This window comes from Bubalus kerabau, chromosome X (assembly GCF_029407905.1).
Source record: "Bubalus kerabau isolate K-KA32 ecotype Philippines breed swamp buffalo chromosome X, PCC_UOA_SB_1v2, whole genome shotgun sequence".
Taxonomy (NCBI): Eukaryota; Metazoa; Chordata; class Mammalia; order Artiodactyla; family Bovidae; genus Bubalus; species Bubalus kerabau.
This window is the reverse complement of record NC_073647.1, coordinates 120,318,657-120,390,745: the sequence shown is the minus strand read 5'-3', so window position 1 is coordinate 120,390,745 and position 72,089 is coordinate 120,318,657.

The following is a 72,089-nucleotide window of genomic DNA, read 5'->3' as shown; positions in this document are numbered from 1 at the left end:
CCCACATACTAGATATCTGGTTATTAAACGTTTACCAGCATACCGCTGTGTGTATATAAGCCCACAGCCAACTTCATGGGCATGCAATGGAGCAGCCGCACAGGGGCCTGTGATCAAAATGGTGTCATGCTTGATTTAATGTGCTGCTGTCACCACCATGAAATTCTTAATAATTTTATGTTTGAACCTGTGCTTTGTCAGTGAGGTCTGATAGGATGATGGGATATCACGTGACGACAAGAGATACATAAAAGATGTGTGTCCGCCATTTTTTGTTGCCCATGAGCACAGAATTCTGGTGAATCCACAAGGCACAGGAGTTCAGCGAGACTCAACACACATGCAAAGCGAGTGTGTGATGTCTACAACTGAGTAAGGTGAGGAGCTGACAGTCCTAAAAGGCTACGTGTTCCATTTGAAACAGTATTTGCTCCAAATGCAGAAAGAAAGCAACAGTGTTTGAAGAAACACAGGCTGTGTTTTTTCCGGTAGTCGTGTACGAGAGTTGGACCATAAGGAAAACAGCACCTAAGAAATGATGCTTTCAAATTATGGTGCTGAAGAAGACTCCTGAGAGTCCCTTGGACTGCAAGGAGATCAAACCAGTCAATCCTAAAGGAAATCAGTCCTGAATATTCATTGGAAGGACTGATGCTGAAGCTGAAACTCCAATACTTTGGCCACCTGATGCAAAGAGACAACCTATTGGAAAAGACCCTGATGCTGGGAAAGACAGGAGGCAAGAGGAGAAGTGGGTGGCAGCGGATTAAATGGTTCAATAGCATTACCAACTCAACGGACGTGAATTTGAGCAAACTCTTGGAGATAGTGAAGGACAGAGAAGCCTGCAGTCCATGGGGTCGCAAAGAATCGGACACGACTGAGGTGACTTAGCACGCACATACACACCCTGAAAATGATGATGTAGAAGAAAACGGAAACACAGGACACCCCAGAGCCCCTTTTCTTTCACTCCCTCCCCTCCTTATTTATCAGTGAGCAGAAAGTAGTATTGGCAGAATGCGGGCATATCAAGAAGTCAAATAAAACTGTCTAGTTAGTTTCGTGCAGAGTTTCCACTGTTCTGCTAAGAACAAAATATATATGGGTGTACAAGCTTCAAAACAAATTGTGTAATTTCAGCAATTCTACGTAAGAGTGCAATGCTGTTATATTTGCACATAAAACTGACATTGCACGATATATAGATAAATGGTAAATTCATATTAATAATTTAAATCTTTTATTCTTTACTTAGAACCATATTAAATATAAAATTTTAAAACACCACACAAGTCAAGAGAGAGACCCTGGGAGAGAGGGGAGAGGCTTTATATTTAAGTATCTATAACAACACTTTTTCCTGGTTTTTCAAACAAGGGGCCCTACATTTTTATTTTGCACAGAGTTCCACAAATTGCGGCGTGGAGCCAGCCCTGTCCATGCCATTCCCCACTGAAATGTTAGTCTATCCCTTCACCTCCTGAATTTAATCTGGCCTGTTACTGCTTGGACCAGTAGAATTCTGTAGAAGTGAGCTTTGTTGGCTGTACACTTCACCTTTAACAGAACTGGACATTTCTGCTTCCTGCTTCTTGGAACCCTGAACCACCAGAAAAGATGTCCAGGTTGCTCTGCTAGAGAGAGAAGTCATGTACAGGAGTCCTGGGGCACCAGAGATGTGAGTGCAGAAGCTGCCTTGAAGGTTCAGCCCAGTTGAGCCTTCAGATGACTCCAGCCCCAGTTGCACCCTAAATGTAACCTGTGAGACAACATCCCAGGCAAAAACCACCACAAAATCAGGAGAAATAATAATAAACTGTTGTTTAATTCCCCTAAGCTTTGGGATGGTTTGTTCAGCTGCAACAGACAGCTACAACAGTATCCTTCCCCTTTCATAATGTATGCTTTTAGATCCTACAGAGAAAGTTCTAGATTTTGTCCCCCAAGAATCAGAACACTAAGTGGACAATATCAGAGTGAGAGGCAAGCTGCAATGAAGCAGGAGAGCATGACCTCAAAGTTTAGTGTCCTTGAGATTCACAGGGGATGAGGAGGATTGGGGACACATTAAAAATACAGCTCTTCTGATTCTGGCCCCCCAGATTGGGATTCAGTAAATTTGGGGTATAGCCAAGGCATCACTCCTTTTCTAAACCCTCCCTGCATGATTTGAAGGAGGCTTTTGATGGACCGCAGTTTGCAAAATTCTGCTTCAAAGGGTATTAATCCATAGTGTCAAGGGGTTGTTGATTTCAGAGTCAGAAGATCCCCCCAACCCCGAATTGCAGAACTTGATGATGGCCTGGGAAGGTGACCTGGAATAAAGATAGACTTGCACATCACAGAACTTGCCTCATCTACTATTTGAAAACCAGCGGAGAAAACAAACAACAAACTATTGTTATTACTGGTTAAGCAGAATTTTCAGAAAAGGCATGCAACCATTACCGATTATTCTATGGACCATGCATGGGAGCCGAGAGAGAGAAACACCCATCTTCTATCTACATTAGACCCTTCCTCTGGGTTATCATTCCCAAAAGAGGCATGAAAGAAAGAAAGTTAAGTCGCTCAGTTGTGTCCGACTCTTTGCGACCCCATGGACACCAGGCTCCTCCGTCCATGGGATTTTCTAGGCAAGAGTATTGGAGTGGGTTGCCATTTCCTTCTCCAGGGAATCTTCCCGACCCAGGGATCGAACCCAGGTCTCCTGCATTATAGACAGACGCTTTACCGTCTGAGCCACCAGGGAAGTCCTAAAAGAGGCATGGGTAGCCCCCAAATGCCACTTGATTTTACTTCTTCAGAGGGAACTAAAAACTGTATGAATATTTTAGGTAGCCATACCAAAAGAAAAATGATATCCTTAAAATTCAGATTTCAGTTAGCTGATGACTTATGCATCCTGGCCTTCCCGGCCTCTCACATGGTGCCTGCCTCCAAGGCAGCAAGCAGTAATTATTTGCAAAATGAATTAATTTGAGTTACCAATAAATTCGAAGCATCAAACAAAGCTACAGCCTTGATGTCATGCAGACATCACTGGATGTGATTAGCATTCAATGGACCTAATCTGATCCTTGTAGAAAATGTCCTAAAAGAGAGAGACGATGAACACATCCTGGTGAAATAAATTCGCTCCAAGTTTCCCAGAAATGGCTTCATCCCTGGGAAGCAGTTTTCATCTGGCAGCTCTCAGGGAGAAATTTTAATGGAGCCAGGTTTGCTGAGGGTGAGAGATGGCGGGTGGTTCCAGGGCATGGCCACAGAAAATGGGCATGACCAGAGACCTGGACCAAAGAACAAATGGGCATCTGTGTGGCAAGCAGAGAGGTGATGAGAACAAACGGAGCTCAACCTCATCTTCCTCACTGTAAAACAGTGCAAAGAGTATACTTCTCACAAAGTTTTCACGAATTCAAGAACACGTAAGCACACCGTCTCTTACACAGTACCTGGCACATAATAGCTACACAAAATGTTAACTCCTATTCCCTGAACTCTCTAACTACCCTGGATGGTTCTCTCATGCTTCAGCTTTCCCTGACAATACAGTAGTGTTTATTATAAAGGAAACTGAGAAGGGGTGGTATATAAGTCAGTGTGTGCTGTGTAACAAATCACCCCAAGCTTAACAAATGACCCTCCTCATTTTGGCTTGCTTTTACGTTTTTTAGGTCAGCTAATCTCACTTGGGCTCCACTGGGCAGCTCTGCTTCTGGCTACTAGTCTGCCCAGGTGTGACTCCTCATCACAGATTGGGGTCAAGTGTGATTCTGGGTCCCAGGAGGAGTGGCAGTTATGGGGAAAGTGCTTTCTCATGGCAATGACAAAAGAGCAAAAGGGCACGCCCAACTGTACAACCACATTTCCAGTTAGAAAGTCAAAAGGAAGAAATGGTAGAAATACAGCCTTAGAAGCTGGGGCCACCTGGCAAAAGTTGCAGTCACAGTCTATCAGAGGGAACTGAAGCTGTGGAGGAGACCCAGCGGCTGCAGGGTTGTGGGAGGAAAATACCCTGGCATATTGCTTCTTCCGGCCCTGGGACTTCCATAAGTGTCTCCTGTTAGCCAAACATACCAGGAAGTCAGAAAGCAAGGGAGCAGGAAAATGCAGTTCCCCATGAGACAGAGCGGGGTAGAAAAGGCAGGGATGGACCTGGAGACAAACTGGTATATATGACAGGATTTACTTGGCCCAAACCTGTATGCACACCCAGGCAACTCACTGCCCAAGCACGGCAGCAGTCACTCCCAGCAACCCATCCATACCCGTTGGCACTGACTGATTCTACACCACCAGTATCTTCCTGATGACACCTGGAGCTCTGCCTGAGGGCATGAGACACCAGAGACACAGGTTCAATCCCTGGATCAGGAATATCCCCTGCAGGAAGAAATGGCAACCCACTCCAGTATTCTTGCCTGGAGATGCCAAGGAACAGAGGAGCCTGGCAGGCTACAGTCCATAGGGTCACAAAGAGTTGGACACGACTGAGCAGCTAAACGGACAGACAGACCCTTCACCTTGTGAGTGAGCTTTACGTTGTCTCTTAGAGGTCCTCGGTGGGACTGAGCCATGATGGAACCCAGAGTGGATCTGCTCGTTGTACCACATTCAGTGTCAACTTCCTTTCGTTCTCTCATATCTACTCCCATCATAAATCAACTCCTTCATCCAAGCTAAGACAGACACCCCTACACAACTCACAGCTGGCACTTGTGCCTCTGGGGCAAAGCAGGAACAGACCAAGGGTCAGGGTCAGCAGGCAGGCTGAGGACCAGGCACTCCTGTGTCCTTTGCTGGGGATTCATAAGCCCCTCACACACACACACACACACACACACACACACACACCATGGCCTTATTTGGCTCCTCCCACCCACCGCAGAACAGCTTCCATTCCTTCCATGTGAGGAAGAGCAGAGCGAAAGAGGCTCAGGTAGCCCCTCCAGCAAAAGTCACAGCAGACCTGAGCGTAGCCCATTCCCCCAGAATCTCTACCCTGTTCCCACTCCCGCACACCCCCACCCACCCCCAGAACCCCCGCGCACGGCCGCCCCTCCCCGGAAGGGAGCGAGTTAAGTGCCGCGTTACCAAGGAACTGCCACACTAGCCACCAAAGTGACTGCTCGTTATTTGAACACTTTCTTCTATTTGACTGAATACAGGAAAAATGTCACAAATAGAATATTCATCATCCCCTCGTGTGCCTTTTCTTCCCTGCTTATCTCCCTGCTGTCATGTAGGAATCCCAGCTTCAGGTTCATTTGGTATGTTGAGTGCGTGCCCGGGGAGAGGACGCTGCTGAAAGCCTGGCCCATGCAGCGACAGCCCTCCCTCTCCACCGGTGACACCCCACCAGACGAACGCCACTCACACTGACCCCTCGAGAGTAGGACAACGTCTGCCTAAGCGGAGGGGCCTGACGCTCCACGCGGAAGGAGCATAAAGGACCCAAGGAGCCTTCGCAGCCATTTAGTGATTCTCGGCATGTCACTTTTACAGACACCTCAGCTTCCAGCGCTTTTATCCTCAGGTGCTTCTCGAAAGACGCAGGATGGCACCCCCACCCCACTTCAAACACCGTCTGTTTCGAGATCCTCAGAGGGGCTAACGCCGCCTGCCAATTTCTCAGCTACAGAGTCATCAGCGCGGAGAGTCGCTCCTCGGTCTCTTTTCCATCAGCGGCAGAGACGTGGTTTTCCAACCCGGTCCTACTGCTGCCAGGCCCCGCCTTACAGATTGCCCTGTCAGGCTGCAGGGAACACGATTGTAGGCCTGGCAAAATCAAAGTACTTATTGCCCTGACAATTAGATATTATGTTCAACTGAAGTAACACAAGCCTAAAAACTGATGGCTTCAAAAAAGAAGGATTTCTTTTTTTTTTCTCCTCTGCACAGCCACGGAGGACCCAGCCCTTTTCTTCTCCATTCTGAGGAAGTTACCATCGCCCCCTCCCCGCCTGCTCTGAAGATGGCCTCTGGAATGCCACCCTTCACATCAGAATTTCAAGCAGGAAAAGGCAGAAGGGGGCTCCCAGGCTGATTCGGCCATCCTTCTAAAGAGCTTTCCAGAAATCCCACCCAAGAACTCCAGCTTAATGTCTCATTGACTAATAGCTACAAGGAAGGCTGGCAAATCTAAGTTTTTAACTGGGTACATTGCCATCATCCATAAAATTGGAGTTCTATGAATGTTATGGGCTTACGATATCTCCTTACAATTTATATGTTAAAGTCCTAACCCCCAGTGCTTCAGAATACGATTGGATTCAGACATAGGGTCTTTAAAGAGGTGTTTGAGTTAAATGGGGTCATTAAGGGCTGGCCCTAATCCAATGTGACTAGTGTCCTTATAAGAAGAGGCAATTGGGACACCAACAACATACAGAAGGAAGACCACGTGAAGGTACAGAGAGAAAGTGGCCAACTGCAAGCCATGGAGAGAGAACTTAGAATGAAACCAACCCTGCCAAAGTGCTGCCATCTTGATCCTGGACCTCACAAAGTGTAAGAAAATAAATTTCTGCTGTTTAAGCCACCTGGTGTGTGGCATATTGTTACATCAGCCCAAGCAGACTAAGACAAGAAGTAAGGAAAAGACAGAAATGGTCAGGGATAGGCAGTACCTGGCACATTGGGGAATTCCTAGCCTTTATTCCCTGAGCTGCTTACGATCCTTTTTAAGGTAGCTTTCATCAGATGGCATCCAGAGGCCTGCACCATTCGCACCCCTCCCTAACCAGTTCTCCCCCAACCTCCATTTCTCTTTTGTCTTTGTATGACTCTCCTCCCTGGAAATGCTTATATAAAACTGTGGCCTCTCTGGAACGATTTGCAAAGTCCTGAAATAGCCCTCCCTCCTTTCCACTGGCCATAAATAGCCTGAAAGTCTAAAGTCGGTGCTTCATTCCTTTGGTTAATCTATTATTTCCTATGAAAGTGCAAATTAAATGGCAAATGATGTAGCTCTGGTCCACCCAGAGTGGGTTGTGATGGGGAGGTCACAGGGCAGGGCCAGAGATGATGGCTACCAAAGAGCCAGAGGCCAGAACCAGAGCACAGGAGGCCCAGGTGGTGATGCTACCAGCAGAAAGGTCCCTGAACACTGCTGGACTCATCCTTCTTTGCTAAAAGGGGATGTGGAAAGGGGCTGGGGTCAGGATCCAATGTTTTCCCATGGAAGACGCAGTACTTCATCCACCCCATCTCAGCCTCTGATGAAACCACCTTCAGAGGTCGCTTTCCTGCACATTCACTCACTCACTTTCCCTCCCCCGCCCGCAAAGCTTTTTCACAGGAAGTGAACCTGCGGTTGAACTGGGATGTTCTGCCTCCCCAACCCCACCCCCGCATGCCGTGATACTGGTTCCCTCACCGGGGATGCTACAGACATGGGACATCTGTCTCGGTCTTTGCTGTGTCCTACAGTTCTGTCTTCTCTCTTCCATCGGTTCACTGTATTGGTCTGATGGAGAACACCTGGAATAATTCATTCAGAAACTTCCCAAGTCCTTTTGTACCTGAAAACATCCTTCACTGGGACTTCCCTGGTGGTCCAGTGGTTAAGAATCTGCCTGCCAATGCAGGAGAACTGGGTTTGATCCCCGCTCCGGGAAGATCCCACATGCTATGGAACTAAGCCTGTGCGCCACAACTGCTGAGCCCAAGTTCTAGAGCTGGAGAGCCACAGCCACTGAGCCCGGGAGCCACAACTGCTGAGCCCACTCGCCTCAACTATCGAAGCCCATGCACCCTAGAGTTCATGCTCCGCAACAAGAGAAGCCACCACAGTGAGAAGCTCGTGCACCACAGCTAGAGAGTAGCCCCCTCCCTCTGCAATTAGAGAAAAGCAATGAAGACCCAGCATAGCCAAAAATAAATAAAGAATCCGCCTGCCGATGCAGGGGACACGGGTTCGATCCCTGGTCCGAGAAGATTCCACATGCTTCAGGGCAACTAAGCCCATGTGCCACAACTACTGAAGCCCAGGTGCTCTAGAACCCCTGCTCTGCAACAAGAGAAGCCACCTCAATGAGAAGCCCATGCACTGCCATGAAGATCAGCCCCCAGTGGCCACAACTGGAGAAAGACCAAGCAGCAGCGAAGACCCAGCATAGTCAAAAGAAAAAATCCTTCATTTGCCACCCCGCTCCCACTTAAATACTTACTTGTCTCAGCCCTAAACCCGCCCTTCTAAACTTAGCTCTATACTGCTGGAGCTGGGAGACTGCAAACAACATTTCCCAGCTGCCTTTCTGGTAGGTTCTGCCAATAGGAGGCACTGGCAGGAGGTGAGAAGGCAGGAGAAAGGGAGGAACTTGACATTTCTGTCTCCAACAGGACGCAGCCCCTGGTTTCCCTTTCCCTGCTTGGACCCTGACTGATACAAGCATGGAATTCAAATCTCAAAATAATCTTCCCTCAGAACTTTGAAGACAATGCACCATTGTCTTCTAGGTTTCCAGCTGAGGTGTTTCACACTAGGGTACTATTTTTTATCTTTCTGGAAATTTTGGATTTCTTTTGTAATTACCCTTGGAGTTCAGAATCATGATGCCTTTGGGGACAGGTCTTTTATAAATCTTCCTGTTGGGTACTTGGTCGGCTCTCTAAAGATTGAAGTTTTTCTTCAGCCCAGGGAAAGTGTTTATTCTATTATTACTTTGATAATTTCCTCTCCCACAAGCTCTCTGTTCTTTGCTTCTGAAAATTCCTATTAGATCAATATGTGAATTTCAGGTCGTGATCCATGTCTCTTTATTTTTCTCTAGTAGTTTTTTCTTTTCTAATCTGCTTGCCTTTTTGTGTTTGTTGAGGGAATCTTTCAGCCAAGGCATCAGCACAGTCTCTGGCCATGGCTGGTCAGCCACTCCCTTCAATGAGCCTCTGATGTCAGCAACTGAGTTTTTTTCATTTCTAGAACTCTGATATATTCTTCTGACAGCAATCAGCTCTTTATTTATGGATAGCACTTTTACTTAATTGAAATCTCTCTCCATATCCTGGGAGAATTCTGTGGGGATTAGTTCTCTTGTTTGTTTAGTTTGGTGCCTCTCTTTCACAATGTTGGTTTTCCTCGAATACATTTGATAATTCTGTACTGTCTGTTCCTATTAGAGAAAAGTGAAAAATGCTGGCCCTCAAGACTGTGAAAGCCAGTCTGGTTAGGGAAGCCAGGACTCTCAGGACTGTTTTGATGACGAAGGCCTTGGATCAAGCCATCTTTCCTTGTTAACATTTGCTGGCATGTTCTCCAAGCATGAGGATTCCCTTCCCTACTGCCCACCACCTGAGGTGGTGTGCAGTTTCTCCAGCTACTGGGGTATGGAGGGGGTTCCTGGGTGACAGGAGAATTGTCCTCATGGCTTTAGCCTGGAGGCAAACATCTGGAGCCAGCTCTCTGACAACTGGGCTTGAGGACAGAGACTTTAACTCACCAATAACTCACCAGTAGTCCCACGGTTCCTCCTTCCCCCCTCCAGCCCTTACTGCCTCGGTCTTGGGATTCTTCCAGAGTTTTCCAGAAAACTTACCACTGAGGGGGATAGCCTCTTTCTCCTATGTAGAATTCTGGGATCTTCAGCACCACTGTGAGGATCCTATGTCCTTTACATCTTTCCCAAATTTCTGAACAACTAATAACACCTTTCCAGCTTACCCAGGTAGGCTTCATGTAACATTTCAGTGGAAATGTTACATTTCATGGAAAACTTCATGTATGCACAAAAATAGATAAAAATGTCTAGTGAACATTATGCTAAGTGAAATCAGCTAGTTACAAAAGGACAAATACTGTAAGGTTCCACTTATATGAGTTGCTTAGTAATCAAAATCATAGAGACAGAAGGTGGAAAGAAGGTGGTTGCCAGGGGCTCGGCACGTGGGGAGAATGGGGTAAGGGGTGGTGTCTAATGGGAAGAGAATTGAGAGTGAAAAGTTTTCAAGTTTTGCAAGGTGAATAAAGGTTCTGGAGGTTGGTTGTACAATAATATGACTATATACTGCTAAACTTGACACTTAAAAATGGTTAAAATTGTACATATACACAGTGGAACATTATTCAGCTATTAAAAAGAATGCATTTGAATCAGTTCTAATGAGGTGGATGAAACTGGAACCTATTATACAGAGTGAAGTCAGAAAGAAAAACACCAATACAGTATATTAATGCATATATATGAAATTTAGAAAGATGGCAATTGATGACCCTATATGCAAGATAGCAAAAGAGACACAGATGTAAAGAACAGACTTTTGGACTCTGTGGGAGAAGGCAAGGGTGGGATGATTTGAAAGAATAGCATTGAAACATGTATATTACCATATGTGAAATAAATCGCCAGTCCAGGTTCGATGCATGAGACAGGGCGCTCAGGGCCGGTGCACTGGGACGATCCTGAGGGATGGGGAGGAAGGTGGGAGGGAGGGGTTCAGGATGGGGGACACATGTACACCCATGGCTGATTCATGTCAATGTATTGCAAAAACCACTACATTATTGTAAAGTAATTAGCCTCCAATTAAAATAAATAAAATTTAAAAAAAAGAAAAAATGGTTAAGATGTTAATTTTATTTTTTGTGAATCTCACTACAATTAAATATTTTTAATATTGTAATGAATCCCAGTGGACCCACCACCCAGCTTTAATGACTACAGATGGTACATCGGTAGTCACACTTCCCCTCAGGACTTCCCAACATTTTTTTTTTAATTTTTACTTTTCAATCATTTTGATGGAGTTTGAAGAAGGAAGACAAATGATAAAGTGGCAATCTTGAAACACAAGCTCATTTCTTCGTAAATACTGGAGGCGGGACTTTCCTGGTAGTCCAGTGGTTAAGACCCTGAGCTTCCACTGCAGGGGGCACAGGTTTGATCCCTGGTTGGGGAACTATGACCCCACATGCCATGAGGCGAGGTCAGAAAAAAAAAGTGCTGGAGGAGTTATTGAAGCTGGATCATGGGTATATGGAGGTTCGTTACACTCTTCTCTCTACTCTTGAGCATGTTTAAGAAACTCCATAATTAAAAGTTTCTGAAGAAAGTAAAAAAGTCAGCGTTTGAATCATAAGTGCTAGTGAATAAAGTGTTTTCTCTAAGTTGTTCCTGCGGCAGTCTTCTAGCCCACTGAATCTCAGACAGCCGGGCAAGGAGAGAGGCACCTTCCTTTCCCCTGTTTAAAAGAGTCACTGACAATCACGGTACTGCCTGAGACAATTTATGGGGCGAAGTGTTTTGTCCAGGTGAAGACAGCCGAAGCAGGGATGCGGGGTGAAGGGCTGGGACCTCCCTCCAAGCCAGCCTTCAGCAGCTGCTGTGAACCCCAAGACACACTCCTTACTTGATAGAAAATTCAGTGCCTACTTATGGCATGTACACACATATATTTTTTTTTAATTTAAAACTTAAAAATCATAATCACATAAGAGAAGCAAGTGGATAGGGCAAGACTGGCCATAAGTTGATGGTTATTGGGGCTCATTATTCTGTTTAATCTACTTTCAGGTGTATTTTAAATTCTTCATAATAGAATAACTTTTTAAAAAATCACCTTATTTTTCTAAATACATATTTTCCCCCATGGGATGAGGAAGGATTAAGATTATTGTTTTTAATTGGAATATAGGGGGGAAAGATCCTAATTCAATGCCCCCTACTTCTTTCTAGTCCAATGCAGGTAGGTTTCCTAGCCATGTGCACTTCTTGGCTTAAAGAGTCCTCAAGACTTGCCTCATTTCTTCTCTCATCTGCCCTCCACAGCCCCATGAAAACAGGCCTCTATACTCAGGGATAATTGTTTTCACAAGGAGAAAGCTGTCCAGAGCTTCCATTAGCCACTACACATTTTTATTGATTTATGTCTGCCCTGTTCCAAAGATGTGTTTAAGGTTTGCAAAGATGCATACAATAGAACAGCATAAAATAAATTACAAGTAAATAAGAAACAAATCAGAACAAAGGAGATAAAGGGAAAGCAAGGATAGAAAAGTAAGATGGAGCTAAGAGTGAGGTGACTATACAAAAATACTTGCCACAAAACTCACTGTACTCGCTATAGAAGTTCTTCTCACTATAGAAGTGGAGGCTGAGTTCCCTAGCAACCCACGCAAAGAAGGAAGCCAAGTCACACTGTGGTTTACAGAACTAGTGATGTACAAACAAAGTCAACACTCAGGAGGAGCACAACTATTCCTAACATGCAGATCAAGGAGGCAAGTTTCCACCATGGATTATCATAAATATAATATCATGAACAATATTCTCATGTTACAGACAGCAACAGAACACAAGGCTTTCTACCCACATGTGCACTGCTATACAACAGTGAAGATGATCGAGGTACACCTCTACACAACCATAAGGACTTTCTCAAAACTTCCTTTGAAATCGGCTGATGGAGAACTTCTAGATGCCGTTCAAGGAAAAGCATTCTATGAGGACCAAAAGGGGCCTTCACACTGGAGTGGCTTCCCATGGGACAGACTTCAGAAAACTCAAGGCAAAGATTCGTAGCCTGGAAGACACACACCAGTATTCAGGGGGTTCAGGACTCCTTGGCACTATCAGCAAAAGGATGTGCATTTTTTTCCCAGGGAATGGGTCCATGCTGCTGCTGCTGCTGCTAAGTTGCTTCAGTCATGTCCAACTCTATGGGACCCCATAGACAGCAGCCCACCGGGCTCCCCCGTCCCTGGGATTCTCCATAGCTTTCATTAAATTCACAAAGATGTCAGTGAATCTGAAGAAAGTGAAGAACACCCCCCAAAAGAGGCAGCAGTGGTTTCAAAACTTCTCTGTCAAGGATGTGAAGAAAAGATAACCCTTCTACATGCTGGTGGGAATGTAAGGTATAGCCGCTTTGGAAAACAGTATGGAGGTTCCTTAAAAAAACTGAAAATAGAGTTACCATGTGATCCAGCTGCCGACTGAAAAGAAATGCACAATGGGAGAGTTGTGAGTTAAGTTTTATTTGGGGCAAAATGAGGACAATAACCCAGGAGACAGTATTTCAGAGAGTTCTGAGAAACTGCTCCAAAGAGCAGGGGAGAAGGTCACTATTAATATTATATATGATTTTACTGAAGGGGTACGTGCAGTGAAGCACAGATTTTGGCAGAGGCTTGCTGCTACTCACAAGGAGCAGATGTCACCGTTAATGATTTCAGTGCTTTTCTAGATACAAAGAGATGCAAGAATTGGGCTCATAAAATCATCTCCTGAAAATATCTAACTATCTGAAGACCTGTCCTGCCAGCTTTTCCCCTGAGCACAGAGTGCCTCATTTCTGCTCTCCACCCTGAACTCTTTTCAGGGGGTGTTGAAGGTCAGCAGCTACAACAGCTCATGATCTTCATCTTTGTAGAGGTAGATGGCAAGTGCCAATTTGTAGTTGGCACAGCAATCCCACTCCTGGGCATATATCTGGGCAAAACTATAATTCGAAAAGATACATGCACCCCAATGTTCGTAGAAGCACTATTTATAATAGTCAAGACATGGAAACAACCTCAATGTCCATTGACAGATGAATGGATAAAGAAGACAGTGGTACATATACACAATGGAATATTAATCAGTCATAAAAAAGAACAAAAGAATGCTATTTGCAGTAACATGGGTGAGCCTAGAGATATCATACTAAGTGAAGCGTATCAGGCAGAGAAAGACCAATATCATATGACATCTGTCATATGTGGAATCTAAAATACGATACAAATGAATTTACAAAACAGAAACAGGACTTCCCTGGCAGTCCAGTGGTTAAGATTCCACGCTTCCACTGCTGGGGGCAAGGTTCAATCCCTGGTCAGGGAACTAAGATTCTATGTGCCTTGTGGCACAGCCAAAAAAATCAATAAATAGATGATAAATAAATAAAAGGACTTGATTCCTAAGGATTACTTTTTTTAAAAAAACAGACTCACAGACATAGAAGACAAACTTAAGGTTACCAAAGGGGAAGGAGGGAGGATAAATTACAAGTTTAGAACTAGCAGATACAAACTAATATATATAAAATTAGCAACAAAGTCCTACTGTATAGCATAAGGAACTATATTCAATATCTGGTAATAAACTATAATGGAAAGAATATGAGAAAATATACATATATGTATATGTATAATATGTACATGCATAATATATGTATATTTTCTCATATTCTTTCCATTATGGTTTATTACCAGATATTGAATATAGTTCCTTGTGCTCTAACGAAATATTCTGCTGTACACCAGAAACTACCACAACATTGTAAATCAACTATACTTTAATTAAAAAAAAAACTTCTCCATCAATGATGTTTTCCTCAGGCTCCAGGCACGTAACTTCTCTGGTTGCTGGTGGGGGGTGGAAAGTGTAGCTTTAACACTGAATGGTACTGTAGGGAGACCTGGGATCCTCTTGTGAGACTGAGCTGATGAGAACCATTTCCAGCTAGAAGACCCCACCTCCACCCTTGCCCAGAGACTTGTAGGGGGATCCCCCAGGGGCAGCGTAACTTTGAGAGGACCAAGTGACCAAGGTGCCAGCATGCTTCCAGACCATCAAGCAGGGCTACAATGATCTCTACCAGGAGAACTTTTTTCTAATTTGAGACAATTATTCGCTCAGTCGTGTCCGACTCTTTGCGACCCCATGGACTGTAGCCTATCAGGCTCCTCCGTCCATGGGATTTTCCAGGCAAGAGTGCTGGAGTGGATTGCCATTTCCTTCCCCAGGGGATCTTCCCAACCCAGGGATCTAACCCGGGTCTCCTGCATTGCAGGCAGACGCTTTACCATCTGAGCCACCAGGGAAGCCCCCAATTATAACTAAACAACCACCTAAATCATTTTTTTAAAGTCATTAATCTTTGATAGTGTGACTTCCTAATGAATCCTCCAAGCTCAACTAGTGCCAAATGTCCTCCAACGTGACCCAGTGATGAGTGCCCCGGGTTATAAACCAAACACCAGGAACAAGCTGGAAAATCTCTGCCACAAACAATGGCTTCAGATTCAGGACAATTAAACTAGAGCTGTTTCTGCCAATAATTAGACAGAAGTTTTCTATGAAAATCACTGCTGGATGGCATTACTCACAATAACAATAGCTAACATTTATTAAGCATTTGGGCTTCCCAGGTGGCTCAGTGGTAAAGAATCTGCCTGCCAATGCAGGAGACACAAGTTCCATCCCTGGGGTGGGAAGATCCCCTGGAGGAGGAAATGCAACCCACTCCAGTATTCTTGCCTGGAGAATCCTATGCACAGAAGAGCCTGGCAGGCTACAGTCCACGGGGTCGCAAAGAGTCAGACATGACTGAGGGAGCTAATTAAGCATTTATCATATGCCAGGCACTGTATGTTCTCATGCAAACCTCACAATCTCGCTCTAATTAGGTGGGACCAGTCCGTAATTTCCATTTTACAGATGGGTGAGCTAAGGCTGAAAGAGGTGCAGCAATTTGTAGAAAATCAAATAGAAGCCAAGATTTGTCTGACTGATCTGCCTTTGCCCTCAACCGCTATGCTGTCACGTTTGTGAATGTGGGAAGTTCAGCTCACTCACAGTGGTATGAGTTAAGGAGTGAGTTTCAAAGGTGGGCAGGGGGTGGTGATAGGGGGAAGAAATTCCTGCTTGTTCCCCTGAAAATAATTGTCATGTCCATGAAGAGAACATTCTCCCTGTCTCAATGATCTCTTATTGTATCACAAACCACCCCCACAATGTGGTGACATAAACCAAACAGTAATGATTGCAATCAGATGCTCCCTGGAGGTGGAGTCCTCTGGAGGCTCAACTGGGCCACATCCAAGGTGGCACACGCACAGGGCTGGCAGTGGATGCTGACTGTCATCTGGGAGGTCAGCTGTCAACCAGAGTGCCTATATGTGGACTTGGGCTATGACATTTGAATATCTGTCATTTGTTCAATTAATTGTTTGATTTTTCAATTGTTTAATGAATCAGTTTGTAGTATATGTATATCCCATATCTGGGTCGGGAAGATCCCCTGGAGGAGGACATGGCAACCCATTCCAGCATTCTTGCCTGGAGAATCCCATGGTCAGAGGAGCCTGGCGGGCTGCAGTTCATAGGGTCACAAAGAGTGAGCACAGTGTGGCCCAGGACATATTGACACGAAAAAAAAAATAATTATTTATCTGAAATTCAAAAAGAAATTTATGCTTAAAATATATTGGTAGTCTTGTAATAACCTATAATGGAGAAGAATTTGAAAAAGAGTATATATAGATATATATTCAGTATATGTATATATTCAGTATAACTGAATCACTTTGCTGTACAACTGAAACTAGCACAACATTGTAAATCAACTATACTTCAGTAAATATATATATATGTGTGTATATATATATATATAAATATGCGTGCATGGGTACTCAGTCACGTCCGACTCTTTGCGACCCCATGGACTGTAGACCACCAGGCTCCTCTGTCCATGGAATTTCCCAGGCAAGAATACTGGAGTGGGTTACCATTTCCTACATATATATATATATATATATATATATATATATATATATATATACACACATACATATATAATTTATCTGAAGTTCAAATTAACCGAGAATCTTGTATTTACCTGGCAACCCTACCCAGGAGACCACTCTACCTCCATTTTCAGCCACGTGTCTGGCATGGAGTCGGCTTTAACCCTGTTATTAGTTCTCTTTCGCTGCATCACAAAGTATTACCAACTTAGCAGCTGCCAACACCACCTCTTTATTAGCTCACAGTTTCCATGGGTCAGAAACCCCGGGCCAAAGTGGTTCAGCCGGATTCTCTGCTTAGAAGGTCACAAGGCTGAAACCAAGATGTCGGCGAGACTTCGTTCCTTTCCGGAAACTCTGGGAAAGCACCCACTCCTAGCTCCTTCAGGTTGTTGACCGAACCTCGCTCCTCCTCAGATTTTCCACCCGGCCCCCTCTATCTTCAGACCAGCCAGCGTACATCAAGTTCTTCTCCTATTTTCAATCTCTAGGATTTTTCCTTCTTTGGCTTCTGGCACCAGTCAGAGACAGTTCTTGGCTTTTGAGGGCTCATGTGATTAGATTAGGTCCATGGAATCATCTCCCTTTTCCAAGGTCAACCGGGCCACATCATGTAACAAAATCATGAGTGAAATCTCATTATACTTACAGCTTCTGAGAAGGCATGGGATCTGAAAGGACCATTCTTAGAAATTCAATTCACCACATCCCCAGACCCCGGGGGTAAGCCCTGAGGGTTTTGGGCCAGTGAATGTTTCTGATACCCAGCTTCAGCCCAGAGCAGTGAGATGGAAGGAAATGCTTGCCCAGGATTTGGGGAAAGAACTTTTCCCTTCTACAGGATTGAGCACTATCTGAGTAGACGTGTAGAGGTACCACCATGGAAAGCCACAAGGGGTGGGCTGGAAGCCAGCAAGGGCAACCACAGTGGGCTAGAGATGGAGCCTGCCCAAGGGAGCAAAGCCAAGAACTGGGGTAGTGGTAGCATCACAGCCCTGAATCAAGTCCTTTTGAAACCCCACTCTCCTTGTTAACTTTTACTCATGGGGGCCCAAGAAGTTTGGGTAGCTTTTTCCCATCAATTTCAATTGAAACCTTCCCTGATGCAGGAGACAACATCACTAAGCCAGCTGGAGTAGTCCTAGCTGCTGGTAAACTGTGTTGAACCAGCTCCAGATGAGTCCTTCATTTACAAAAACAGGGCCCCAAACCCGTGCTTGACTACCACCTATCCAGTGACAGGAAACACTCTCAATGTAGGGAGAGGATGAAGTAACTCTCAGAGAGCAGCAGGGCTCCTATAGATACCAGAAGCCTGCTCCCCTAACTTGCCCAGTCCCTTCAGGGTGCACTCAGGCTGACCCAAGGGTTATCATGCAGAAGAAAAGCAGTGTGCTTGGCCTGGCTCCCTGTCATTGGTCCTTTCTAGAACTTCCCCTGGTGTGTTACTCTGTGAGAAAATTTCATATCACTGGTCTTTGCTGTCACGAAATGTACAATCTACTAAGGAAGATGATTTGTGTGCCCAAAAGGAGTTGGAATTTGGAAAGTGTCTTTTTCAAGTGAGAAAGGAGTCTGAGGCGTATGCGAGAAACTGAGGACAGAGCATTCTAACAGGGCAGGAGGCAAAAGGGATGGCAAGAGCAGAACCCAGAGGCAGGGGGATGATAGAGTTCACAGCAGGGAATAGATGATACAGAGAATGGGGTGCTAACCTCATCATTGGAAGGCTACTACAAGCCTGATGTGTGTGACTTGTAATCCTGAATGAAGGAAGGAACCCAGCCAGTGAAATTAGAGCTTCATCCCAGATGGGGGACCGTCTCCATGGCCCTGGCAGATGAAGTTTCCTCATTCTCCATTTTGTTCTCAAATGTTCACAAGATGGCACCACTTGAAAGTGGAGGACTCCCAAGTGACAGAGCCAATGAGGAGGCCATTTGCTGGCCAGTTTGAAGAAGGGGCAATCTTCTGGGCTCTTTTTTTTTGGCCGGAGGGGAGTACTTTTGTTATATCACATTGATGAAAAATTCTCCAGTTCAACCACTGTGAAGTATTGACCCAAAGAAGATCAATTTCGAAGGGAACTTCCTTCCAAAAGGAGCATGAAAGGCACTGGGAGAGAGAAAAAAAATGACAGTAGAAAAATTAGATTTTAATTTAAGTTGGACCTGTGACTAGAGGGAAAGGAGAAGGTGGTTTTATTTTATAATTGAAAACACAAACCCAGGACTTCCTGAATGGTCTAATGGCTAAGATTCCACACTCCCAATGCAGGCAGCCTGGGTTCGATCCTTGGTCAGGGAACTAGATCCCACATGCCGCAGTTAAGAGTTCGCATGCTGCAACAAAGGATCCTGCATGCCACAACGAAGACCCAGCACAGCCAAAGAAATAAATTAATATTTAAAACAAACAAACAAACAAAAAAAAAAAACCCCTTTTCTGGCTGGAAACAAGAGTTAACACAAGACGAGAAGGATCCTGGCTGGGGCCTCCCGGACTGGTAAGAGGCCTCCTGCCTGAGTTCTAATTGGCTTAGGCCAACAGTAGTGTGGGAACATAAATGGGAGTGGGGGAGGGTGCCATATATAAAAAGTTACGGGACAGTTCATCTACCTCAAGTGTCTTAGAACGCACACCTCTTGAATTTTAACGACCAGAGTTACGACTGGGCAATTAACCCCATGTGCAGTAGCCCTCCACCCAAGACAGCTCGAGACAAAAGGCAGAGATGGGGGCCATTCAGTCAACAGGCCGGCCTCCACCCTCCTCCTCCTGGACAGAAGTGAATGGCTTTTCTTTTCACACCAGGATCTCCAAAAAAAAGTAAGCACACAAGCAGGGGAAGTACTGTAGAACCTATTGTCTAAAAAAAATATTGTTTCTTTCAAACATACTATAATTCGAAATGTTTAGAGGACAAGTGGTAAAAATCCCTTTAAAAATACGAAAGGCCTGAAGCCGGTTTGAAGCTGTTGACTACTTAACGATCATAATTAACTATTCAATGCAAAAAATCACTTTTCTCTCCAGGCTGGCGCAACAGTGGGGGATATGTGACTGAAAGAAGTTATGAACAGAGTTTCCAAGGAAATCCTTCTGCTTGCTCTGCAAGGCTGACTTCTGGAGGGTTTACGTGACATCGTGGGAAAGGGTAGCATTTTGCCAATTGTGCTTCACTGGTCCCAGCCCCACCCTCTTCTGACCAGGGCAGAAAAAATGGAATGTGGACTGCCTGAAGCTGACAAAGCTGCTCTTTTAAAACATGGGTGCCCAGGGTGGGATGGAGCTGAAGATGGTCTCATTCCAAATAGACTGGCTCCCCCAATACCCAAGCTGCCACTGAAGCAGTTCCAGAGATGGAAAGGATAGGACCAGTATGATCCCAGTGCTCTAAGGAGAAAAAAAAACAGATTTATTAAGTCATGACCTCAACTCCCATCAAGTCATGGACCACACGTTCTGGAGTCTTTATTTAAGGCCCTCCCTGATCTTGTCCCTCTTGGTTATACACTACCAGAGACTGCTATGTGGGGGTTCATTAAATAATTTATGTGATTGTTTTAATGAAAAGTTCACTCTCTATAGGAAAATCAATAATGGCTACATCATGTCCTACTTTGGTCCAAGCGTGAGCTGAATCTATTCTCTTGGACCCCCACCACCCAGGGGTGGTGTCCAGCTGGCTGGGCTGCACTCTGACTTGGAGGCCAAATACTGAGGAAATATAGGCAACCCTTTTAAAAGCAAGTCTTGCCAAATTAAGCCTTTTGAGCAATAGTCGTATCATCAGGCAGGGCAGGCTCCATGCCGGGTTGCAGAGGGCCCTAGGCTCAGAAGCATCCTGTGCTGGGGGTTTAGTGCTCTGTGGTGGCCATCTTGAAATGCTGAACAGTTTCATCTTTGGATTTTTGTTTGCTAAGTGAAGTCAGGCTGAGCGCCGAAGAATTGATGCTTTTGAACTGTAGTGTTGGAGAAGACTCTTGAGAGTCCCTTGGACTGCAAGGAGATCCAACCAGTCCGTTCTGAAGGAGATCAGCCCTGGGATTTCTTTGGAGGGAATGATGCTAAAGCTGAAACTCCAGTACTTTGGCCACCTCATGCGAAGAGTTGACTCATTGGAAAAGACTCTGATGCTGGGAGGGATTGGGGGCAGGAGGAGAAGGGGACAACAGAGGATGAGATGGCTGGATGGCATCACTGGCTCGATGGACGTGAGTCTGAGTGAACTCCGGAGTTGATGATGGACAGGGAGGCCTGGCATGCTGCGATTCATGGGGTCGCAAAGAGTCAGACACGACTGAGCGACTGAACTGAACTGAAGTGAAGTCTAATAGGACAATAAAGCACAAATTGGGGACTTCGAGCTTCAGCTCATGAGAGTCTCCCCCACCCCTTGCCCATCTACCCAGCAACCACTGTGGCTCTCCATCCCTAGTGGGAGGGCTCTCCCAGAACAGTAGGGAGGGGCATGGTGGAGGCCACGCCCACCTCAGACTGGTGGCACCACCACCATCCAAGTACTGAGGACATCCCAGCAGGGAGGCAGCTTAGGAGATTCCTGTGCGAAAAGAGGACACTGATTCCCCTGCACAAAGACCATGTAGGTCTGGCTGTAGAAGGGGGGAACCCGGAAGCCAGTGGGCCAAGGGTGCAAAACCATGAGTGGGCACCCCCAGGCCCCTGTGACGATATACAGGGTTATCCCCGTATAGTCCCATATGTACAGGGGTATGCCCCAGGAGTATCCCCGTACCCAAGGAGACTCAACATTAAGTAGCAAATAAAAAACCTGTCTGATTGAAAGAGACACCATGGAAGAAAGGAAAAAGTTTCATATATTAGTGCCTTTCACAGCACCTTTTCCCCTGCTTTTTGAATAAGGGGTCTTGAATTTTCATTTTATACCAGGTCCCCCAAATTATGTAGCTAGCCCTGTCCCCATGTTTTACCCATATTTTGGGTAATTTGAGTGCTGACACAGATTCTAGATTGCCCCTTACTGATTTCAATCAGTATTGGGTCCTCTGGTCTGGGCCCTGACCCTCCCCTTTAGCAGCCATGCCTGGGTTCTCCAGTCAAGGTACCGGCCCAGTAGTGACCTGGGCCCAGTGGTGACCCGCTGATGATTAGCAAAGATTCTCCAGGAGTGATATCCCTGATGTGTAGCATGTGCCCACTGTGGTGACGTAAACACTCCCACCACAGGCAATTTAGATAAGAGAAGCCCACCGTCTGTTGTGTGTGCAGGTGGGCACTGCCTCCAGACTGCTGCCCACCCTCTGAATCCTCAAGGCATTAAACCAGGGCCCCAGGAAGCTCAGGGAGATAACAGAACAAAAGACCTTTCTCCTAGATGCAAAGTTTTCCATTTGGTCACACATTGGAATCACCCAGGGAGCTTTAAAAATGCATAGACCCAGATTACATCCCAGACCAATTACATCAGCATCCCTGGAAGTGGACCAGGCTGCCGTGTATTTTTTAAATCCCCAGGTGATTCCAATGTGGTGCAAAGGTTGTAAACTGGGGTTGCTCAGTGGTTCTCAATCAGAATCCCCTGGAGGGCTTGTCAAACCATCCATTCCTGGGCTCCCCGCCTGGAGCTTCTGATTCTGAGGCCTAGGGTAGCGCCCAGGAATTGGCATTTCTAAGCAGTCCTAAGCACCATCTAAGTAATGCTGAGGCTACTGGTCCAGCGAGCACACTTTGAGATTCAGCGTTTTAGAAAAACCTGCCTGGCGTCAACCACCTGGGGTTCACCCTGATTAAGAAGGTGCAAGGCATAAAGCTTTTACTTAATTGAAGGCCCTGGAGTTGGGGTTTACAGAAAGCCTCCCTCCTGTGAAGAAGCTATTTGTTAGGAAGGAGAGGCCAGAGCCTGGTAGTGAAAGGCAACTGAGCTGTGACATGACACCTGCTTAATTAAAAATGCATTCATGGAGAGGGAGGCCAGGTTGATCAGCCCTAGGCGATCACCTTGAGGGATTTGCCACCAGGTGGGCAGGTGAGCAGAGGCTTCTCAACTCCCTTCGGAAGTTCTTTCCTGCGTGTGTCTATCTCAAATTCATCCTCATCTGCTTCTGCACTGCAGCCCCTTTCTAGGACTTAAATAGGGAGCTGTGCTTGGCAAACAAACTCTGGTTATTAATAATCATATCAAATTTTTTTAAAGCTTCCAGACTGGAATTCTTTTGCCTTGTGTCTGGAAAATCATCAGGTGTGATTGGGGAGGCAGGTATGGGAAAACCCCTGGTTTATGAGCAGCTGTCCCACCTACCGCACTAACTCATTCTTCATAGAATCCATCTTTTAAAAAGGTTAATTGGGCCGGGGTGGGGGCAGGGACCTTCCCTGCTGGCTCAGTGGTAAAGAATCCGCCTGCCAATGCAGGAGATACAGGTTCAATCTCTGGGCCCGGAAGACCCTACATGCTCAAGAGCAACTAAGCCCATGCACCACAACTATTGAGCCTGTGCTCTAGAGCCTGGGAACAGCAATTACTGAGCCCAAGTGCCCTACAGCCCATGCTCTGCAACAAGAGAAGCCACCACAATGAGAAACCCACGCATCATAGGTAGAGAAAAGCCCTTGCAGCAATGAAGAACTGCTGCTGCTGCTAAGTCGCTTCAGTTCTGTCCGATTCTGTGCGACCCCAGAGACGGCAGCCCACCAGGCTCCCCCGTCCCTGGGATTCTCCAGGCAAGAACACTGGAGTGGGTTGCCATTTCCTTCTCCAATGCATGAAAGTGAAAAGTGAAAGTGAAGTCGCTCAGTCGTGTCTGACTCTTCGCAACCCCATGGACTGCAGCCCACCAGGCTCCTCCACCCATGGGATTTTCCAGGCAAAAGAGTGCTGGAGTGGGATGCCATCACCTTCTCCAATGAGGAACTAGCACAGCCTAAATAAATAAATAAATAAATTTTTATTTATTTAAAAAAAGGTAACTGGGGACTTCCCTGGCGGTCCACTGGTTAAGATGCTACACTTCAATTCCTGGTCAGGGAACTAAGACCCCACGTGCCTCACAGCATGACCAAAAAGAAAAAAAAAAAAACTAACTGGAACTAAACAGAAATACACACAAATATTCTGACCCAGGAATTTCACTCCTAGGAGTACCCAAGACAAAGGAGTACATACACCCACACAAAGTCATGGATACGAACATTTATGGCAACTTTCTTCATAAGAGCCAGAAAATGGAAACAATCCAAATTGCCATCAACAGGAGAATGGAGGGTATAAATTTTAGTATATTCATACAATGGAATACCACCTAGCAATGCAAGAGAAAGAGCAAGTGACACAGATAACAACATAGATGATTCTTACAGCCATGCGGACTGGAAAAAGCCAGGCGTGGAAAAGTACCTACACTCTGATTCAATTTACATGAAGTTCTCGATAAGACAAAATTAATCAATGGTGATAGAATTCCGGATGGTGGTTTAAAAGGTGGGGTAGCACCTGAGACTGAGAAAGGGCAAGAAGGAACTTTCTGGAATGCTGAAAATGTTCTCTATCTTGATCTGGGCGGTGAGGACATGAATCCAGATATATGTAAAAATGTATTGAGTTGTACACTTAAGATTAGCACACTTTATGATATGTAAGTTAAAGTTTCCACTTAAAAAGGTATTTTAGGCCTATGTGACCTCAGATGATAGTTTTTGATACCTGGGAACTAAGGGTTGAAAAAGCTTGACAAAGTAGCAAAGATTTTTTTTCTTCTTCTTGAATCAGCCAAGTTAAAGAAATGGTTCTCGCCAACCCAAGACCCCACTGGCCAAGCACTCGTGTCTGGCCGCTACTGCTAGTGTATATTGAATGCTTGCCCTGCACCAAGCCTCCACTAATACTACATGTGTGTGCTCACCTTGTAACAGCCTGGAAATGTGGGGACAATCATTATCCTATTTCATGGACATGGAAGATGAGGTTCAGAGAACTAGAGAAACCGCTGAGAAGGAAACCCAGCCCTCTGGCCACCAAGGCTGAGCGCTAACCCTCGCATCAACTGAGTCTACAGCAGGTGTCCAGTGTGTTTTACAGACAGTGGTCCTTAAGAAGTGGTCAGACTCTCTTACAGAATGGACCCCCGAGGCATCCACAAGCTGGCAAAGCCTATGGATCCCTTCTCCATATAATGCTTTAAATATATACAATAAAACACCATGGATTGCAAAGCCAGCCAATTATACTGAAATAGGCATCCCAGTGTTTTGTGATACAGCCGTATATGTGCTTATTTAATGCATTAAGTAGCGAGGCCAAATAACTGCTAGAATTTCAAAATACTGATGAGCGTAAATGATATTTGGAACTATCTGCAATAACCATAATGTGATATGAAAATATCTGTGATTTCCGTTGGTGACAAAGTTACAGTGACTGCCAATCTCATTGTGGTCTCTCTCCTACTCCCATTAAAGGCAACGCGAGATTTTGGTTAGAGGTTAGTAAAAATAAAGATGTAAATTCTTTCCCCCATCCAAGTTCACGGACCTTCTGGCGTCCATCAGTTTAATAATCCTGCCTTCCAGGAAGCAGCCGGCGGCCCTGGAAGGAGAAGGGGCAGCTGGGCTGGATTCAGGACCTGGCTCCATCGGGAGCTCACTGGGTGGCCTCTAGAACACACTTCCTCCCTCTGGCTCTGGTCCCCTCCTTTGGGGAACAAAGAAGGACACACTTAGGCACTCTTCACAGCCTCTGGGTGTGTGCTTGTCCCCAGAAGCTCCATGGCTGCCTCTGGGGCTGTCTTCAACCTATCAACACATGTTTAATAGGGGCTCACCCAGTGCTAGGAGGCTGGAAGCCCCAGAGGGGTCCCCCTCTGCTTCCTAAATGCAATCGCGTCTCCCCTTCTGAACCCAGGAGTCAGCGAAAAGCCCCAAATGCACGACTTCCTTCCTGGCCAGCTCCCCTCCAGGAGTTTGGTGTGACTCCCAAAACCCTTATTGCCACCTGCCTTGCAATGGAATGATCCACGGGGGGCTCTCGCGGCCCCCAGACCACCTGGGAGGACCAGGACAGTTCTCCTCATTTCGTACGCCCTTCATTCCCAAGCAGGCCCATTTGCGGTTCAAAATCCTTTGTCGCATTGATTCTTCACCCAACGGAAATAGGGAGGGTGGTTAAGTGAGCGGAGGGAGTATGCAACCCAGCTTCTAGTCAAAGCAGTAAACACCAGGGAATATAAATAATAGTGCAAGGGTCAGATCAGGTCCAGGAGGGAGTGATTAATTACCCCACACCCATTTCCAAAAGCAAGCACATGGCGAGAGGCGGGAACAGACCCTGTGTCCAGCAGCCTTCGCAAACGGAAGGGCCGGAGACGGGCCTTGAAAGCTGGCCAGATGCGAACTGGCCAAGGTCAGTAGGTGCAGATCCAACGCACCAGGTACATCCCTCCACACAGGTGCCCCCCCTGGGCCTCAGACCTGCTCACCCAGAGGGATCACCTAGGGTTTTTGTTTTGTTTCATTGTGTCTTTTTTAATCAGTGCTGCCTGAGTCCTATCCTCAGAGTTTTGGATTTAATTTGAGTAAGGTCCAGGCACAGGGATTATTTTTTTTTTTAATGCTCCCCTCCCAGATGATTGGAAAACGGGGCCAAGGCCTCGGCCCCCAGCTGGCAGTGATGCCCCGAAGCAGCAGACTGGAAAATCAATTTTCCTCTTCCACCTGTGGGTGTAGGAGGGGCGCTTGCAGAGCAGAAGAAGAAACCTGCAAGGAGGCAAGGGACGGGCAAGGAAGATGAGAAGCAAATTTTAGGAACTCTGAAATCAGACTGCCCATCCCGCTTTGACCGGTATGGGCCAGTGTAGACATCTGCTGTTTTCTTTTCCCCTTTCACTCAACAAGAACAGAGCTAAAGTGTCTGTAAAGGCCCAAGCAGCTGGTCTAGGGCTTGTAGTAGATATAAAAGGATCCGCATGCGTCTAACCTTACCTGCCAGCGTGCGTAAAGAAAGCAGCCTTAGCAGCAACAGCAAAATGCCGCCGAGTCATTCCTCCACCCTACCTCTCAGCTGTGCCAGCCAAAGTTCCCCTGGGTATTTCCTGAAAGCCCCAGAGGGCCTTCCAGGAGCCCAGCATTGAGCTGTCTGCTCTACTGGAGTGAGGGGAGTGGGGTCTCCAGCCATGGTGGCAAGAGGGGTGGCCTTCATGACACCACTGCATACAGGATTCTCAGGGCACTTCATGGTGGCCAGGCAATGCCTTGTCAGTCAGTGACATGGGGGTTGGGAACCTGGGTGTGGGGAGAAAATAGTCCTTTCGCCCCATCCAGCCCTACTTTATTACCTATGAGTCATTATAGTACTTGCCCCGAGCCCCACACATTCACATACTCAACAAAAATTTTGAACCTACTGTGTGCCCGGCACTGAATTAGATGCTGAAAATACAACGAGCAACAACAAAACAGCTTTTTTTGTTTAAAAAATTCTTGTCCTCACAGAGGCTGGCATTTTGGTGAGAATAAGGCCAGAGATAAGATAACCAAGGAAACAACCGAGTAAACTATATTGTGGTTCAGATGGTAATAAATGCCAAGGGGTACAAGAAACAGGAGAAGGCAATGGCACCCCACTCCAGTACTCTTGCCTGGAAAATCCCATGGACAGAGGAGCCTGGTGGGCTGCAGTCCATGGGGTCGCTAAGAGTCGGACACGACTGAGCGACTTCACTTTCACTTTTCACTTTCATGCATTGGAGAAGGAAATGGCAACCCACTCCAGTGTTCTTGCCTGGAGAATCCCAGGGACAGGGGAGCCTGGTGGGCTGCCGTCTATGGGGTCGCACAGAGTCGGACACGACTGAAGCGACTTAGCAGCAGCAGCAGCAACAAAAAACAGGGAGGGGGGACAGGGTGTGCACTGCTAGGGTGGGGACATGGATGACAGCCAAGAAAATCCTCCCTGAGAAGCTGACATCTGCATCAAAACCTGAAGGGAGGGAGGGATCAGCCAGCATCAGTAGGGAGAAGATTCTGGGCAGAGGGAAGAGGAAGTGCAAAGGCCCTGAGGCAGGAGCCAGCCAGAGCAGCCTGCTTTGTTCCAGGCAGGGCAGAGTGGCCAGAGCAGAGACATCAAGGAAGAGAGGCTAGAAGATGAGGTCAGACCGGAGACGGCCTGGGTCGTGTAGGCCTACGGGACACCACCAAGGAACAATAGAATGGCCCTCAGCACTGCTCTCACCCTGAGTGAGATGGAAAACTGAACGGCTTTAAGCAGAGGAATGACATGACCTGACAGAGGCCCACTGCTTCTTCATTGAAACTCGGCTGCAGGGGGTAGGGGTGAAGCTGAGAGGCCAGCGAGGCGACACAGCAGAGCGAGGATCAGGGCTCAGCCCAGGCTGGCGCAGGCACCCATAAAAACAGGCTGGGGTGTTTTGAAAGTGAGGCCCACGGGGTTTACTAGGCAAGCAGATGTGGAATAGAAAAGAGAGGCAGGGGAACTCAAAGGGTTTGGGCCTTTGATGTCAGAGGAAGGGGTAGCTGTTTACTAAGATGGAGGGAAAGGTGCTAGGGAGGGAGGGTACCAGGACACGCTGGAGGGCCTTTCTGACATCTCCTTAGTGATGTCAGGGAAACTGGTGCCTGATTGGACTTCCAAGCCCTGTTTCTGAGCTTTGGAACCTGAAATCACCTCCCATTCTGGGTTGGGGCATAGACAGCCCACATTCCTCCAGCCTCTGGAGCCTTTGCCTTCTCCCTCCACCAAAGAACAACAGAGCCCCCAGGCTCATCTGCTCCTGGAAATACTAGAGACCTTTGTCACTAGAAGACAGCCAACATGAGGCAAATTCACTTACTGTGAAACCATTTCACATAGAGATCAGCGTTCCCAAGGCTGTATGGGAAAATGTTTCAACTGGGACTTGATCTGGAAAATGACACTTGAATCGTAAAAATAAGTTATTTTATCTCTGATTTAATAAAATGGAGCTTCTAAGTGCAACTGTACACTATTTCTTAGCAGTAGCAAAGTGCTAACAAGTTTGGTTGGGAGTTCAAAGCTTTGCTCTTCCTCCCCCGCCCACCACCACCACCCCTGACGCTGACTCCTACCAAAACATCTAGCGGTACAATGGCCTCCAATTCACCCTTGAATTTCACACGCCATCATAAGGAGGGCTGTTTGGCAAAAAGGTTCAAGGCCTCCATTAGTTTGTCCAAGTCTCTCTTGAGTCCTTTCTTCAAAGGGTCCTCTTTTGGAAATTCCCATCATGCTCTCTGTTTGTGAATAGTCTCTCCAGTTGAGAATCCAGCCAACTCGACCAGACCCCAGTTAGTGGCTTCTTGTGTGATGAGAGCAATTCTCTAGCATGGTTTCCGTTGACTTCAGGAAATCCAGCAGCTATATTGACTTCGTTTTACTATTCAGTGCACTGTATGGGGCTGAAGCCCACGTCCTGGGGATTCAGGGATTTGGAAGGGACTCGACTGGTAAGCTTGAGTACAAACTGATTTCACATAGACAGTTCATTACCGACTATTTCTCTAATATGACAGCTTGTGCTTTCCTGCCCAATCACACAGCTGCAGTGATCCAGAAAGCAAACGCTTGGAGAATGAGGAGCCCCCGCACGTGGCCGAGGCCAGTCTAAATACTGTACCTGCATGTGGGGACTTCGCCTGGGGTCCAGTGGTTAGGACTCCTCACTTCCACTGCAGGGGGCATGGGTGGAACTAAGATCCCAACTGCTGCGTGGCATGGCCAAGAAGAAAAAAAAAATTAACAGGCCAGCATTTGTACCCCCATTCCAACTGCACTAAGGCACCTCCAACAGTTACCATCTTGGACGCAGAAAAACGCACGGAAGTTTCCCATCCGGCAGCTACGGAGTCTGCAACCCCAAAGTCTTTTGAAACCACAAGGCTGCATTTTCTCCTTTGTTTTGCTGTGTTTTTCTTCGCAACTCAAGAGGCAGGGTATTACCCGTGCAGCGCTCAGCGCCCACAAAGCCACGTTTATGTAATCATTCCAAAACTCACAACTCCTAAAAACTTTGAGGAATGTTATTAGGCCCCGTAGGCCAGAAGGGCCGTTTCCAGGGTAACAGCAGCTCCGCACTAAGGAAGCAAGGCCTTTCCTGTCCTGCTTGCCTCTCGGAGTCCAGGCCACTGTGGAGAAACACAGACCTGGAGCCCGAGAGACTCTTCTCCCGGCCCTTGCCCCATGATGAGGACACATCAGCGGTCCCAGCGTGCTAGAAGCCACACCTCCTGCTTCCCATGCCTCTTCCTGTTGTCTTGCCATAAATCCACCCATTCTTGTCCGTCAGCACGTCCCCATTTGTGGTCTGGAAAAGTCAGCAGAGATGTGAGAGGGACTTCGGTTCAGAGTTTGTTTTTCCACCGTGGCGCTCGAGGCCAGCCGCCTGGCTTTTGTTTGGAGCAAGGTGGAAATGAAAACCATGTCTCCAAGGGGAAAGAATGCTCTTTCCAGGTGCTTGAGCGACTCCAGGCCCAGAGAGCTCGACTGCACCCCTTTGACCTCGGCACGAAGATAAAACGTCAGTGTCCTTCTTGCCTGAACAAGACACATTTTCCCCCATCTGATAAGGAAACTTGGAAATGAAGAGGGAGGCCCACGGGCAAGCACTGTGAATCGCTATCCATGTAAGGTTTTCTCCCCTATGGTTATCGGCTTTCTTTGCTGCCTAATCCAGCCCAGCCGGACAGCTGAAAGGGGGTGCATTCAACAGGGTGATAGACAATCCCCACCCCCATCACTCCCCCAACCCTCCCCGCCCCGTGCGATTCATGACTTCTCGCTAAGTCCAAGAACAGGGCGATAAAGCTCATGGAGCCAAGGCAGGTCATGGTCACTGGCTTTTCTACCCTTTCCCCTTCCCGTCTCACTGCATCCTACCTCCCCTGCCCCCATGGACACCAAACTTGGCTTTGGCCTTGCCTTGGCTTATAAGTTTCTTACTCAGGAGAAGTCTGAGCTATGGCTGGAAAAACAGATGTTTCTGCCGATGACACCAAACTTTCCTGATTCACAGGGAGTCAGACCTTCTGGTTCCTCGCAGGTGTAGAATAGGTAACTAACAGGAAATCCTTGGGATTGGATTGTGGGCCTTCACCCCTGGGAATTCGAGAGCCCAGAGTGAGAGAAAGAATTAACACAGGTGACAAATAAGATGGGCAAAGCTGAATGGCTCCATTTAAATTCAGTAGCAATTCCAGAGCTTTCAGGGTAGGCCCGCTTGAGGGGGAGCCCCAGGCAGAGGTGGGAGTGCCCTTGGCCTGTGTGAGCAGAGAGAACAACCCACAGAAAAACGAGATTTGCTTACTCCATTTAGAGGATTTTCTGATACAGATTGGAGCCACTCAACGTTTACCAGGCATCTAATGAGTTTGAGAAAGCTCCGGGAGTTGGTGATGGACAGAGAAGCCTGGCATGCTGCAATTCACAGGGTCACAAAAGAGTTGGACACGACTGAACGACTGAACAACAACCATAATGTGACTGCCAGGCATCATGTTGGGACCTTCAGGGGATCCGAGGCTGGTTCAGCAAGATCAGGACAGGGCAACAAGGACCAAGGACTGGAACAAAGTGACATGTCATCTGAGTCTGGGTCCCCTGGTAGCTGCCACTGAAACAAAGACTAGTGGTTTATCTGGTAGGAGGCAAGGAAATGAAGGCAGCCGGAGAGCAGGTTACCCTGCTCAGCCCCAGTGGGGAAGCACAGGACAGTTACTCTAGAATGTTCCACCACGGGGGGAGGGAGCTGGAGGGTTTAGCCCAGACGTCATTGGTTGAGGGCTGCTCCCAGGGAGCATTGATCCCCTTGGCACTTCCTGTTTAGAGACAGCCCCCAGGTATGGGGACACAGGGCTGGCAGCTGAGAACAGAAATGGTGAGCACGGGGACTTCCCTGGGCTTCCCTCGTGGCTCAGCTGGTAAAGAATCTGCCGGCAATGCGAGGGACCTGGGTTTGATCCCTGGGTTGGGAAGATCCTCCCTGGAGGAGGGCATGGCAACCCACTCCAGTATTCTTGCCTAGTGGTCCAGAGGTTAAGACTCCAGGCTTCCAATGCAGGGGGCATGGGTTCGATCCCTGATTGGGGAACTAAGATTCCCACATCCCACATGCAGCATGCTGCAGCCAAAAAAAATAAAAGAAATGGTGAGCACGAGGGGATGATGCTGAGGTAAGTATAACGTCTGCTGCACGTGTGTTTGAAATGGGGAAAAACGACATGGACTTATAACCTCAGTAGAGACACCAGGACAGAAGTGGGTTCCCAAAACAGTCTTCGAAAAGACCATCCAGTGTCCAATACGTGAATCGAGGTGGGTGGGGAAAAGGTGTATCATTTCACATAGATGGATCAGCATGAACAATGATAGGCAAGCAAGGCTCATGTCTAGGGGAGACGGAAAGGGGCAACTTGGCTGAAGCCCAGAGGCTGGGAAAGTCAGAGAGGAGAGCTGGGTCACTCCATGGAGAAGGCAAGCCCTTTGTGCCAGGCAACAGCTTTCTTCCTCATTCATAAGCAATGGGGAGTCACTGAAGGTGTTGGAGCAGGGGTGGCATTGAGCTGTGTTTGGGGAACATTAATGGCACCCCACTCCAGTACTCTTGCCTAGAAAATCCCATGGACGGAGGAGCCTGGAAGGCTGCAGTCCATGGGGTCGCTGAGGGTCGGACACGACTGAGTGACTTCACTTTCACTTTTCACTTTCATGCATCGGAGAAGGAAATGGCAACCCACTCCAGTGTTCTTGCCTGGAGAATCCCAGGGACGGGGGAGCCTGGTGGGCTGCCATCTATGGGGTCACACAGAGTCGGACACGACTGAAGTGACTTAGCAGCAGCAACCTGGCCAAAAAGCACGGGGATAACTCGGAGGTGGGACAACAAGGTAAAAAGTCCCCAAATGAACCATTTGTTAGCCACAGCGGCAATTATGTTGCCGGGGAGAGAGATGAAGGGGGCTCCCTGGGGCTCTAGCCCCAAAAGAAAAGCCCTGAGAAGAACCGTGTGGGAGTTGCTAAAAGGGAGACCAGCCCCTCAGCTGCCCAGCCTGATTGTTCCTTCTGGCAGAGATGTGGGCCCACTCATTTCTCTCCTATTTTCTTTCCTCCCCAAAATGCTTTTGGCCTCTGGTTGGCGAAAGCTTTGCTCCGCGAGTTTAAACAGCATCGCACAGCATGGCCGAGCAATAACAAATGGCGCCTGGTGGCTCGCCTGCTGCTGGCTTAAAAAACAATTGATGACTTTTAATCAGCTGAATGAGCATGGGACAAATGACAGCATGGCCTGAATGCGGCCCAGACGTCATCGGCTGACATCAGTGGGAAGGAGGGAGGTGTCCTTCTGGCGAGCTCGGGAACAAACAGGAGCAGATCCTGGCCCAGGGCCTGGCTCCAAGGGGAGCCCGGCCCACGCCCCAAAGCTGCAGCTTCTTTCACAGCCTTTGGGGAGACTGGGAGAACCAGCTTTGGGAAGGGTAACAGGACGGGTAAGCCTCCAGGAATTACAGAAACCTGTGCACAGTGTCGCAAGACCTGACGGGCAAAAGGCTGGGGCCCTGGAAGGCCCAGGCTCAGAGCCTCCAGCTGTCCTTTGTAACTTGCCCAAGTCAATTTCCCTCCAGACCTCAGTCTTCTCCTCCGGAAAACGCAGGCGATAAAGACAAACCGGCTTCCACTGTCAGGTTGCCCCGTCACTGTCAGGATGGCTTTGGAAGACGGCTGGATCTCTAAAGGATTTATTTAGGGGTCTGTGATTTCTGCCCCTCTCCCTCCTGCTAATACCTCCAGACACACACCAACCCACACACCAAACATTTCTGATAAAGGGGTACAAAGTAAAGCAAATGAATCCCAAATGGCAGGACTGAAAATGAAGGTAACTATTGCGTGTTTACCATATGGCAGGCCTCGCGCTAAGCGTTTACATCTCCATTTTGCAGGAAACACTCTGCAGGGTTAAAGGCATTTGCCCCCAGTCCCACAATATCTGCCATGCTGCAGCGTGAAGGATCCACACCTACCTACTTTCTAAGCCTCCCTTTCTCAGCTCACACCAGGCACAGCAGCCACCTAAGACAGAGGCCAAGGGACATGGGGCTCATTGTAGGAACATATTAACTATATCAAGAAGAGCCCAGAGTCTAACTAGGCACCTAAAAGTAACACTTATGGGCCACACCTCTGTCAGAAGCACAAGAATGCAAGATCTTTATGCCATGAATCCTCGATGACCACCAAAAATTAGCGATCAAGAATCTGCTTCCCAGGATTGTCTTTTTTTTCCCCCTCTAACTGCACTGAAGACTTTCCTGCTCACTTCTGTGCCCACAGGCCCTTCCCAATCTTCCTTATGCCCATCCGAACATTCCCTCCCCCCTCTGAGCTTCCCGGGACCTACTGTCAATCTCTGTCACCAGCCCATCACAGACCCTGTCCCCATGCACAGGAGGAAATCCAGGTAAGGTGTTGCGGGGCAGAGAACCTGACCTACTGTGCAATGGCAACAAAGGCCTCAGCCGACCTCATGGAAAGTTCTGGTGCTGGGATGGCCCTTCAGAGATGTCTCGAATTGAGGCAAGGGGATGAGCCCTTGTACCCCACTCCCCAAATACAAGTTGAATACAAATTGGCCCCCAGGGGAGGGGGGCCTTACATTGGGTAAGGCAGCTCAGCATCCATCAGCTAAGGGCAATTTTGAGTAGGCAGCAGTGCCCTCGAAACCCCCAAAGAGGGGATCTGAGGAGTACACCACCGCATGCACTACCCCATCTTCACCAAATTCCACACATCCTTCCATTAGCCACCTGCCCCATCCTTGCCAGACTTGAGCTACTCCCTGGTTTCAGTACTTAACACCCTGCCTCAGAAAAGTCAGCTAACTCCTTATTCTCTGTGTCTACAGAGTGAGAGGCAGGAATCACCTTTACTCCCTAAGGAGCCCCCTGAGCCCGGAGCATGGTTCTTGTCATCACACAGATGTCCCTCTCTAAGTGCTGAGTAGATGGTTATGGCATGGGAGATGCCGGCAGGTCCATGGGAATGTTCCAGCTTCCACGATTTCCACTCTGTCACTGTCTCAAAGTATTGACGTGGCTTCTGCCCATAACAGGCAGGCACAGAGAAAACGTGTTCCCATAGCCAACCTGGCAACCTTTCTTGGGCTCGGGCCAACAGAGTCCTGTCCTTCGTTCCTTCCCTGTCCGGCATGTCTGCTGTGGGTCCACCTCCTAGCTAAGAGGACCCAGCGCATTTAGAGACCTCCGTGCCAGGGAAAGCCCAGTACCATTGCCAACTGCGCTACATTGCCGTTCTTCTGAAGGAAATTACTATTGATCCCACAGCTCTCCTCCCCATGCTGTTTGCCGGGGACAGCCAAGGATCCCTGTGCCAGCTGGGCTCCCACACGGTTCCACTGTTTCTGCACCAGATGGCCAGACCAACACCCTCTGGCTGCCGCACACCCCCGGGAGACGAGGCTCTGACGTCTATCCGCCTGGCTTTTCATGCACAGAGGGCGGCAGGGTCAGAGATGACAGGGCCAACCACATTACAAGAAAAAAATCTCTGCAAAAGGAAAAGATTTCCAAATCCCAGCCACTATCAATGAAATCAATGAACCAACTTTTTCTGTAGCCCTGACTTTCATGGCTCATTCAACAGATCCCAGTCGAAGGCTTACTCGGCAAGAGGGATGCAGTGACCAACAAGACAGCTCCTACCCTCAAGGAAGTTACAGTCCAGCAGCATATAGGGAGGGAGACTACACCATTTACTGTTCAAGCCAGGACACTTTGGAGACTATAAAAGGTGTGCGATTGATCATTAAACAAAGGCCTGAGGCTTAAGGCAGGACTTGAGCCAGGCAAACCAGGTCGCCCCAGATAGAGATCCAACATGACCAAAGTGGGGGAGTTCCGACAGTGGGGGTGTGGTAGTGTTAGGTTGTGCCACAAGGTGGCGCAATTGAAGTACTCGTAGGTAGCTTTTCTTTGTTTTTGTTTTCTATCGATGAAAATTAATTTTTCTTCCATTGCCACGGAGCAAATAGAAGCCTTCCATGGCGTGCTGGAGCTGGATAGTACCGGTTTGTGAGAGCTGATCATTAAATTTTCAGGAGTTTTGTAAGCCAATCGTTAAACACAACCCCCAATACAAATGAAATTAAAATCACTAAAATTAAATTACAATTAAAATAATTAAAAACTGAACATTGAATAAACCATATTAAACACAAAGGTGATAAATACTCAACACTCACACCTTCCTGATGACTTTGCTGCCGTTTCTATTTTGTGTTTCAGAGATTAGCTAATCTGTCGTATCTGTGTGGGGGAAATGCTACTTAATGGTGTGCTATTGCACATAGCTCCCCAACTCCACAGTCAGAGTCAGCGCCTGAGTAGCTTGAGACCCGCTGGGGTTGGAGTATTTACATCATGGAAATCAACAGATGCTACAGATCAGGAAGGGATGTGGGTAGGGCAGACAGTTGTTAAGCATTTACCAACACACTGCTGGAACTAGCATTTAAGTTCATAATTTATGCGGCCAATTTTCATGTACTTTGGACAGTTTTATCACATTCCCCCAAAATGATGATGGTGTCCCCCTCCCTCGAAAAAACAGAGTGTTGGGAGAGGAAGGGCTCGTGTTCCTCCCATAACCTCATCTAGACATACAGGAATGCAGACCTGGCACAGACAAGCCAGTTCAGTTCTAAATGCCACAACAGGGGTGAGTCAGTGAGTGAGTGACAGTCACTCAGTCATGTCCGACTCTTTGCGACCCCTGGACTGTAGCCCACAAGGCTCCTCTGTCCATGGAATTCTCCAGGCAAGGATACTGGAGCGGGTTGCCATTTCAGGTGGTCCAAAATCAAGCTCTAGACTGCTATGAAAAGTTTACCCCCAAGTAATTGACACCAAGCATTCGCATATTCAAACTGACCAAAGGTACTCAAGCTATCTTGTCTGTGATTGGTGAGATTACTTTGAGACCGCCCACAGCACACCTCAGTCAGGGCCCCAGCAGGACCTCATGGCACACTCTACCAGAAGGTTAATTGGAAAGTGTTGATCATTGAATGGGGCTATTTACAGAGGTGTGGGCAGATTACAGAAACCACAAGGGATAGGAAAGTGCCCTGGGACTAGCAACAGTGGGAAGCTGTTACCAGGCCCTGGGCTAAGGGGCGAGGTGTGGGGGCTGTTAGTAGAAAAGCAGAGAGCAATGGGTGAAGACTGCTGTGGGCATAGCACATACCAAACTGCAGCCCAGAGACAGAAATAAATACTCCCACCTCTTGAGTCTTCCTGCCAGCCAGGAAGATGCATCTCATCGGCCAAACCTTAACCCAACCAGGGTCAGTGGCCAAGGCCACCCAACTGATCTGGTCCATGGGGAGCAGCCTCCTGGGGTCCATGGACAGCAGATCTAAAAGGAAGAAATGGATCCGCCCAACAATATGGGACTGCCCTCACCAGGATGCGGGCCCCCAAAAGACGTGCCAGAGACCACTCACCTGCATGAGGCCTGGCCCAGCAGAACAAACAGCAGGCTGGCCATGGCCAGGCAGAGCTATACCAAAGAGCCAAAGAAGCTCTGTCCAAGAACATGCACCTGGCCTACACGTAAGGAATGAACATGTCTCAGCTACACGTATGCCTATAATTAAGCCTCTGCACGGGTGAGGACTTTACCTTGATGCTAATAAAACTTAATCTTCAGGCCACAAGACGGGAATTCTATTCCCGCCACCCCCATCTGGAAGAGAAAGAGAGCTGGACCATAAAGAAGGCTGAGCACCCAAGAATTGATGGTCTCGAACTGTGGTGCTGGAGAAGACTCTTGAGAGTCCCTTGGACTGCAAGGAAATCAAACCAGTCCATCCTAAAGGAAGTCAACCATGAATACTCATTGGAAGGACTGATGCTGAAACTAAAGCTCCAATACTGTGGCCACGTGATGCGAAGAGCCGACTCATTAGAAAAGACCCTGATGCTGGCAAAGATTGAAGGCAGGAGGAGAAGGGGACAACAGAGGATGAGATGGTTGGATGGCATCACCGACTCAATTGACATGAGTTTGGGCAGACTCCGGGAGATTGTGAATCACAGAGAAGCCTGGCCTGCTGCAGTCCATGGGGTCACTAAAGTGTCAGACATAACTGAGCGACTGAACAACAATAATCTAAGAAGTGGGGTCTAGGAAAGAAGCCCACAGCCCTCTGCAGCCGCAGCTGCTCTCAGAGTACCCTTTCCCAAATTCTCCCTTCTCACCCGGTTCAGGGAGAGGGTTAATAGATACAAGGGGGTAGGCGGAGGCCTTTTGTGGCCAAACACTCTGGAAAAGATTGGCAGTTTACCCCGCCCCGAAGATTCACAATGTACATTAGCATAGTAAAGGCGCCAGATAAAGACAACGTTTGGCTTTGTTTACTGTGGGGGTTGCCGGTACTTCTGGAGCTTAAGCTGAAAGCGAAAGGAAGGGTAGGAGTTAGATAAGAGTGTTTGAGACTGAGGGCATGGCCCAAGTGAAGGCCCCGGACAAGTCTGGAGAAGTGGATGAAGTTGAGTGCGGCTAGAGGAGCGGGCCTTTGATCCAGAGGGCCCGGGGCGACGATGCGCTCAGAACTAACGTGCCGCAATCCGAGGCAGCTTGCCCAGCTCTCCACAGGTTTGGCTGGCTGCCCCCTTGCATCCTTCTGTCTGTAACCGACGTCTGGGGGACCGGCAGGAGTGGATGCAGACCACGGGATTAGCACGCCCTCTTGGAGTTTCTCCCCCATGACCTCTGGGTCTCTTCACCCCACAACTGGGGAGAGCCACAGTGCCCGGGGGTCCCTGACAGGGTTTGGAGATATCCCTTGACACCCAAACATCACCGCCCCTCTATGACCAAAAGTACTGTCCCCAAGCCTTTGGCCATGGGGCTGCAGCCTGGCACCACCAAGTACAGTCTGACTCGGGGGAGAAAAACAAAACAAATAGCCTGCCTGCGGGGGGTGGCACTAGCTGTCTCTGAAGCTTTACAACCCAGGTCCCTGGGTGCTGGCCTTGGTCCCACAAGACTTCAGAGCAGCCAGTGACGGCAGAAGTGAGAGTTCACAGGTGTATCCTCTTTAGAAAGGCGGTGGGATGCACAGAGGTGCTGGGAAAAGCTGGCAGGACAGGAGACTGTCCTTTCTCCTTGGCGAATAGCATCTGTGGACTTCCTCACCCAGACCAGAGATTGCTTCCCGGCCTCAAATTTACCACCCTCCTTCTGTCAAATATAACACATTCTCCGAGCTAATGACCTTTGACCCCGCCTTAAAAAAAAAAAAAAAAAACAGCCCTCCACTTCATCTGTCTTTGGGCTGCTGACTGCCATTCCTGGGGCAGGCGGAGAGTCTAACAGTTCTTTTGTTTTCCAATGATACTTTTTCTCCTGATTCCCTTCTTTTCTGATTTTTGCTCTATGTCTCTAAAGAACAGGGCTGCCCAGACTCCTGCTCACCCTGACATCAGGCAAAAGCCAGTCAGGGGAACCTCTGATTTGATGTACAAATTTGCAGGGTTGGCATTCGACTATCGGATTCACGCTCAAAGTGGCCATTCAAAAAGAGTCCTGGGCCTCACTCAGAGTTCAGTCTGGCCTGAGGACTGACTTTCCAAGAGCTGCAAGCTGATGGGTAGAGCCAGCCTTTTGGGCAGTAGGGGCCCTGGGCAGAAATGAGTCCGACCGTACCCAGGAGCCCGGGAAGAATAAGTACAAGTCACAAGCAGCATGATCGCCCAAGTGTGGCAGTGTACCACCTGGCCTTAGAGATGCGTGGGAGAGCATCTGATGCCTACAACAGTCTGCAACAGTGGCAAAGGAGTGACTGAGAGCTCTGAGCTCCACCCTTGACTCTATGTGACCCTATGCACACAAGGGTTCTATCTGAAATGCTGGAGGGCACAGGAGTCTGAGTGCTCGTCCCTGTGGCAGTTAGGGTCCTCCAGGTAACAGATACCAAGATGGAATCAAGTTCAGGATATGTATTCGAATGGATGTGCCAGAAGGGTCAGGGGGAGGGAGCAGGAGTAGGTGGGAGAGACTTCAGGTCAAGACGCAGGTCTGATCCCTGAGAAACGAGGGAAAAGGAAGGAAGATGGGATGAGAAGAATCTCAGACACAGCGCAGCTCTGAGATAATCTCCATCAGGCTAATGGGGAGCCCTGGAGCAAAGACTGCCCATCAGAGACATCCCATGTCTGGCTCAATGGCCCAGCTCTGGTGGCCCTCTCTGCTGTCCCTGGGTGGGGTCTGTGGCCCCCTCAGCTGCTGTGAATGCTGAAGTGCAGCAGTTGGGGGCTGTCAGCTAAGAGCACCCCTTCCAGAACCTTCTCCACCGAAGGGAAGCCTGGATAGTCCCCTCCCATGGCTGCCACAGTGCTTCTGTGCCAAGTCAAGAGGATATATCAGGGATGGTACAGGGTTACAGCCCTGGCTCTAAGCCTGGTCTCCTGACCGCAGACAAACTTTCCCCCCTTTTCGTCTCAGTTTGTGGACGAAGAGAATCAGCCGTTATCTGTCCTGTCTCAAGTCTGAACACCCTTGGATACTGGTTGTTTTCATCCTTGAGCTCCTCAAAGATAGACACGGAGTCAGAAAGGACTCGGCGACTGAGGGGCCTCTACCCCCAGAGATAAATACATTCAAGTTAGAAAAGGTCCCAGTCGTATTTGCAAGTCCAGAAGGGAGGTGGGGTGGGCTGAGACCACGCAGCTACCCATTGATTTGATTATTCCTCAAAGGTGTACTAAGTACCTGCTCTGAGCAAGTAAGGACTATGTGCCCAAGAGAGGCTGCGAGTCTCCTGAGGACCAGAGAGGCTGCAGCAGGAAGATCTAGCCACCCACTCCCCTACCCGCCGAGGTCCCGAGATGAGGGGTTCAGAAATTCTCTAAAATAGTGTAATCCAAACGACCCTCCACACACACACACTCCCCCTGCACTGCCAATTCACAAATACATGCGCACACACACGCACACACAAAACACACACACACAGAGCCATCTTCGGCATCATGAATAATTAATCTTTGTAGAACCCTGTAACGTTTACAAATATTAAAGCATTATCTCATTGTTTTAATCACAACAACCACTGTGGAGCAGCCTCATTCTTCCTGATAATGAAGTTGGGCTCAGAGATAAGATCTGAGCAAGGTGAAATGGCTCAGTAGGTGGTTCTTAACCTTTGAGGCAATCTCAGCTCCCTTTAAGAACCCTCGTCTCAGAAGAAAAAAAAAAAAAATATATATATATATATATATATATATATGCTTACCAACTCAAAATTTCACCCAGGCTTTCAGGGCATTACAATTTCCTCCTCCAAACCCTCCAAAACGGGGGTGAACACCCCACCCACCCCTAGTGGTAGGAGGCCAGGCTAAAGTTTTGCCTGGCTAGAGCTGACGTCCTCCAGGCAGCCCCTGGATGGGCGAGGAATCTCCGTGCCATTACAGCAGGATAAGGGAATCTCCCAGCCGAGATGGGCAGGGAAGGGTTAAAGGGAGGGGGGGAAGGGTTTTGTTTTTCACCTCGGAGGACTCTGTTCTGGGTCATTAAGAACACACTAGGCCGAGTGAGCATTCCATTCCCCGGGCCTGCCTCCAGCGCACAGCTCTGCTTCCCAACAAGATAAGTCCTGTGCGGAAGACCAGCCTGCTTCCCAGAGAGCCAGATGGGAACTCGCCCCAGATAAGGGCCGTCCAGTGCCAGTCACACGGGGCCTTACCGCTGCAAGAATGGCCAACCCCGAGGCTGCAGTTCTTGTAGGCTAAGGAGGGGGAAGCGTTTGTGTTGTTGTTCAGTCGCCAAGTGTGTCGACTCCTTGCGACCTCATGGGCTGCGGCGGCCAGGCTCCTCTGTCCCTCACTATCTGAGCGTTTCTGAGGGGCTCACTAACACAGTGCCGGTCTAGGCTGCTCTAGAGGAGGAACCCTCCCCCGGGTCCAGCACAGTACAGGGCCAAAGCGGGGCTGCCCCAGCTTGTGGACAGTGGGGCCTCGGCATCTGTGTGCCCGCAATTTGGGGGCTGGGTGGGTTCCAGCGACGCCTCAACCACCTCCTGCTGGGCTCACAGACGGCTTAGCCATCCCACCCGAGCCTTGGAGCAATCCTACCCCCACACCATCCACCACCCAGGTGGTACCTGGGCCCAGCGCAGGTAAGGAGAAAGGCCTGTGGAAAACACCATTACAGATAAGTAACAGCCCCTTTCAGGTTTAATGACACGTTGCATCCATCCTAAAGCTCTCAAAAAAAAAAAAAAAGGCCCTCTCGGGGGACAGCGCCTCGCGCCTGTAAGTAGGAACGACAGGCCGGGGCGCGCGCGGGGGGAGGGCCCATGGCGCGGCTCGGGTGTGTAAATTAACTGGGGGCAGCAGAGTAAATACATTACACACGGTATTTATTATGCGTCTGGACCTCGGAGGGGTTCTCTGGCTCCCGGACGTGGCAAATCTTGTCCTGAGCGCCGCAGGCCGCGTGGCCGAGGGCGATGGCTAGCCGGTCGGGGCCCGGGGGTGGCAGAGGGAGCGGGGTGCGGGGGGAGGCTTTTGGTTCTATGCCCAAGAGCCCCCGGGGAGCCCCCTCCCTACGACTGAAGGTGGGGGGAAGGGCAGGGGCGGAGGAGACGTGGCCCCGGGCGCCGATCGGGCGAGGGGCCGGGCGGGGAGGGCGACGGGGTGGGAACGGGCGGCGCGCCCAGCCCCTTAGCATTCCGCCGGCGCGCCCGCCATCGCCGCGTGCGCCCCCGCGCCCCGCTGTAATTACCCCGATTACCAAATGAATCTCGCGCTTTTGTGCTCGCCGGGCGGTGGGTGCGGGGAGGCAGTTCTAATAGTTGTCATTAGGGCCGGGGGAGGCGGGGCGCCGGGGGCTGGGGGTGGGGAGCTCGGGGGTGGGGGGAGGCCCGCCGTTCCCTCGCTCGCTCGCTCGCAGGCGGTCCCGGGCGGCGCGCAGGCCGCTGCTGGCTGCTGAGTAATGATTTTTTTTCTAATTGGAGGCGAACAGCGGCCCTAATGGATGGAGCCGCTCTCGGCGCGCTCGCTGCACCCGCCCCTCGATCAATACTTCTCGCTGCGACCGCCTGGCCGAGCTCCCCCGCCCTTTGTGGTCTGAGGTGCCGCGGGGGCCCCCAATCTCCCCCCGTCGCCGCGCTCCCCACGAAGCCTCTGCCCCGCCCGGGGCGGCCCCCACCTCCCCGGACACCCTCCCCCCTCCCCCGGACTTTCCATCCCCTCCTAGCCTCACATCACCCGCAGCCTAGTCCCCGTGGCTTTCCAGCCAGGGCAGGTTGTCGGGCAGGCGCAAAGATGTAGGGGGAGGACAGACTCTGGATTGCCCCCTCCACCCTTCCTCCGAGACCATGCTTCCTCCGAGACCATGCTTACCCCGAGCTCCCCAGGCCCAGGGGAGAGCCAGGCACGGGCAGCCACCTCTAAGGGTTTGCACCCGCTGGTCCGGCAAGGGTTCGCTGAGTCAAATTAAACCCCGCGTTCTTTTCTCCCTGAGCCTTTTCCAGCTCAAACCCGCTCCTCGGCCCTTTCAGCTTCTTGTACTAAGAGAACCATGGCGGCTAGACACACCCCAGGGTTCCTTTCTCCAAGAAGCCCCGGGTCTGGACAGGGCGAAGAATTCCCTGGGGTGTGCGGGATCAAACGCGCCCCCAGTTTTGCCCGCCTGGTTCCTGCACTGTTTCTAACTAGCTGGTGACCTTGGGCGAAGACTCAACCCCTGGGGGCCCCTTTTGTTACACCCTGCGGAAGTTTATCCGGCCCGGCCAGCTGGGTGACTGGGATGTGTGTGTGCTCAGTCGTATCCCACTCTGAGACCCCATGGACTGCCCCCCGCCAGATTTCTCTGTCCATGGGATTCTCCAGGCAAGAATACTGGAGTGCGTTGCCATACCCTCCTCCTGGGGCTCTTCCCCACCTGGGATCCAACCTGTGTCTCTTGTGTCTCCAGCATTGGCAGGTGGATTCTTTACCACTAGCCACCTGGGAAGCCAGACTGGAATACAGCATTCAAAAGAATGGCTGGAAACTATTGCTCCTCCCTGTAGTCTGCAGACCCTCCACCCTCTGGGGCAAATCTGAAAATCCAGACTCCTGGGAGGCCCTGGCTGGTCCAACCTCTATTCTCCTTCCATTCTGCATTTTCCATTGCTGACCATCATTCATGCTTAGCATTGCCTGATATAGTAGGCTCCTGTTTGTTTATTATCAGTCTTCCCCACTACCATGTAATCTCCATAATGACTGGGATTTTTGTCCATCTTGTATCCCCAGCATCTGAAACTGAGCCTGGAATGAAGGAGGTGCTCAATAAATATTAGTTATATGAATGAATTGAAGGAATTTGAACTCTGTCCAACTTCTTCATCTCTCCCGGAAGCAGTGGCTTCTTATTCCTTGGATTCTGTGCCATATCGTATTTTCCAAAAAATGGCAACAGCAATATTTCTGGTCTCACATGCCCTTCTAGAACCTTACCACTAGCTCCCTTTAAGGGTAGGAGTCTTCCTCCACTTGAACCAGGTCTAGCCTTTGTGACTACACCTCCATGAATAGAATGTGGCCCAAGTGATACTGCAGACTTCCTAGTCTAGGTCATAGAAGGTGATATGGCATCCATCTGACTCTGTTTCTCTCCTGGGATGGTCATCCTTGGAATCCAGCCACCATGTTGTAAGGAAGCCCAGGCCACATGAAGAGGCCAAGGTAGTATTCCAGCCAACACTCTGATGTTCCAGCTAATGTCCCAGCTGACAGCCAGCACCAGCCACCAGTTACGTGAAAGAGTGAGCCTTCAAATGATTCCTTTGATCCACCCTAGTCAATGCCAAGTGGCATGACCCTTTAAGCTACCCAGCTGACACTGAGTGGAGCAGACAAGCTGTCCCTGCCAAGCACTGCCTAAGTAGCAGTTTCATGAGCAAACTAAATGTTGCTGTTGTAAGACACTAAGTTTGGGGAGAGTTTGCTACCCAGTAGTAGTAAATAGATAGCTGGAGCTATAGATAATAGATAGTGGGAGCACTCAAGTGACTTCTCTTCAGCCCCCTATCTCCTGGGCACACCATGGAGCTGCTTGCCACAGTACACAGAATCACCACCTCAGGGCTCCATCTGCTCAGCCCACTGCTATTTTTGAGGGTCCTCAGTTCCTGTAGCCCATTGCCACAGCTGCTTAGTCCAGCTTGGACTATGAGTCCAAGCTGGCCATTCTCTGGGCCAACTCCCAAGACATGGCCCAGCTCAATGGGAAAAAAATCGCTCTGCTTTGCTGGTCTGCACCACCACACCTGCTAATCCTGTAGCATCTTCCTAACCAGCTCTCTCTCACCCTCCACACACCTACCCCTCTTTCCACTCAGCTCCAACTTCACGGAGACCTTGGGAGTCACAAATAAGAGCCCAGCCCCCACCCCAGCATCTCACCACTATATGTCTATCTACACCACCCTGTCCATCTGCGTTCCAGTGCCAAGGAAAGAGCATCCTCTCGCTCATCTCATGGCCAATCCTGTTCTTGAACTCTGAGTCCCAGAGGTTCCAACTCTAGGGCAGAGATCTATGGTAGATCTTTTTCGCAATGATGGAATTGTGCTATGCTTTCCTAGCCACTAGCCACATATGGCTCTTCAGCACTTAAAACGTGGCTAGTGTGACCAAAGAACTGGATAGTTTTATTTTAATTAATTGAGATAATTGAGCGTGGCTAGTAGCTACCGTATTGTACAGTGCAACTCTAGAGATTAATCCCCAGCCTAACCCTCCCCATCGGCAATTAACGTGTCCTCTTCTCCAACTCACATCTCAGGCCATGGCCACCCAGCACCCACTCCGGCACCCCTCCATGCCCCAGGTCTGCACACACTGTCAACTCTGAGATTGCTGATTCTTTTTGAAGTCTCCACTGAAAAGTCTGGATGAAAGGAAAGGCTTTCTTCCAGAAAGCCTTCCCTGACACCCGCATCCCCGAATAGTTTGGGGGTCCCTGCTATGGACCCCCATGGTGTGCTGCCATGGTTCCCAGTTCCCCAGGACTGCACGTGTAATATTCCCTACAGACCGGTTGGCTCATGGGAGGTAGAGGCCAAGCTCCCTCACTCGACGTCACACCCCTGTTCTGGACCAAGCCCATAACGGAGACTCGGGACATATTTGTGGAAGAAATGCCTTGGGAAGAGGGGGACAAAAAGTCCCAGCCTGATGGGGGAGACTGATGGTCTGGCTTAGCATTCGTTCCTCTATTTGCCTTCTAGAATTCAGGCCTTACATGGCTGGGTGCTCACTACATGTATAATTCAGAAGCATTTGCATGATTTGGTCCAGGCCTTTCTCAGGGAAGGCTGTGCACGGGGTTGGCCATTCTGGGCCATCGGGAGGAGGGGCAGGGGGGCTGCTGGTTAGACCCCTGGGGCTGGGAGGAGAATTGGTCAGGGTTGAGTTGAGTTCCACGAGCAGCTCCTAAAGCAAAACTGGCAACAGGGCTCCCTGTCTACAGAGAGACCGCTCGGAACAGGCCTGAGGCCATTGGAAGCTAAAGGCCACTGCCTAACTCACTTGCCCTCAGACCATCTCCCCCGACTCCCATCCCCTCCTTGCCACTGCCGAGACCCCTTTTTCTTTTCTTCTTCCTTCTCTTTGTGCACAAAGGGGAGGACAAGTCCTGCTCAGACCTGCTCCTCTCCAGGAATTGCTGGGAATTAGATGGAGTGACGCCTGCCCGCGGCAGAGGACAGGGCTGGTTCCCGAAGCCCCGCGTGGGCACCTCTGATAACCACCACGGTGGCTGTTCTTCATGCCGCCGGCTCATTAGGCTTTCTGGGGCCAGGCCAAGAAATTGCCAAGGACAAGACGGGCGGCGTCTGCCGGCAAACTCTGCGGAGCCCACTCCCCTCCGAGGCCCTTCCTTCAGTGTGAGCGAGGGGGTGAGTTCCGCTGAGCTAGAACCGCGCCTGACAAGTGACACTTTGACGAGCGACGTGATGACGAGTCCCTGGGGAGGCTGTGGAGTCTGGTTCCTGCAGACACTGTCTCCCCTGAGGCAGTCTCCGTGCTTGAGTGCTGAGTCTGTGTGTGTGTGTGTGTGTGTGTGTGTACACACATCCTGCTTCTCTGAGGAAGATTCTCCAGATTCCACAGCCGACTTGACAGAGGCCCTCCTGAACACTCGTGGGGCCCACAGACGCGGAGAACAGATGTGACAAACCAGCCACTGGCTGCTGAATTCAGGTGATCCCTCCCAGAGTTGCCCTGTCCTCACCGCCTTGTTCCAAGCTGGTCCCCTCGGAGCTGCAGCTCCTGCCCGGATGTGGTGAGTAAGTGAAGATTCAGCCTCCAGGCGTGTGATCTGCTTGCTAACTCCAAACCCCTGGATCAAGCCCAAGTCATCAGTCCTGTGCTAGGACAGAGGAGCCTGGTGGGCTACAGTTCATGGGATCACAAAGAGCTGGACATGACTGAGCACATCCCTGGAGAAGGAAATGGCAACCCACTCCAGTATTCTTCCTGGAATATCCTATGGACAGAGGAGCCTGGTGGGCTACAGTTCATGGGGTCGTAAAGAGTTGGACACTGGGTGGATGCAGAAATAAATGAAACAGGATCTCTTTCTTAAGAGAACTCGCCTTCCAGGTACTGTAGCTGGTAAAGGTCAGAGGTTCCAAAGAAGCCAAGGTCACGTGAAAAGCTTTCAGAAAGAGGTGACCTTTGAACTTGAAAAGCACCTAGGTGAAGAAAAGCCCCAGGAGATGGCATAAGGAGGAGGACTGGCTCTGCCTTCCAGCAGGGACTTGTGATGGGGTGGCAGAGTTCCCTGTGGGGGAAGCAGATAGAACGAATGTAAAGGAGAGCAAGGAATTGAAGAAGCTTCGTGCAGGACAGTGTGCCAGTTGTCTGGTCCCCAGGGTCCCCTTCCAGATGCCAACAAGCAAGTCTGGGCTTTCCCCTTGTGCCCTGTAGGGAATGCACCAAGGTCTCATGTCTAATTAGACGGCTCTCAGTGTCTCAGAGTCCCCACCTCTACTGGGCCAAAAGGGGCTGCTCCCTTACTGTGCTCCCAGGGGGCCTGCAAGGGACAATCTCACTCCCCTGCCACCAACAGCCCTTCAAATACAGTTGACCCCTGAATGACATGGGGCTTAAGAGTGCTGGACCCACACAGTCAAAAATCCACATGTACCTTTACCATCAGCTCACCGTTTCCACAGCTCTGCATCCGCAGATTCAACCAACCGTGGATTGTGTGGTATCATAGTACGTGTTTACTGGAAAACATCTGCATGTAACTGGACACAGGTTCGCAGTTCAAACCGCTATTGTAGGAGGGTCAGCTGTATTTGAAATAGCAGCATTTTAGTTATCTACTGCTGCTTGAGAAGCACGTGAAAACTCAGTGGCATAAAACAACTGACTTTTCCTCACAATTGATGGGTTGGTTTGGCTCAGTGGGCGGTTCTTCTGTTCCACATTGGTTGGAGTCACTCATGCAACCACACTCAGCTGCGAGTTTGGCTGGGTCTGGGACATCATTCATGTCTTTGGCAGTCAGTGCCAGCTGTTGGCTGAGGCGGCTCTGTTCTCCACTCTGCCTGTCTTGCCAACAGGGTAGCCCGAGCTCTTAACCTGGCAGTTCTGTTTGAGGGAACCAACACAGACGCTACCAGACTTCTTAAGGCCCTAGCTCAGAAGTCATATAACAACGCTTCTGCTGAATTCTCTTGGCCCCAGCAGGTCACAAGGCCAACCTAGATTCAAGGGGAGGGGATAACAGACTCACTGTTTCTTCTTTTGGATGGGAGGAACATCGGGCACTCACAGGGCTGGGAGAAATCAGTGGTGGCCAATTTTGTTGAGTCTGCCATTCCAGCCCCTGTATTGGAGCTCCTCGAGGCTACATAGCGCATATCCCTTTCAAAGCTCCTGACAGGCCCCAGGTTCTTTCTTCAAAGCCATCTCTCCCCCTCTGAACCCACTCTGGGTTGGGTACATCCTTTATAGACCTGCTCTAGAACCTCCTCCAGTGGGTGGTGTAGAGCGGGGTGAGCAGCAGAATATTGAGGGCTTTCAGAGGAGATCTGGGGAGATGGCCAAAGCCAGAGCAGGCTCTCACTTCTGGGGCAGTCCCCAGATTGACTAGGGCTAGAGGATGGGGTGAGGGAGAGGGGCCTCTTGATAGAGAATGATTTAGAGCCCCCCGCTGCAGTCCATGGGGTTGCAAAGAGTCGGACTTGACTGAGCGACTGAACTGAACTGAACTGAACTTGTCCTAGAGACCCTTAGGAAAGAAAGCTTCCTGGCTGGTAAAGACTCTGAGAAACCTGTCACATAGCAGAACAAAGCGTTCTTTAAAAACCTTAAAGGCTCTCCCTGTCCCAGCTGGTCACTTGTAGCAAACACTGCTGGTTAGGAAACTGACTTGGCAATTAATCACTTAAAGCCCTATGACGTCCTACATATTGTCTTGGGTTGTTATTTAACTCTGGCTGTGTTTATGCTGCCAGGGCTGGGTGGAGTCTCTTAGGACAGACTGCAGAGTGGCCCGGACAACTTCTTCCTGGGAAGAAAATCTCTTCTCTCAATTTCTCTCTCTCAATGATAATTTTTATTTTCTTTTTTTATAGTCTTCTGTATTTTCTGATGGTTTTCTATGCCAAGTATATTGTACTTTCAAAACAAGAAATGTTAGCATATTCAAGGAGCCCCTGACAAAGATGTTCATTGCAGTATTATTTATATTAACAAAAATTGAGAACGGCATCCATGTCTAGCAACAAGAAAATTGCTAATTAAGATGAATCCATGGGGTGCAAAAAAGCTATTTAAAATGATGCTCCAAACAGATCTTTGGTTGCCGGGTCGTGGAGGGGGGGGGGGGGGCGGGTGGGCAGTGAAGAAGGGATGGATTGGGAGTTCAGGATTAGCCAATATAAGCTATTACAGATGGAATGGATAAACAACTAAGCCCTATTGTATAGGACAGGGAACTATATTCAATATCCTGTGATAAACCATCATGGAAAAAAATGTATATATGTGTGTGTGTGTATAACTGAGTCATTCTGCTGTACAACAGAAATTAACATTGTAAATCAACTATGCTTCAATAAAATAAAGATAACAGTAAAAAACAAAACGATGCTCTTGAAGAGTTTTTGATGATACAGGAAAATGCTTATAGTAAAACATTTGGTGGTAGCAGTCAACATTTTTTAAGGATTTGATCTAAATTGTGATATATGGAAATTGGCTGATAAGACAGCATTTATTGAGCACTTACTGTGTGCCGCACTTACAGAATCATCTCATTCCATCCTTGCAACATCCCTCTAAGGTAAGTACTATTCGTATCCCCATTTTAAAGATGAGAAAGCTGAGGCACAGAGAAATTAAATATCTTATGCAAAAATGACACAGCTAATGTCACAGGGCACACATTTGAACCCAAAGAGCAAGATTTCTCTCCCATACTCTCAACCACTATGCTGTGTGTACATGTATAACAGGCTAGAAGGAGATCTGTTAAATGTTCACAGCAGTGATGTCTTGCTAGGGATTATAGGTGTTTTTTTGCATCTTTGTTACACTTCTCCATAGGTTCCAAATTTTCCACAATAGGGCATGATTTACTTTGATCACTGGGAAGAAATAATAATTATTTTAAAATAAGAATCAAAACAAATGAGACCAGCCGTGCTGGCTCCCGCTGGTTCCCACTCTTGGCTCTCCCCCTTGGGAAGCACAGGGATATGGCCCCCTCCTGTTTTTGGCAGCTCTTCATCAGTATTTGAGTGGACCTTGCAGGTCCTAAATGACTACGGAGAGGCAGCTGCTTCCCCTACGCCAAGCCACTCCCCGATCCTTTCCACCACCCCATCACCCGCACACCCCCCCTGGTTTCACAGCCCCAGCATCTGGCAGACACGTGTGTCTTATCCCCACTGCTCCCGGCGCAGACCGTGCCTTGCACACATCCTGCAGTCACCCGCAGCAGCTGACGTCTTGACATAGATAACCGCCTCTGAAAACACATCTCCCCGCTGGCTGCCCGACACTGACACCGGAAGCCCAGAGACACTTGGGCAGTGCAGACAGCTTGGAAGTTTATGGTGGGTGGGAGCACCGTGCCAGCCCCAGACATTCTCCCCAGGTGGGGGAAATCAAGGGCAAAGTATGTGTCTTGGACCAGACGTACCAGAACCACCAGATGGGCCAATTTGAGATAGAAAAAAAAAAGCAAGAAGGATCACCAGAAACTCTATTCCTGCCATAGCACCTGGAGTGGCGGGGGCGGGGGTGGGGTGTGGGGTGTGTCTTGCCTGTACTCAAAGCAAGGAGATCATTGTCAGACTCATTGACATTCAAGCCAAGCCCCAGTGGGATTTGCTTTGTCCCCCTGAATGTCAGCCTGTATTTATCAGTCAATCAACAAATATTTATTGAGCCCAAAGCAGCAAGTTACAAGGTACTTGGGTTAGGGCAGGGGTTCATGGGAGGTGGACAGAGGGCCCCTCATCTTCCCTATTCACTCCCCACCACACACACACACACACACACACACATGTTTTGGAACCATTAACATAGGAATTTGGGAGATTGGTTTGGGTAGATTTCATATAGTTTTAATGGCTGGTTTACAGGTTGCTGGAAAGAACGGTCGATGGATCATTGTTCCCCCACTCCTCTCCCCTCCCTGCATTAGAATAGTACCCCCAAGTCCCTTGACATGTGATTTTGCAGTTTTTCTCACTGTGCTTAGTCGCTCAGTCATGCCTGACTCTTTGTGACCTCATGGACTGTAGACCACCAGGCTCCTCTGTCCATGAGATTCTCCAGGCAAGAATACTAGAATGGGTTGCCATTTCCTACTCCAGGTTTCTCATTGAAAGTGGAGTCTATTTCCCCACTCCTTGACTTTGGCTTGGACCTGTGACTTGCTTTGGGTAGTGGGGTGCCTGAAACATTCCTACCCACACTCAACACCACAACACTCACCTGCTTCAGAGACCAGAGCCACCTGAGCTTCAGCCTAGGGCTGCCAGAAGCAACCTGTGGGACTGAGCATGCCCCTGGCCCTGTGACAAAGGTCCTGGCTGCCATGGGGACTGGCCTCCCGGTGGGCCTCACTGCCCTCCCTGCCTCCCACACACGCACACAAACACACACTGGAATTGGAAACTTCAGTTCAGTTCAGTTCAGTCGATTACTCGTGTCTGACTCCATGGACTGCAGCACACCAGGCTTCCCTGTCCGTCACCAACTCCCAGAGCTTACTCAAACTCATGTCCATCGAGTTGGTGATGCCATCCAATCATCTCATCTTCTGTTGTCCCCTTCTCCTCCTGCCCTCAATCTTTCCCAGCATCAGGATCTTTTCAAATGAATCAGCTCTTTGCATCAGAGGGCCAAAGGATTGGAGTTTCAGCTTCAACATCAGTCCCTCCAATGAATATTCAGGACTGATTTCCTTTAGGATGGACTGGTTGGATCTCCTTGCAGTCCAAGAGACTCTCAAGAATCTTCTCCAACACCACAGTTCAAAAGCATCAATTCTTCGGCGCTCAGCTTTCATGGTCCAATTCTCACATCCATTCATGACTACTGGAAAAACCGTAGCTTTGACTAGACAGACCTTTGTTGGCAAAGTAATGTCTCTGCTTTTTAATATGCCTGTCTAGGTTGGTCATAGCTTTTCTTTACCTCAGGCAAATAATAAAATCACCACCTTTCCACCTCCACCAGGGACAGGGCCTGAGGGTTTGGAGATAAGGGCCTAAGATAAGGTCTTATCTCCAAACCCCGAGGCCCAACACACAACTCGCCAACTAAGCCTGAGAGCACAAGCACAGTGTGTTGGTTTAAAGGAGATCTTTTCCAGTCCATAGCCCCGGAAGAACAGGGCAGGAAGGTGGAAGTCCTATCCGCCACTTAGAAAAGGAGACTTTGAGTTGAACACTAATTCACACAGAGTCTGGAAGATGGCTAAGCAGTCCTTCACTTTTTTTAAAGTTTCTTAAAAGTCCACACAGAGCAGGTCTCTGTGATTAATACAGGGGTTCTAGTAACGAAGTTCTAGAATAACGAAGGTCAAAAATAAGAGTGTCTTGAGATGGGAGGGAGGTTCAAGAGGGAGGGGACATATGTACGCATAAGGCTGATTCATGTTGATGGTTGACAGAAAACAACAAAATTCTGTAAAGCAGTTATCCTTCAATTAAAAAATAAATACATTTTTTAAAAAAGAAAAAAAAAATAAGGTGTATTAAGGAGTCAAAGTATATTTGTCACTCAAATTCCAAGCTAGGTGGTTGGGGCTGGTATGGTGGCTTTCTCCCTGAGACTAAGGGAACTAGGTAGGTGGTATTTTCCAGAAGTGACCACCACCATATCTCTCATCCATCGTGCTCTTATATGATGTGATCCTGACCCTCTTCCTATCAAGATGAGAAGTCTAGTTCCCCTCCCCTTGACCCTGAGCAGACATGACTATTTTTGGCCAATAGAGTTGGCAGAACTGATGCTGAGAGATTTGGGGGAGTGGGTCATAAAAGGCCCTGCAGCATCCTCCTTGTTCACTGGAGTATTCCTGCCTGGGGCTCATGGAAGACACCCAACTACCCCGAGGCTGCCATGTTGTGAGGATGCGAAGCCACACTGAAAGGCCATGTGCAGATGCTCTGGTTGGCGGTCCAAATCTTAGTCATCCATTTTGGGGCCCAGACATGCAAATGAAGCTGTGTTGGATCTTCCAGACTAGTCCTTCAGCCCACTGAGTACCACTGAGTGACCTTACTCAAAACCACCAAGAGTGAAAGAATTGCCCAGACAAGCCCTACCCAAATTCCTGACCCACATAATCTATGAGCACAGTAAAATGGCTCTTTTAAGCCAGGAAGTCTGAGGTGTTACACACGAAAAGCAATGGGAGTGGGGACTCAGGTTCCATCCAGTTCATTGCTCTGCCATACCTGGGTGGGTGGGTGGGTGTGGGATGGCCTTGTCCTCATTGTTCAAAATGGTGTCTAGAGCTCCAGCCATCACATCTGCAGTCCAGACAGTAGGATGTTGAGAGTAATGAAGAAGAGCAAAGGGCATGATCCTATTAAGGATGTTCATGAAAGGTATCTCAGGACATGACACATCCTATTGGCTAATATTTAGTCATGTAGCCATACCTAGTAGTAAGAGAGGGTGGAAAACATCATCTTTATTCTAGATGACTATGTGCAAAACTAAGATTCAGGAATTCTTAGAAATTGCCCATCGGTCCAGTGGTTAAAACTCTGCACTTCCACTGCAGGGGGTATGGGTTTGATCCCTGGTTGGGGAACTAAGATCCCACATGCCACACAGTGGGGCCAAAAAACAAACAAACAAACAAATATCAGGAATTCTATTATTGAAGAAAATGAAGATTACAGGTCTGGCCCACAGCCAAAAGTTCTTTGCCCTCCTCCCTTTCCCCTCCCCCCCCCCATTCATTTCTGTACTCTCAGCCACCTGAACACCAAGGCTGAAAAAACTATAGATCTTCAGCCCGAACAACCAAAAGACAAATGAGTGCTTCTCCAGCCAGTACTGAAGGCGCCTCTCAAGGCATAATTTCTGCTGCTGACAAAGTCCCTATCTCTCTTCTTTCTAAAGACCCATTTCCACAAAGGATGAGGAGAGATGGTAAGTTGGGGTGGGGTGGAGGACCTGGCCTGCCACATATATTAACTGAGCATCTGCTAACGTGTCCATCTAATCCTCACCCGAGATACGGCACTGCCATTATTTTCACTTAACAGGTGAAAAAACTGAGGCTGGGAAAATGTAAGTGACTCAGAGTCACACAGCTCAATCCCTGAGCACAAGGTCAGGCGCTAAGCTGGGGGCGGTGACTCTGTAAACACCAGTCCCAGGGTGTCCCTCCCTGAGGTCATCAGAGGGCCTGCTTGTGTTTTGCAAGATCCTTCCACTATGAAGATGCCATAGGTCTTTCTTCCTGCTTCTTCAGGATCCTCAATGAATGTGCCTGAGGCCTAGAGGTCAGTGTTGCTCTTAATCACCTACCACCTCTGCCACTGACTCCTGTGAAGCAGGCAGGCTCCACAGTGGGGCTGTCCGAAGACTTGAGCGGGCTGAGGATGGGGGTGGGGGTGGGGGTTGGCCAGAGCTGAAACACTAGGAACCCCTTTTATTTCAACTCAGGCTGGGTCATGGTTCAGACCCCCATGCCCCAGCCTGAGCCTCCTGTCTGTCTCCCCTCAGAGGCGGACTCATTTCTGCGAGACAGTCAGGAAGGTGGGGGCAACCCCCACAGCATATAAATCAGTGAGCCTTGCCATGTAAAGAACCACCACCAATGATGTTTTCATCATTGGTGGTGGGGATGGTGGCACAACAATGTGAAGTATTTAATGCCACTCAACAATACACTTAAAAATGATTCAAGTGGGGACTTCCTTGGCGGTTTGGTGGTTAAGACACCATGCTCCCACAGCAGGGGGCACAGGTTTGATCTCTGGTGGGGGAACTAAGTACCCACATGCCATGCAGTGAGGCCAAAAAAAAAAAAGGTTCAAATGGCCAATTTTATGTAACATATATTTTACCCCAATAAAAGAAAATCCCCAAACTTAGTGGCTTAAAACAGCAACACTTTACCAGTTCATGAGCCTGTGAGTCTATAGCTTGGGCTGGGCAAGGCTGGGCAGTTCTACTGGACACACCCGGGTTCGCTCATGTAGTCATAACCAGCCAGCAGGTTGCCTGGCACCGGCTTGCAGAGAGGGCTTCACTCCCGTCTGGTGGTTGCTGCTGGTTGTCGGCAGTCTGGGCCACATGCTTCCAGCTGCCTAATCCAGGCACGGGTTGCCATCACCAAGGTGTATTCACAGCTTAGCAGTTGTGGGGGGTCCGGAGAACACCAAGAGAGGGTAAGCCCCAGTGTACAACATTTTGCAAACCTCTGCTAGTCGTGTCTGATAGCACCCTTTTGGCCTAAGCAAGTCACACTGCCAAGCCCAGAGTCAGTATGAGAGAAGACACCAGGGGATAAATATGAGGCAATGCAAGCACACTGAGGGCCAGCACCGCCATACGGCTTGCTCACGAATTACTGTTGTAACTACTACAACACACGTGTGTGATCACCCAGGCACATTCGCTTTCAAACCAGAGAAGAGAGCTGGTTGCCCAAACCAGTAGCTACTTGAGTCATTAAAGGCACAAGATGCCTCCAGGCAGGAGTGTGGTTTCTAAAAACGCAGACCAGAGAGAGCAAGCATTCTGGCATGAAGTCTCCCCACGGAGATCCAGCACAGAGCCCACATCCTCAGCTCTTACGGTTTTCTGCAAGTCTAGGGGAGCAAGCCGGGTGCCCCCAGTTCTTCCCCAGACAGTTTTGTGGCCGTGCCATCCTCTCCAACCCATCCGATCCTTACAGGCAAATGATGATTCCCAGGCTGTGTCCCCCATCAATACTGACATGCTAAAAATCAGGATTGGAAAGCAGTGAGAAGGCAGCAGAAAATGAGTCTTTCCACAGTTTTCCTTTCTGCCCTGCCCTGGGAAAGAAGAGCCAGAGGATGCCTGACTGTGCCCTGTCGATCTGGGTGGAAGGGGGAGGGGGTTATCCTGCCCCAGTCACCTGTGGAAGGCCAGCCACCACAGCTAAATGGATGGTGAGAGAGGTGGCTACACCCACAGTGCGAGTCTGCACAGGGGTATGGAGGACCTGCGTCAGCCCCACCAACCGCTGCTGACTGATCTTGGGCAAGTTAAGTTACTTAGTCTCATCTAATTAGTTTCCTCATCGACTCAATGGATATGAGTTTGAGCAAACTCTGGGAGATGGTGAAGGACAGGGAAGCACTGCGTGCTGCGGTCCATAGGATCGCAAAGAGTCAGACACAACTAAGCAACTGAATAACAAGTAAAAAGACTAGAATAAGCCCTCCTGTGGGGCCATCCAGAAGATTCTATGCCTGAACCCTTGCATGAAACAGACAATCCAGAGCACAAAGAAGATGTTTAACAACCACGGCTTGTCTTTCAAAAGGGCTGTTTCCCCCAAGCCACCAGACAGGAAAGCTCCTGGGTAACAGAGCACAGATGTTGTTTTAAACTTTTGTTTCCGCAGCATATCTAGTTTGCCCTCAGCATGATTCCAGACAGCTCCCCTCCTCTGTCAGGAGCCATCCCAAAAGTCTAAGGATATTCCAACAGTCCCTTGAAAGCCTACTTCTCATTCACGGTGGCAGGGATAGGGGAGACGTCTGACAGGAAGGAGGTATCACCATGGTGATGGTGGGGTTGGTGGGGGGTCACAGGCCACTGTCAGTGGGCGCCCGGGCAAGTTTCAGAGAGCAGGTCAAGTCATGGCCCCATACACCACCTCTCCAAAGTCCAGAAGCCGTGTTATTGAAAGAATTTTATTTTTTTCCCTTCCGTAGACCTTTCCCTGTGCATGCGTGCTAAGTCGATTCAGTCATGTCCGACTCTTTGCGACCCCAGGGACTATAGCCCACCAGACTCCTCTGTCCATGGGATTCTCCAGGCAAGAATACTGGAGTGGGTTTGCCATGCCCTCCTTCCAGGGATCTTCCCAACCCAGGAATGGAACCCACATCTCTTATGTCTCCTGCATCGGCAGGTGGATTCTTTACCACTAGCGCCATCTGGGAAGCCCAGACCTTCCCCTCCACCCCACCAAATGCCAATCTCAGGGGTGGGGGGGTAGGGACGAGAGGGCATTCTTAATGACCTTATGTGGTAGCAATGTCCTCCAGGATGGAGCATCCTTTGGGCGGAAAAAAAAAAAAAATAGTATTCTCATCAGCTAGAGAAAGAATCTGATGCCAGGAAATGGTGTTCGGTGTTCTCTCATCCTATTCCATGAGGCAGATAGCCTACCACCACGACCAAAGAGCCATCCCCTGCACACACACACACAATTCACATCCCCGTGGTTCACCAGATTTACCACTGAGCATGTTCAGTCATCCAGAGCTGATGGTCAATGCACCCTAGATTACCCAGGTGCTGAAAACCAGGCTCCCTTTGCATGTTGAGTCATTAAACAGTGCCCCCACCCGTTCAGTTGGTTTATTGCAAGTTCATTGCTCTCCCCACCCTCCCTCAACTCTATCATACTCCGTTATCTGTTTTAATTAATTTATTTCTCTATATCAGAAAACAATGTCTCCCTGCTCTTTCAAGAATAACCAAAAACGTCTCTACCTCCCAATTTTGACTTAGCTGGAGGGAGGGAGACAAGTGATGTCAGCCTGGCACTGGGGGAGATGTGGAAGCTTAACGCCCGTGGGCTATCCCACAGAGGCGGGGAAGGATGAACTGCCATTTTTTCCTTAAGGTTCAGGCTAGCAAGGCTGCAGTCCTCCTGCTGTCCCCTGTGAGCTCCGGATCTCCTCGTGCCTAGGGGCATCCGGCTATTGTTATATTGGGGAGGGGGCACCTAGGTACATGGGGGGAGGGCCGTGGAGGACCCTGATCAATCCATCCAGGCTTTGAAGCTCTAAATAGGAGCTACCCTCTCGTCCTCCTTTCTCCAGGTTCAGAAACCTGGACAAATAACTCCCAGCCTCCCAGGGCCGATGCCCAGATCCGGATGCAGTGGGAGGAGAGAGTGGGCTGCAGGAGGGTGGGGGCGGGAGTGCATCGCCGCCGCCGCCGCCGCCGCCGCCGCCGCCGCCGCCGCTGCCTCCCCCTGTGTATAAAACTCCCTTTGTATGCAGGTCGCCGGCTGCTCCCCATGCCAGGTGCAGCTGCCAGGATTCTCAATGCGGTTTGAACACAATTTGCCAGTGTTGGTTCAGCTCCGCTGGCTTCCAGTTGGGGGGCCATATGCTGCCTTTAATCTGCCTGTGCGATTCTCACCGATGTCAATAGGCGCGGGCGGGTGGGTGGCTCAAATGGCCCGAGAGCTGGGGCTGGGGTGGCGCTCCCACTGCTGCCAGGCGGCCCGGCTCTCCACGCCACTGAGGACCACCGGCGGGTCCTCGCGGGAGGTCGTGGCGCTGGGCAGCGGGGACAGGCAGGACCGGCCGCTGGCAGCTGCTCCTGTGTTTGGCTATGGCGCGTGGGAGCCTCTCTGGTAGGCCATCCCCATAGCCATCATTGGCCTTCCCCTCCGCAGAGATCCCTGCCAAGGAAGTCGGCCAGGGAGGTGCCAGCACTCAGTCCAGACTTCACATTTCCCTCATTCTTTCTTTAATTGGATTTTTGGTCCTGCTGGGCAAAATAAGCTTTCCACTGGCACAGCACTCTTGCCTCTTCTGAACACACGATGGTGCCCGGCAGCTCTAGGGTGTTCTAGGCAGAGCATCACCTTCCTCCCCCGCCAGAGCATTCACAGCTTTCTCTCCAGGGACTCCAGAGCATGGTGTGCACCCACGTGCGTGCACACACACATATACTACACGCACACACACCACAGGCACACATATAGCCCTTACCAAATGCACACACACATACCACAGGTACACCCTACATGCACACACATACCACACACACACTCTACCAATGACAAACTCGGTCCCCCTCCAAGACCTTGATTCCGAGGCCTTCTTTGAAAACAGATTCTCACTAACCAGGTGAATATCCCTGCTCCGAACGGCCTGGGCATAACTAGGCACTGGTGCTCTGAGCTGGGACCCAGAAGCCAGCAGCACCCTCTCAGCGGCTGCTCGGCCTCCTCTCTGCTAGTTTGACCCTGCTCCCTGAAACCCTTAAAGTCCCAGCCACAGATCAAAGTGCCAAGAAAGCCACCTCCCAGCCATGCAGGGCTTAGCTGCAAGGGGCTGAGGAAGAAGCAAGCGGACAGGCTGGAGTCTGAAGGAGAAGTGGCATTTCCCGAGCAACCCACGACAGAAGACGGGTGGGTACTCTGAGACTTGGACTGAGCCTTAGGGAAGAGAAGGAGAGGAGAATGGTGGGGAGAAAAGGAAGGGGAGGAGAGAGAGGAAGAAGAGGGGAGGAAAATGTCACTCCCCACCCAACCCCATCAGTCTTTAAAGGAGGTTCAGTTTTAAATGCAGGCAGCTCCGGGGGCAGGACGTGCTAACCGACTCCCCCCCTCCCCCCGCCCACGCCTGAGTTTAGCATATTAAGGAAATGCAGCCTATGGGATCCTCACTCCCAGGGCCTCCCAGAGCCCCTCATCTCCCTGCTGCCGGGCCCTTCAAGACCTGCAAGGACACCGTTAAGCAGCCCTCGCCGCCGCCCCCCCCCCCCGCCCCCCGCCAACCGGAGTTGTGAAGGCACCTATTAAAATACACCGTGCTCAGCCCCAGCCACAGCCCCCCGCCCCCTGAAAGCTGCTGACCGTCAAATACATCACAATATTTCAGAGTCCCAGTTAACAAGCGCCCATTAAAATTTGACAACCAGGTAGTAGCGCAGAAAGCGCTCATTTTGAAAAAACTTGAGCGCTTTCTGCTGGTTCAGCAAGACAAAGCCGGTTTACCTGTCCCTGGCATTTTAAGCCCGGAGGAGCAAGGAGGCCTTAGCTCCTGGGTGCTGCCTGGTTAATGGAATGCGGGGTGTTTATTTGCCAGGCCACATCTGAACCAGCTTGCTAATGAGCCTGCGGTGGTAAGCTCGCTGTCAGTCAGTCTGCCTTTTTTTAATCAAAAGATGAAACAGTCGGTTATCAAGGATTAATGACTCTTACAGCATCCATATGAGGCTCATATTTATCTTTTAAAAGAAAACGGAAGGAAGAAAAATGATGAGATTTTGTTTCAGTAAGCAGTTTAAATCTGCTCTGGTAAGTTGAATTCATTCATTCATTAATTCAGTCATGTGTCTGGGAGAAGCCAGCGGGAGCCCCTTCCATCATAAGAACTTCTGACTGTGAAATAAACCCCAAGTAACCAGATTAACTATGAAGTATGTCTCCGTCAGGTTTTAGGCATTAGTTCAAGTGTAGTTTCTGGGCGTTTCAGCTTATTGTAGTGACTTGCCGATTCGGGGTTCCAGGCAGCACTTCTGGAGGAGAAAGAGTCTCTGTTCCCCATCTCTGGCTTCAAAATAGAGTTCCTGTATGCAGTGACATGACTGTGCAGTGTTGACTTCACTGGGAAAGAATATCAGTATTTTAAATAGATTCCCATATGATTCATATATTCCTGCATAGCATAAAAAGTGTAAATAGCTCTCCATGTCTGAACACACAGAGGCATATGTGCACACACGGGCACACACATGGGTACACATACACAGACACCTGTATCACACATACATGCTTATGACCATGCAGAGAATATGGTTACCAAAATACTCCTTTGAACTGTTAGTGGGCTTTGTTTACAACAAATATTAGGATACTAGGATCTCTTATTTAGTAACCTAAGACATATTTTGGCCTAAAGAGAAAGCTCTTGGCTTTGTTCTCATCCAGAGTGGGCCCGGCCATTTTCTAAGTTGGCTGTCTCTCTATTGGCCTCTTTCTTTGTATTCGCAGTCTTCTCTCTGAATACCTATGTGCTCTGGGGGATGAAAGCAATAACTCACATGAGGATACTTGAAATCACAGCCAGAAATGTCAAGGTGCTCCTTCCCACATCATCAACAATGAGACACACTCAGGTTACAATGCCGACCATTTTGGAAATTAAATGATGTTTACGGCGCTGCCGCCCAGCATTCGATGGCTTCAAAGAAAGGTAAATACTGATTCTGGAGTGGGCTGGGGAATCACAGATAAATTCAGAAACCTCAATGAGGTCTGTCTACCGTGGTTTAATCTCACCGGGTCTCCGGCTCCTCTGTAATATGGTGATATTAACACCTGATCTACCAGCCAAGCTGGGGAGCCAGGAGAATTAGAGAAGAGAACAGAAATTAAAGGAAGTGCCTAACGGGGATTATTTGAGGGTGGGGTAACTAATAGTTCAGTTCCCGTGGGAAAGGTGTCACCTGGTGGACCTGGAGCTGACTGTTCTGCAGATTGATGTTCTGACCTCTGGGTTAGGAAAAGAGGTTGTTAGAGGGGGAGTGTAGAGACAGTCCCGCAGACTTCCCTTAACCAAATGATGACTTCAACAACCCCTCCCCCCACACACACACAAAGCACTGAGAAGGACACAGCTTTGCTTCCGCCATCTTCTTGCCAGACATGCAGAACCTGAATGGAATCAGACGAACCCACGTCAAAGGACATTTTGCAAAATAACTAGCCTGTCTGCTTTAAAAAGGTCAAGGTCAAGAAACTCAACGAAAGACTGTGGACCTGTTCCAGATTAAAGGGAGACGAAAGAGACATGACAATGAAATGCAATATGCAACTCTGAATTGGATCTTGGAACAGAAATTTTTTTCCTTTGGCTGTATAGAACAGTAGTGGGACAATTGAAGAAATATGAATGTCTGTAGATAAGATAACAGTATTATACCAATGTTAATTTCCTGATTTTGATCATTGCATTGTGGGAATGTAAGAGAATATCCTTGTTTCTCAAGAAAGCTATGCCTAAGTATCATAGGTAAAGGGTGATCATGTCTGTAGCTCATTCTCAAATAGTTCATAGATATCTGTATCTACAGCTATCTATTTACCTACCTATATGCCTATCTATATCTGTCCAGAGAGAGACAAAGAGAGAAGATAAAGGAAATTGGTAAAATGCTTACTTTTGAAGAATCTGGGTGAAGAGTATATCAGAATTCTTTGTACTGTTTCTGCAAGTTTTCTGTGAGCCTGAAATTTTCTTCAGCTATGGATTAATAAATATATAAAGGACTTTGGGTTTCTCTTTGAAGATGCAAGCGAAGAGGAAGTGAGCAAGGGGGCTGGAGCTCGACTTGGTGAGCATGAGGGTGGCCATGACCCAGCAGAGAAGAAACAAGACAGGGCACAGCACTAGCACTGACCTGAGCCAAAAGCTGCCTCTGGAATTTTCTGCTGCACGTACAGTGAAGCCAGCTGGGAAAGTGTTCTGTATGGCTCAGTACCTAGCATGGGGCTCACCACTTAGTAGGTGATCACTCCAGTTTTGTTGCTAAATGAATGAATGAATGAATATACTCCTCCCTCGGCATCACAGGACTGCGGGCTCTACAGGTCTGACCAGGGCGTTAAAGGAAGCTTGCTATTGCATTTAGTGGCCCCAGTTGGGTGAGAAGTCTTGAGTGGCAGTGGGAGTCGGGACTCCCTGCATTCATCCAAATGCTTATTCGAGATTCATTATTTAAGCAACAGTACATCCCCCAAATAAACACGTGCGTCTTTGCAGCCTGCAGCCCAGGAGCACTATTAAACACACAGCGGCAAGAGGCCCAGGCCCTCGCTGCTGCGTGCAATTTCCAGCCGGCTCGCTATTCTTTTGTCACCGCCTTTTTATTGGTTTTCTCAAAGTGGTTACAATGCTGTTATTGTAAAACCCTCACACCAGAAGAGAGAGAGAGAGAGGGGAAGCAGTGACGGGGAATGGAGCGATTTCTGCCAGGAGAGCCTGCAGACCCCCGGTGGGGAAAGCTACCTATCAAAAGGGGTGGGGGTGGGGGAAATGGAGCCCTTTCTTTGCTCCGGTCCACTTGACCTGCTCGTAAATCCACTGGGAGCCAGGGCAGCCCTTGAATTCCCTGGAGGGTAAATGGCCTTGGCGCTTTCTGCCCCTAGGGAGGCTCCTGTAAAGAACCTCAGCTGCCCCTCCCCCTTCACAGTCTACCCCTGCTTCTGGATGCACGGCCAGGCCTCGCCAGGCCTCGCCCCAGATCGGGGGAGGGGGGAGGCTGGAGGACTGAAGCCACGCTCTTGGGGACTGTGACTTCCCTAGCATCACCACTCCTCACCTGCAAGAAAGACTTATTCTCATCCTACCCCATTATAAGTATTGAGGTATAATTTACATGCCATGAAACATGCACATTTGGGGTCTGGACAACTCAGTGACTTTTCTACATCGCCTAGTTCAAGAAATAGAGCAGCGCTGTCCAACACAATGTTGTACAAAGTTGAAAATGTTCTGTATGTGTTACATGCGGCTACTGAGCCTTTGAACTGTCACTGTTGTGACTAAAAAGACAACTTTGCAATTGCATTTCATTTTAATGTACACAGCCGCATGTGTCTAAGGGCTACTACGTTAGCATGGATAGAGAACATTCCCATCAGCCCAGAAAGTTCCCTCGGGCCCTTTCCAGTCAGGACACCCCAAGAGGTAACTACTTTTCTGACTTCTATCGCCCAATACCAAGGCTACTGCACCTCAGATAGACATTTGGAGCCAGATAAATGTGGGACTGAGCTGGGCCCTGTAGAATGTTTAACAGATCCCTGACCTTGACCCATTAGGTACCAACAGCACTTACCCCCAGTCGTGACAGCCAAAAATGTCTCCAGACATAGCTAAATGTCCCCCATTGCGGGGGCTGCTGGGGGTTGGAAGGGTGGAGATTGACTCCTGGTCCACAAACACTGTCCTGAATTAGTTTTGCTTGTTCTTGAACTTTAAATCGGGCTTCGCCGGTGGCTCAGTGGTAAGAATCCGCCTGACAGTGCAGGAGACGCGGGTTCAATCCCTGGATCAGGAAGATACCCTGGAGGAGGAAATGGCAACCCACTCCAGTACTCTTGCCTAAGAAATCCCACTGGACAGAAAGAAGAGCCTGGTGGCCTACTGTCCATGGGGTCTCAAAGAGTCAGACATGACTGAGCGACTGAGCACAAACTTTAAAGAAATGGAATCATACAGGGCATACTAGGTACCCCTGCTCCTTTTGTAAAAAAAAAAAAGCAGCAGAAATTTGTTGTTCACAGTTCTGGAGGCTGGAAGTTGGAAATCAGGGTACCAGCCTGGTAGAGTGAGGGCCCCTTCCAGGTCTCAGACGTCTGTCACTTCACAGAAGGCCGATTCTTTTACTCGACGTAACGTCTGGGAGTCTCATCCAGGTTGTTGTGTGTATTGGTGGTAACACATTCCTTTGTGTGGCTGAGTAGTCGTCCATTGCTCGGCTATATGACGGTTTGTTTATTGACAAACGTCTAGGCTGTTCCCACTTTGGGGCTCTTATGCGCAAAGTGCTGTGAACATTTATACAGGGAACTTTGTGCAGATAGAGGCTGTCATTTCTTTCAGGTAAATGCCCAGGAGTGGAATTGCTCGTCACAGGTAGGTGTGTGTTTAACTTCATCGGGTGCTCTTTCCCTGAGCAGCTGTGCCATTCTACGCTCCCACCAGCAACCTACCAGGCTCCCACTTGCTTCCTGCACCCTTGCCTTATGGCATCACCCATCTTTTGCATTTTAGCCATTCTAGTGGGTCAGAGGGTGGCTTCCTAACAGCCACAAAGCTTGCCACAGGAGTCAGATGAAAACTGCCACCACCGTAATGACAGCATAAGAATTGGAAGGGGTCTCAGAGATCCCTGGCCTTAGTGAGCTCAGAGTCCAGGGTACCTGGTACAACACCCCCCACAGTGGGGGTGTGACCAGTTGCTTCCCCACAATGCTCTTTCTGCTCCTCAGCTTATAGGAGGGGAGAGGCCATGTGGGGAGAGGTGCCCTGGGACAGAGAAGACACAGACAAGGACAATAATTCCTGGGAAACAGTTTGCATCACAAATGAAAAGAGCACATAAAATGTGCTCAACCCCTCCCTCCCTCAGGCCCACCCCATTTCCAACACACATGGGTACACACACCCCTCCACTAGAGACACAGGACAGCCATTTGTTCTTTGAAGAGAGGAGGGGTGATGTTGAGGGTGGCGCTAGCGGTAAAGAACGCACCTACCAATGCAGGAGACAAAAGAGACTCTAGTTCAATCCCTGGGTCAGCGAGATCCCCTAGAGAAGGGCATGGCAACCCACTCCAGTATTCTTGCCTGGAGAATCCCATGGGCAGAGGAGCCTGGCGGGCTACAGTCCATGGGGTCACAAAGAGCCGCACACGACTAAAGTGACTGAGCGTGCATGCACACACAGCGTGACGTTGATGGAGGGGAGGTAAGAAGGGTAGCTTGGCTGCTACTTGGGGGTTCAAAATGTTGGGCCAAGACATGCCTACTTTGGGAATATTATAAATTAGACACTAGAGAGTGAGAAATGCGTCCAAGAAATCAACCTTGATCCTCACCTCGGTGCAGCTTCTGGTTTAATTTTTGATGGAAAAGAAACAGTGGAGATCATATAATGCCACCAGGACCTGGACACAGAACCCTGCCCCCGTCAGGACTGACAAAGTGTGACAGGGGAAGCCAGAGGGTCTACCACCGCAAGTCGGGAATCTGAAGAAGAGGAGCACCTGGAATTAACCATAGGACAGAGGAAGCACCCTGACATCTGAATCAGAATCCGTGTCTCAGCACGCTCTTTCATTTGCTGCTATTTCTGAGGGACTCGTTAATTGCAATGCTCCCCTCAATTGTTATCTCGGGGAAATGCTATTCCCTGCCCACCCCCCTGCCAAAAATCCCATTAATCTCTTTTTAGAACCTCAAGTAAACTCCTGGTAATGAAGCAACTGACACCTTCTACTACAGAAAGTGTCAGTCTCTTGTGGGCCATCAAGAAAGGTCTCTGACAATATTATCTTTTAGAAGTCAAAGTGTGTGTATGTGGTGGGGAGGGGCAAGGGGGTCACCTGGGGGGGTATGGGAGGGGATGGGAGGGGGGTCAGCTGGAGACGACCTCACCTGTTCTGTCAGAGGCTCAGAAAAAAATTTGGCTGAAACTGGGAAGCAGCCCTTCTGGCATTTGGAAGGTAGACCTTGGTCAACCTAGAGAGGGGACTCAGTCTGGTGTTTCGGGGCTGGAACATTCCTAAAGGCACCCTGCCATAGTAGGGCTCCAAGCTGACATCTGATCAGGGAGAGATGTTAGCCAGCCAAGAAATCCTAGGGTGAGGACATCAAGCTAAAGATAAAAAGTCAGATGCTCCAGGTTCATGTTTGTATATTTTCTCTGTGCCTGCCTCCAAAATATTTATGAAAATATTTTTAATATGAAAATATTTTTAATATTTTCATTTTTAAAAATTAACTTTAATATTAGATGATATGTTCCGAGGGCATCATCTGTTTTGTTCACAGCCACATGAACAGCTATATATGTGTCCGGCACCTCGATCACTGATTATATGTGTTGAACTGCTGAAGAGCAGATCCCTGATTCAATGCGGAGGCCTTGATTTAGCCAAGCAACTCAATCTGAGAAGGCTCAGTATTCGGGAGCAGAGAAGGCCCACTCAGGGTGTGGCAGAGAAACACGAAGAGCCTGTGAGAGAAGCATGACAGTCTCAAGGGTGACCAGCACCAGGATCCCAAGGGGAAGGTGATGTCTCTGAGGTTTCATTGTCCGGCTGTGTTCTCAGTCCCTTGGCACTGGTTAAGCTTCCATTGCCAGCCTCCGGGGACAGTAGTTTTTATTTTACTCATCACTGCCCTTATGTGGCCTCTTTTCTTACACAGGCCCCTGAATCTTCAAGGTGTGAACACAAGCAAGTTTCTAGGAAGGAAAAGCTCCCGACAGACAGGGGCGGCCGGACTCTCAAATTTCCCTCCCAGAACAATTCTTCCTCTTGGGGTTTGCACCTAGCAGCCGTGAATAAGCTCCAGGAAAAATGTGACAGACCCTGAAGGACAGAGTTCTTTTCTCTGTTTCACCTCAGCGGACCTGAGACCGGCAGACATTCTTAAAATGAGCTTTGCTAAACACTGAATGAAAAACAGAAGCATAAGTCATAAAAAATCACACTGTTTTCCCAAGTCTAAACTCCAGGAGATAGGCATGCCTGGACACAGAGTGCACTCTGGGATCCACGCCTGCACTCTGGAACTAGATAAGGGAGCTGGAGTGCCATCAGCAGCCCTGGTTTTACCTAAGTCTCCCTGCTCCCAGCTTAGAAGAAGCCAAGGCCACGTTCCTCCAAGAGGCAGACACAATCTCTGTCCCAGGACCTGTGAGGAGAAGTTTCCTAGTACTTCTGCCTCGGGGATGGCACCTCCCAACTGCCCTTCATCTCTCCCCCATGGTGTGAGGGCACAGCTAGCCTGGGGATGATTTGCAGGACAGCCGTGCTTAACAGCCAGCAAATAATAGAGCTCTCTGGGTCTCTGTTATCTAATCCACCTACCTCTGGAGCTTCCCTTGGCAATTCACTCAGGAAGCGCCCCTCCCCCCACACCATCTGGAAGTGGTTTTTGAAAAATCGACTCATTATTGTTAACGTAGGCTTTTGCAAGATACAGTTGCAAGTGCAGCCCCTAAACTGTAAGTTCCTGGAAGGTAAGGGATTTTATTTTGTGCTCCTCTGTAGCACTATCACCACCACATAGTAGGAGCTTAATAAACAATGGTGGAATGAATGAGGAATTAATAAACTTACGAAATAGGGGTCCAGTTATTTGTGAATAACAAATTATTCCAAAGTGTAGAAGCTTAACGACTATTTCTTTATACTTGCTGTTTCCACGGGTTGGGATTCTGGATCTAGTACAGCAGTGATGCCTTGTCTCTCTGCCCCGTGATGCCTGAGGTCTCAGTTGAACAGAGGTGAAGGTTTGGGGGCTGGAGTCACCTGGAGAGTCCTTCGGGCATACATCTGGCACTTGGGCTGAAATAACTCAAAATCTGGACTCAGCTGGGACAGTCATTCTGAGCATGTGGCGTCCGTGTAGATCGTGCTTCCTCACAGCATGGCCAACACAGGGTGATCAATGTGTTTACGTGATAGTCACTCAGGGCTCCAAGGTGGAAGCTCCTGGCTTTTCATGTCCCATCCCTGTCATACTCTAAGTTGAGGCCGTCATCAGACTCAAGGAAAGGAGAAACAGATCCCACTTCCCATTAGAAAAAGTGTCAGAAAATATTGGAGTTATGTTTTTAAACCACCACAAAGGCTGAAAGATTAGAAAGCCCCATCACCTAACAATTTTGAATTCATTCCCTCCACGGAATTTATCTTGTATGTCTACTTCATGTCAAGCCCTGGGTTGGGTGATGCGTAAGGATTTAAGCGAACGAACAAAATAGACATTGTCTCTGCCTTCATGTAGCCTACATTCCACTCAAGAAGACAGACATTAAACAAATAAACATGCAAACAAATGCATAGTTACAGATCATGATGAACACTATTAAGCCAGTGTGTGGGGGGGGGGAGTGACCTGAGAAGGAAGAGGGAGACTTAATTTAGATGAGAAGGGCTTTCTTGATGGCTCAGTAGTAAAGAATCTGATGTCTTGCCAGTACAGGGGACAAGGGTTCGACCCCTGGTCTGAGAAGATCCCACATGCCTTGGAGCAGCTAAGCCTGTGCAACTATTGAGCTTGTGCTCTAGAGCCCAGGAACCGAAACAAGAGAATCCACCACAACAAGAAGCCCACCCATCGCAACTAGAGAGTAACCCCCATTCTCTGCAACAGAGAAAAGCCCGCACAGCAACAAAGACCCAGCGCAGTCAAAAATAAATGAATTTTTTTAATTAAAAAAAATGTTTTTAATGGGAAATATTTTGCTCCTCTAGAAGCAAAATCTGATGCAAGGTTTTGACTGTAAGGAGTTTCTTTTGAGGCGATTCTTGGAAGTACCATAGGGCAATGGGGCATGAGAGAGAGCCAATAAGGAAGCCAGAGGATGTAGTCATAAGGACAAGAAACTGGGGCAGTGTTAGTAGCTCAGTCATGTCTGATGATTTGTGACCCCAGGGACCATAACTCACCAGGCTCCTCTGTCCATGTAATTATCCAGGAAGAATCATGGAGTAGCCATTCCCTTCTCCAGGGGATCTTCCCGACCCAGGGATCAAACCCAGGTCTCCTGCATTGCAGGCAGATTCTTTACCATCTGAGCCACCAGGGAAGCCCTCTAGAAACTGGGGCATCTTCCCACCAAATCCCAGTAGTCATAGTTGGGGGCAATAGTGTAGGCTACCCTCCTGTGGGCACTGCCCATTCAGGCATCCAGTTAGAGCCTCAGGCAAAGGGCCCCAAGTGCTGGCGGAAGGAGCTCTCACTTGACTCTGGAGCTAAGGGTCAAAGTGGCCCTCCCTGAGCAAGTGCTCTCTCAGAGAAGTTCAAGCCTCAGTAACACAGGATTTGTAGATACTGTGCATTGTTTCTGTGTGTTATTTGTGGATTTTCACTAAACAAGACCCCAGTGTCAGCACTTAGGACATAGCCTTCCATAGCAATGCATTCAGGGTTTTCTTCCCAATGACTATGGGTTTGCAATGACTGGCCACACTGCCCACCCTAGCCCCCACCCACCCCTCCTCCTTTGTGACTAATGGAAAAACATCGGCAAAATTGCCCACAGGCAGGCAAGGTGGAGCTGTTTGTGCCCAGGAGAGTTTTCCCTTTGTGTGAGGTTAACTGCCAGGAGTTGTGGGCACCACACCCTGCAACTGTGACCTCAGCTGAGCTTGCAACAGGGAGGCTGGTCCACCTGAAGTTACCACCTAGCAACTCACAGGGCTCATTCAAACCTAGTCAGTTCCCCAGGATGGGAGGACGTGCATATAGTGAAGTCTGGGAAGCCCCACCTTTGTCCAAGGGTGGTCACATTAGCAGAAGACCATGCTCTTGACATGTGCCCGATTCACAGTCGAGGCTGGCAGGTGGTTCTCCAGCTCTGGAGCCCTTGGTGACTTTCCAAGAGAATACATGCAGTTCCTCCGAAAACCTTTGCCAGGCTGGGCTCCACCAAATCACAGGGCTGCCGCGGACCGGGCATGATGCTACAAAAACAGCATTTAATAAACTAGAGTAACAGGAGGAGAAAATAAGTGAGTAGCTGAAAGGAAAGGTATTTTTACTAAGACAATGTAATACCCTTTTATTTTCAAATAGCTAAGTAGAATTTCTATAAAATTTTCAAAGAGCGTTTGTCTTAATGACCCTTTTAAAGCATCCTTTTCCAATTCCATTGCTACAGAATCTCAAATATACGCTATGCCCTGGGTTAAGCAATTTTTTTAAGTTACAAATAATAAAAATAACTGCTGAGGTAGTGAAGGCACTTGGCAGGGTGGGTGAGTGAAGTCAGGAATGGAGCTCTTGCCACTTGTCAACACGCTGCTTACCTGAGAGGCGGCTTGCTTGGGGGCTCTTGAGTGCGTTCCCAGGCAGCGGTTCATCCCTGTCTTGCCTGGGTCACTGCCACCCTAAGGACAGCCAAGTCAGAAAGGGGTGCAGGGAGAGGAAGAAGGAAGGAAAGGGAGTGAAGAGGGAGGAGGGAAAAAGGAAGCCAAGGTAAGGGAGAGGAGAGGAGAAAGGTGAGGAGGTGATGGGAGAGCAGATGAGGGGAGAGAATTCTACCCGGCTTGGAAAAGCCAGGAAGTCAAATTCCTAAGCCTGTGATAAATAGAATCCCAGCTGTACCAAGAACAGACCAGTGGTAAAATCATTCACACTTGGAATTCCTGACAGTGGAAAATAAACTCATCATTGCTGGCGAATGGAAACTTAGGTAGGGATGATGATGTCCGGGACTCCAGCTCCCACATCCCGGGTCCTTTGGCCACAGACACTTCAGTGGGTTAAGAAAGCAGACTGGGGGTCTGCCTGATGCAGCACCCCTGGAAGTCTTCAGGCCAAGTTGCCTAAAGTCCAGAAAGGCAGAGAAAAGAAGCCGGAAGGAGGCAGGGAAGAAGTTGGGAGTCCGGAGATGGGAAGGAAAGCAGGCTGGTCTGGAACAGGGAGGGGTAAGAAGCTGAAGCCAGAATGCAAGAAGCCGGGGCTGGGAGGGGGGCGGGCGTGACCTGAAGGAGAGGTCCAGGATGAGGAGTGAAAGGAAGGAAGAAGGCTGCTGGGCTGCGGGGAAACCCCAGGCTGCAGCAGCAACGATCAGAAGCCTCGCCTGTGGGGTGGACAAGACTTAGTTGCTGGCATCCTGGGTCTGCCCACCCCCATGCCCAGTGGCAGGGTATCCCCGAAGGTTGGGCTTGGTCAGAAGCTCCTCAGGCTTTGGCCTCCTCTGCATCCGGCAACCCTTCCACCTGACGTGTGGGGCGAGGCCTGGGCAGTGCCTCACCTCCTGACTCCAACCATCTTCCCAGTCCCTGACACCGGTCTCATCCATGGAGGGCGGCTGGCCTCTGGGTCCCTTTTTGAATATAAGCGCCCTCCCCTCACCTCTGACAGCCTGCACCTGGGACTTCTCTGCAGGCCGCCCTCAGCTCCTGACACAGCTCGTCCTCAGAGAGTGGGTGAATCTAGGAGTTTGTAACCCCACTCCCACGGGCACCCTGAGCAGCTGACAATGCCACGTGAGGGAGTGTGACAGCTCACTTCTCTTGCCTGGACTCAGCACAGACTGTGAGGCGACTTACCCTCCAGAGCCCCCCCTAAGGAATCACTTCCCCACAAATCCTGTCTCAGGGTCTGCTTCTGGGGACACGGAAGTTCTAGGGCCCATGCGCAGGACCTGAACAACAGTTAGCATGAGTAGACACGATACCAACGGTGCTTCATCCAGTCCTCAGAACCGACGGCCCCGCTCGTACTGAGCACGCCACCCCAAAGAGGAAGCGGAAACTCCGTGATGAGAAAGGGACTCTCCCAGGGTGGCACAGCTG